The sequence below is a fragment of the Cupressus sempervirens genome, chromosome 5 (genome assembly GCF_028749045.1).
Source record: "Cupressus sempervirens isolate cs-2001-9-10 chromosome 5, ASM2874904v1, whole genome shotgun sequence".
Taxonomy (NCBI): Eukaryota; Viridiplantae; Streptophyta; class Pinopsida; order Cupressales; family Cupressaceae; genus Cupressus; species Cupressus sempervirens.
In genome coordinates, this window is record NC_143122.1 from 190,491,713 (window position 1) to 190,563,801 (window position 72,089).

General features: G+C 37.3%; 1 protein-coding gene across 2 annotated transcripts; it reads right to left on the minus strand.

Moving 5' to 3' along the window:
* Positions 1-9,056: 9,056 nt before the first annotated feature.
* LOC149555043 (amino-acid permease BAT1 homolog) lies at positions 9,057-45,500 on the minus strand. Of its 2 annotated transcripts, XM_089829067.1 has the most exons (7): positions 44,834-45,500; positions 43,274-43,456; positions 32,796-32,915; positions 11,275-11,466; positions 10,476-10,781; positions 10,169-10,351; positions 9,057-9,883 (listed from the first exon to the last, which is right to left on the minus strand). In XM_089829067.1, the coding sequence occupies exons 1-7, from the start codon at positions 44,957-44,959 to the stop codon at positions 9,392-9,394; spliced, it is 1,602 nt and encodes a 533-aa protein (XP_089685193.1). In that variant the 5' UTR covers positions 44,960-45,500; the 3' UTR covers positions 9,057-9,391. The 2 variants fall into 2 exon arrangements, with proteins under 2 accessions (XP_089685193.1, XP_089685194.1); XM_089829068.1 differs by lacking the exon at positions 43,274-43,456 and having other exon boundaries at positions 44,834-45,227.
* Positions 45,501-72,089: the final 26,589 nt, after the last annotated feature.

Here is a 72,089-nt window from a genome sequence, read left to right on the forward strand (position 1 = left end):
TGGAAGTGCCAACACAGGTTGTTCTGTCATCTTCTTCTTCAACACTTCAAAACTTCTCACAGTTGTTGCAGTCCATTTGAACTCTTTTCTATCCCCTCTTATTGTGTCAGTCAGGAGTGCACATATGCCACTGAAATTCTTAATGAACTTCCTGTAAAAACTAACCAGACCATGGAACAATCTTACCTCAGTAGCAGACCTTGGAGTAGGCCATTCCAAGATGGCTTTTACCTTCTCTGGATCCATTTTGAGACCTTCAAGTGATATAACAAACCCCAAGTAGACTAACTCCCTTTTTGCAAAGATACGCTTCTTCAGATTAATTAACAGTTTCTCTTCCCTTAACCTTTCAAGGACACTATGAATATGCAATAAATGTTCTTCCAAAGTCTTGCTGAAAATTAAAATATCATCCAAATAGACAATAACAAATTTTCCCAAGAACTTCTTAAGTACCTCATTCATAAGCCGCATGAAGGTGCTTGGGGCATTTGTCAATCCAAAGGGCGTGACTAACCACTCATAAAGACCCTCCTTGGTCTTGAAGGTTGTTTTCCACTCATCTCCTTCTCATATCTATATCTGATGATAGCCACTTTTGAGGTCTATCTTTGTGAAGTACTAAGCTCCACTCAAGCAGTCCATAAGATCATCCATTCTTGGTAAAGTAAACCGATACTTGATGGTCATCCTATTTATAGCTCGAGAGTCTGTACACATCCTCCACTCTCCATCCTTCTTAGGTGCCAGTACTGCAGGTACTACACATGGACTCAGGCTCTCCCAAATCAAGCCCTTCCTCAATAGCTCCTGAACCTGTCTATTTAGCTCCTCAGTTTCAGTAGGAGTCATCCTGTGAGCAGCCTTGTTAGGAAAACTAGCTCCTGGGATTAAATCTATCTGATGACTGATTTGCCTTACTGGTGGCAATCCTTCTGGAACATTATTAGAGATGATATCTCCAAACTCACCTAGTAAATCTGAAACTTCAAGTGGTATTTCACTACTACCTTCTTTATCTTTCCTAGGAATCAAAGCATAACACATGCGCTGATGTTTCATTCCATCTAAAAACTTCCTTCCATCAACAGGACAAATCCTAGCACTGCTACATACCTTTTCACCTTCCTTTTTCATGGGCTTCAGTTTGTGGCGAACTTCATCCCTTGTTAGAGAGTATGTGTTTGCATGACCATCATGTACTGCATGCCTATCAAACTGCCACGGTCTACCCAACAATAGATGGCAAACATCCATTGGAATAACATCACAGAGAACTTCATCATGGTAACTCCCAATTTTAAACTTCACTAAACATTGTTCACTTACCAGGACCTTATGATCATCTTTCACCCAAGCAATCCGATAGGGCTAGGGGTGTTTCTCCCTCTTGAGCTTCAGCTTAGAGACCATCTCCTCTGATACCAAGTTATCAGTGCTACCACCATCAATGATCACGTCACAACATTTATCCTCACACTTGCACCTGGTACGGAATAAACTCCTCCTTTGTCTGGGTTCAATATCACCACTTAGTAGGACCCTTTCATTTACCAAAGTCTCTCCTCTTTCTGCATCTTCTGAATGTGATGATTATGCATCCTCATCCACATGAGCAACCCTAGCTTGACCCTCAACTCTCCTATCTGTCATTCCTTGTCGTTGAGGGCATTCAAAGGCACGATGACCTTCTTCATTGCAATGGAAATAGGTACCACGAAAGCCTCCTCTTCCTTGTCCATGTCCTCTACCTCTTCCTCTCTAATTTCCAAAGTCTTGATCACGGGAGCGGTTGAAACCCTCGTTCCTCTGGTTCCTGCTAGTACCCACATCTTCATTTTTCTTTTGGGTTTCATTTCGTCCTCCAGATGACCTACCACTACCCCTTCCTCCTTGACCATGCCCTCTTTGTCTCCCTTCAAACCTCTTATTTAGCTTCTCTTCAACTCGTAGGGCAAACTGGTATGCCTCTTCAATGCTGGTCATTCTTACCAGACTTAATTCCTCTTGGATGCTAGGTTGCAACTCATTGATATAACGAGCAACCTTTTCCTTATTTGCTTCTGCATGCCCTGCTCTAATCAGAAGTCGGTAAAACTCCTCTGTATATTCTTGGACTGATTTTTCTGCTTACTTTAACCCATGCATCTTCTTAAACAAATCAAGCTCATAATCAACAGGAATGAATTGCTTCTTCAATTTGTCCACCATACGATCCCACCTTGTGATCTTCTCCTTTCCTCTTCTATTTCTTTCCAATTGAACCTCTTGCCACTAGATTTTGGCATGTCCTTTCAGTTTGGCCTTTGCAAACTTAGCCCTATCTGGGTCCCTAATATCCTCATACTCAAAGTATTCTTCCAGTTCATTGATCCAATTGATCAACTCATCTCATTTCAAATTTCCTGAAAATACACCCACATCAATTATAGGTCTTTTTCCAAACTTAGTAATGGCCTTAAAAAGCCTTTCCTCTACCTGATTCAGAACTTCCCCATCAAATTCCCCTTCTAGTCCAATTTCTTCTTCTTCATTGTCATCCTCACTTTTGTCGCCTGCGGCAACATTTGTTCCTCTACGGAGCTCCTCCTGCAATGCTTGTACCTACCTTTGGAGGGCTCTAACCTCCTCAAGATTAATAGCTTCGGCCCTTCCACCACGCTCTCTTTGTGGAGGCATCTTCTTAACTCAAACCCACAACCACACAGTCCTGGTGCAAACTACCTCACAATCGGCGCTCTATCTACACACTCAGGAAAACCAGCTCTGATACCACTTGATGGGGACACAACCCAAGCACAGAATGGACACAATAGGAAAGGGAAAATTTAATTAACTTTGTAAATAAGCTAATACATTTAGTACAGAAAAAATAGACTTCAAAACATGCCCTATGGACTTACAATAGCATAAATTTGGAGATAATTTCTCTTTTCTGTACCTCCTCTCAAACTCCACTCCAAACTGCCTTTTACAATGCCAGAAATGTTCTTAAATAGACCCCGAAGGTTTAAGGATTAGGAGTACATTCTAGAAAGTGCTAGTTGGCATCCACTGACCAAGTAGAAGGCTCCAGAAGCTACGTTAGAAGTTGACACAAAATCTAGAAGAATCCAAAAATGGTAACCGAACTTTCGGGAGGTACAACTTTTGAACCGTAGCTCCGATTGACGAACCATTTACATTTTCGAAAAGCTCTCGAAGCGCTCTATAGCCCTATGGACCAGTTACACTCATCCCCCATTTTTTGGCCCTTTTTGAAGTCATTTAATGCCCCTAACCTGACTTTGAAGCATTCTTAGGAGGTCTCTAAAAATCAAAAAATTGCAATAACTTTCAAACCATGGGGCCTTTTGACCTAATTCGTTTTCTGAAATGCTCTAAATTATAATTACAATCATCTGACCAATTTACACCTTCTAGTTCACCAAAATGATGGCTCAATTACATACTCTTATTTTTTCAGCATTTACACGTATCTCAAGGTGTTTAAATACTCTATTTTAGAACACTGATAGTGGAATTGTGAGAGTTGGAACCTTTATTTGACCCAAATGGGTATCCAGAAATGAAAACACATGAAACAGAAACTAAGTCTAAGAACATTTTTTTTTGGTTGACACAAGATTGCCCTTATACCTCTGGATGCTCCTACATTAGTATCCAAGCACAACCAAATCCTTGAAAAGAGGATAAATAGAGAAAACCACATGGGAAAAAACTTGCTCCAAAAATATATGAAAATAATGTTGAAGAGAACTAGTGAAGGAATGAAAAAGTCTCTAGACTAGGGAATGTCCTAGAAGATAAGAACAAAAGATGATCATGAAGAATACCACTGAAGCATGTAGAAGTTGCAAAGCTCTGTCAAAAGTAAGTGTTGATCTAAAGAACCTCTACTAAAATAGAACTTGATCAGGAGGCACACAAAGGAAAACAACTAAACTCGAAGATACAAATGGCATAAAACACCAAAGCCTAAAGAGTTGATCAATTGAACATGGAAAGCTACAACCAAAGTAGGAATGAAAAGAAAAAGTGTTTATATGGTAAATGATCCATCTCAATGGAATGCATAGGTGCCCAGTCATTGCATCTGCCTAGTGCATATGAACAAATACTAAATACATAGCTCACTCCATCAAACCAAAGAAGTGTGAGAAACAACAAAAGAAAAAGAAAAATCTAATGTAGACAAGGGTGAGGTGACATGCAACTAGAGAAGTGGGCCAAAAGAACTACATGTCAAGAAACCACAATCAAGATACACAAAAGAATACATATGTGTGAATGAGGTGATAAATCTCAGACATGTCCTAAGGCTAATGTCATGGAAGGAAAACTTACTAGACAAGGGTAGATGGAAAAAAAAGGCAAACCATCAACCCTCCATGGCACTTTAATCAAAGTAGTGCATGTACAATAAGGCACAAGATATGGTGAATCCCAAGAATAAAATAATCTATACGAATGTCCTCAGATGGCACTACTCGAATTAAAAGACAAAACAAGGAAAAACTACTTAAACGAAAATACAAATGCAATATGGCACTTTATCTCGGTGTGTTTGCAAAAGTGCATACAAATAATGTCTACATAGATCAAAAGAGACATAGGGCTAATACAATAGATAGTACAATCATCTCAAGCAACAATATTGATCCCCTAACTTGAAACAACTAGCATCACTCGAAAGGGCTCTAAAAAACCTTTCCAATGCTATAAAGAATCCCCAAATCAGAGATCGAATGCTCAAGATATGTCTTCCAGAGTGCAAAAAGGAACTCCTATGTTTGACAAAATAAAAAGCCATCAAAAAAGAATGAAAACTAAAAATGACATGTACCACTATGATGGGCTTAGAACCAATTTTTTGGCAATATCCTATTTGTGAAAAATGGAGTCTGGATGCCCACGATATGAGCCAAAATGTGAATGTGGGTCCAAACAAAGCTAGAAGAGAAAATAGGAACATTGATGCAATGCTGACATCAATAGGTGAAAAGCATAATTTTGATGGTCAAATGGCCGTCGAGGCAAAAAAATACCAGAAAATGACCCCTACCAAAAAAAAATCCAATCACTAGAAACAAGTGCCCGAAAACAAAGGGTTGGTGTTGGAAGAAAAAACAGGTGGCCAAAAAAATTTGCCATAGAAAAAATGGTAAATCACTACCCTTCAATCAAAGTTTTCAACCAAAAATTCAGCCAACCAAAATTGATTGAGAAAATTTCCACCCAAATAAGAGAGCATGCTTTACAAAACAAAGTGCTTCCTCCACAAACACATGAAGCCTGCATAAAAAATTGCCCCCCAAAGCGATGTCCTTGGCATTTGGAACCCATAAAAGGCATTGATGTGAACCGGTGGAGTTCCCAAATGGGGTCACAAATAGTCCACATGGCAGAGATGTTGGGGCATGTCTCCCAAAAAATGGTTATGCAGACTAGGCCAAAAGTGTCGATTATGGGCATGCACTAACTGTGGTGTTAAAGGAGAGTGCATTAAACAAAGATTGCATGTGTGTGGCCCGCTCAAGATCGAGGCACTACCAAAAACGCGTGGAAGTCAAAGGTCCTCAATGAGTGGGACAAGACCCAAGGCAAGGGTACAACCCATAATTGGAGGCTAAGTGCATTGGCATAGGCATTGATGGAGTTTCCAAGGCACATGGGCTACATGCACAATCGATGTCCATCTCATAAAGGCATGGGTGCAAGTGGGAGAGTCCCGAGAAGATTGTTGTTAGGTCAGGAGTACGCGAGCCCAATGGAGGTGCGAACGCCAAAAAGTCAATGCCACAACTCCGAACAAAGGACGTTGATGTGCATCGTCTACTAAAACCATGTGCAAGGGTCCAAACACAAGACCCATTGGAGCTAAGTCACGGATCGAGTAAAGAATTGTTATTAATGACAAGGCCTACGCATAGCCTATGGAGGAGTTGCATGAAGTACAATCAAAGATATGGGAGGTGCATGTACCTTGTGCACGTGAGTTTTTTTTTTTTAAAGATAAACTCCTTTTATAAAAAATAATGCTTCCAAAAAAAGTACAATCGCACCTAATAAAGCAAACAAATTCTTTTAAAATTTTCAAAAAAAAATTGTTGCATTGATTTGCGTCTCCAGATCAATACGGCTTGGGTGAAAAAAAAAAAATTGCCTCAAATTTCATTTGTGTCCAAACTAGACATTTTTTATATGGAAATGAGATTTTTTGAGTGTTCTGAGCTCAACGATAAAGTTTGTTTGTGCTCAAAGTGCTCCCAAAAATGAATCCCCCCAAATCCAATAAAAAATCTTCTAAAAACCACAAATATGAAAACCAATGTCAAATCTCTCACAAACAAAACAAGGACGTGAACATCTAAAGCTATGATACCATGTCAAAGTTGATGAAAGATCAACCCCGCAGCTCTCAAGAGTCATCTACATGCAAACACTTGTCACAGAAAGAGAGAAACAAAAGCTATAGAGACTGGAATTTTTAGATCCACAGATGAGACATTCTTGATGAGAAAAAAGAAAAATTGTTATTATCAAAAATGAATGAATTATTATAAAGAGATCAATCCTTATAAAGGAGATCAATACCCTAAAAGGTAACTAACCTAGGTTGCATGATAATAATTAATAAAAGAATTAATTATTATATGCTCAAAGTTTAGCTTAAGTAAACTAGAGATAATATGTGACTTAATAATTAAATCAATATGATTTAATTAATAAGAAAAAACATTATTACTCTCACAGAAAACATAATGAATTTTTCTAAAATTTTCATCATTTGTTCATGATCTGCATGTTTTATAATCGAAAACAAAACAAAAAGGAGAAAAATCCACTTAAAAAAATATTTGACTTTTGGTGCATTATGTCCAAAGGATAGCCAACGCCATTTTGAAAACCTTAATATAAAAGCCAATTGACATTATATTAGACAATAAGAGCCTAAAACCATAATTATAAGCAAGGGACTACCAAGCAAAATGTTGAAAATGGAAATGATTTATAATTATCACTAATGATATTGGAAGGTGCAAAGTCATGCACTCAACTATTGGATCCTCCCTATAAATTTGAAGTTCTCACTTGTATGATTTTGTTATAACATTTACACTGATGGCATGTTCCTACATTGGATATCGTATGCATGTTAATATATAATGTTTTTATACATTTGATTTTTCATTTGTGTATTTGTTGGCTATAAACCAAATATTACCTTTACGGTATTTCTTATATTTATTAAAAAATTCTCTTCCAATGTTACCTAATGAATGAATGAAAGATTTTAATAACGTTTGTGAGGCCAAAGCAACCTATGGGACCACCTTTAAAAAAAAGCCCACGCCCCAAAAAAAAGGTGCGAGACCGTTAGGCCTCTTGAAACTACTTCTTTAGGTCTTCTCTTTGACGAAGAATGTTCATCACCAAGTTTGGTGTCCTATCTAGTTGTGCTTCCTCAAAAAGAGTACCTAAATTGTCTACTTCTAGAATATCCCAATAGTTGGAATAAATATCATTATATGTTGGGCATTTCATGAGAAAATGCCATTCAGTCTCCACCATTCTTGTGTTGTAAAATAAACATATTTTGTCCTCCCACTCTTCATTTCATATAATCCATCTACTTGTTTCACACCTCAAATGATGAGAGCATGTCCTAAGTTGTACTATGAGCATTTTAGCTATCCATTTCATATTTGCTCGTCTATGTTTTCTCCCCATGGTCTTTCATTGGGTTAAATTATTAGATATAATAGTCTTTTGGCACCCATCTTGCTTTGACCGTATAAGACTCCTAAATTATTTTAACCATTAATGCTAAACTTAATTTGAGGTTATAAAAGCTTTGATGAGCTTTTTGTTCCCGTAAGTGTCCTAAAGATAAAAGGCTCCTCCAAGTTGCATGCATTATGTGCATTTTCTACAACTATTCTAATATACGATATGCACAATAGTTGTGTTTGATTTTCTCATGCCACTACATAGTAGATTTAGAAATTGTTGCAATGTCACATGTGTGGAAGTGTCTTTGATCATATAACAAGACAATCCATAACTGATATGTTTGATGAATACATCATGCATAGAAATGATTTTACCTAAGATTTTCTCATTGTTGAGGTATCATTAAATAGCATATCTAAAAAATATTTTCTAGAATCTATAAAAAAAAGTAAAAGTTCTTAAATATCACATTAAGGAAAAAAATAAGTTTGAAAATAATTAGTCAACTTTGACTATTTAACACTTTTAACCTAAGAACCAATCCTAGTATGTAACCTAAAAACCAGTCCTTAATAACCAATGCCTCCAAAACTTTGAAATTTTCCGAATTTCTATCTGTATCATTCAGACCAGTCTTAGTCCAATGTATTAGAGCATCGTGTCTCTCTGTATTCCCTCTCAAGTTAAAAGCAACCGTTGCTAAAATTGAAGCAAACTCTTAGTATACACAACATAATTAACCATTAGAGTTTAATGGAACCCTGTTTTTTTGTCGATACTACGTAGTTTTTTGTTTGTATCCTGTTGTTGGCATTATTTGATACTAATTTAGTTTTTAAATGTTTTATCTTCATGCACGTTGGTTTTACATGCCAGATTCGTGAGGTTTCGGATGCTTGGGAAAGCACAGAACTTGCCAAAGACAGTGTTGTATAAAACCTTGCTAAACTAAACATAATGGATCATTGCAATTCAATAAAATTGAGTATCCCGGTAAATAATCTTCTTTTGTTGTCAACAATTAACGTGAGCAAGAATAATGCCATTCTATAAGATTGTGATATTGCTATCAGGATTAAACTGTGTGATTTTTGAGTCAAACTCATTGACCCATATTTCATGAGTAGTAATCAGGATTTAACTGTGTGATTTTTGAGTCAAACTCAGTGACTCATGAAATATGGGTCAATGAGTTTAACTCAAAAATCACACAGTTAAATCCTGATAGCAATATCACAATTTGACTTGCTGTGGAAATTATCTCCTACTTATCAATTCTATAAGATTACGACTCTGGAACTTTTGGAGATGCCCCGTCGTGGCCTCTGATAATCTCCATCTTGAAGGTGTTTATCTTGCAATAAAATAGAAAATTCTATATTACATGCAGTTTACAAAGAAAGTGGCGCAACCCACTACTTAAAGATTTTGTTCCACAAGAACAATCTTTAGTGACAGCATAGGCTGGAGTGTCCTTTCACAGAAAAAGGCTTCAGCTGAAATTTGGGTCTATTTTGACAGTAAGAAAAGCCAATCCAAACACTATAAAGAGCTTTAAGGAATTGACGTAGGATCATGATAGGAGCCTGCAAAATGCATGAGATATGAAAATCGTAATGACTAGCAAAAATAAGAAAATAATTTATATGGACTCCTAAACTTTGTCATGTGAAGTTCCAATATTCCTTACAGGACCCTTAAACCACTTTCTTGCATCCACCAACCACCAGAACAATATCAGTCCCAGAACTACAGCCAGTGCTAAGGGTGCATAGTTGAATGTATTCCATTCAATGGGATATATCGTTGGCAATAGGAATACTGAACAGGTATAACATATCCACAAGAATGCTATCAGACAAATTGGACGGCTAGCACGCCCCAAGAAGAAAGGTCCTGGCTTAAAATTCTTCCCCGGAATAACCATTCTGGCAAATATGGGAACAGCGTATCCCCCAACCCATCCTATGGTACAGATTGATGTGATAGCAGTGAATACCACATTTACTTTCAATATAGGAAGACCCAAGAGCATACATAAAACTGCACATAACCATACTGCATTTGCAGGAACCTTGTACTTCGGGTGCACTTTACGCCAAACTCGTGAGAATGGAATGCCTCCATCTCGAGATAAAGCATAAACCTGTGACAATTGAAAATATACATTAGAGACAACGTTCCGAGAATCTCTTACAAGTTTGACAGTTCCAATTTTCCTATGACTATGTAACACACAGGAAAACAAAGTTTAAAACATCAGCTTCATCAGAATTAAACATTCTATGGAGAAAAAATTCTGGCCAGAGTACCATGAGCATGTAATAAAAAAAGAGGGCTTGACAAGTTTTTGAAAAGTCAAACGTTTGCTCTGCCAATAAGCTTTATGTTCAATAGAGGGGAAAACAACAATACAAGTTTAGAAACATACAACTCGAGCAGCACTTGTTGTGATTGAAAGGCCTCCAAAGAAGAAAGAACCCCATATAACAAGTAGCAGAACTATCGCACCACTGGAATTATGATATCGACCATGAAATGCATCATATAGAATCTGAGCTGGCACAAAGGTGCCAGCTGTTTCATTGCTTGTATCGTACAAGTAACTAGGGTCCTGTTGGCAGTAGATATATAAAAGAAATGTTAGATTGCACTAAATACCAACAAACCAAAGAGCATCACACTATCATAGAATAGTATGAATGGATGATTCTTTAATGCGCTAGCACTGCAATTACCTGAATGCTAAATGTAAGAGCTAAGATATAGGCCCATCCAAAAACTGATATAATTCCAAGACTCGAGAGTATGGCAATCGGACCATTGATGTCTGCACCCTTTGTTTCTTCAGTTAAATGTGCCGCAGCATCATAGCCATAGAGTGAATATTGACTAACAAGGAAGGAAAGAACTACAGCATATGGCTTGCTTCGAATTCCTGTGGATGCAGGAGAGGTCTCAAAGTGTGTGAATACATATGATGCCGATTGAGTAGTTTTTGCAACTAATGGAAGCATCACAACAATAATTGCTCCTCCTATGACCTGCACCACATTGGGAGACATAAAAAAATATGAAACCTGATGTAAAATTTCTTGCAAAAAGAAATGCTCTCGTTGACAGGCGATATTTTGCAGATTTTAAGTTCACGACAGTAGTCCTTTGTAACAATTATTTCATTTCAGAAAGAAAAAACTTAAAACATTAGGTTGTCTTTAGGCAAAGAAAAAATTTAGCAGTTTATCAAGAAATCGATTGTCCTAAAACAATTTTTTTACTCCAGGCAGTTAAATTCATTGTATGGTTCATCGAGATTGTCTGATTATCTGATTTTATGGAATGTGTTTCTTCAGTATCAGATTGGTCCACTTACCTTCTAATGTTTGTGACTCATAAATCTTTGCCAATACAAACATTTTGACAGACTATCTATATGACGCTATTTTAATTTTTTAACATTAAATTCATGAGAAACTTGATGATCTTCATTATCATGCTTTGCCTTACTGATATGATACAATTAAGTACAATCTATACCTGCCACCACATTGAGATGGTATCAATGAAAGCAATCACATCCAAAGCAAATGTGTTTAAAATGGCCCATATAACAGTGAGCCCCATGTACATGGCAAGAAAGACTCCACGTGGAGCCAGATAACCTCCATCTTTATTTGTTCCAGTGCTCAGTAATATAATACTTTGTAGGGTTTGTGATCCAGCATAAGCCTGTAAAACAAAAGAACCAAAATCAATCACATTATATCTGTTTTCTGTTGCTCCAATCAATAAAAATAAAAATACATTATCTATAATTTACACACAACACCGAGTCCTCTAGGTTCAATTATGTTTTCGTTATAGAAAGCCTATTCAACAGATCTTCGTTATTAATAAAGACAATTTTGCTGAAATTAATAAGAAAACCCTAACAAAAGTGGGCATAGATAGCGAAGGTGAATTCATAGCGACTATGATACTAGAACTATGTGAATTCAATCCTCCAATAAGTCTTTAGAAGATAAGCCCCTATGATGAATATTCTTATATAAGAAAATAAATGAGAGATTAAAAGGATGAATCTAAGATCTACTGAGATATCGAATCATAAATAAAATTATTTAATAATAATATCGGCCATTGTTTTCTGAGGGCATCCAAATTGATTTTGATCTTTGATCAACTTTGCCTATAAATTTAAATGGAATTTTTTTAAATGCCGCTCACCTGTGTGCTTCAAGAGCCTACCCTTGCATTGCAAGCAATGATGGTATTGCTTCGTTCGGGGGTGATCTTCCCTCTTCTGTTGGTGGAAGCACCCTTTCCCCTGTTGTTGTGCCCACCTCTTCTGGTCTTGTAGGGCCCATGCACTCTGCCAATGGTGTTTCTGCTTCATTGGGTGGTGTTAAGGGCTGGACACCTGGTGGCCCTAATCATAATGTGGTTGATGGTTTTGGGCCACTTTATTTGCCCAAGGCTGATCAGATACTTCCGTCTTCTGGTGTGGTTGCTTTTGAGTCTAGGGTTTCTGCAACAGGTTTTCCTGTTGTGTCTTCTAATTCTGGGTTGGCGACCAGGGCTCCTATTTTGAAGAAAAGTGAAGTTGATGCTACTACGGTTGGGACTCCTGGTAAGTGCATTTTCGCTGCCTGCGTTCCCTCAAATGGTACTTCAGATGCTGTGAAAGCAGCGACTCGTAATGGAAGAACTGAGGTTGCTCCTTTCTTCGTCAGTCATCCTGTTGTTGTCTCACTAAATGTGGAGTTTGTGGAAGAGATCAATTTTATGTCCTCTAAATTGTTCACACGTGTTGTCATTTGCAGATTTAGGGGCTTTTGGCCATCTCTTCCTCAACTTCACCAGTGGATTACCAGTCACTGCAAGCCTCTTATTCAAGGTACTATTACATCTTTCCTTTAGCCAAAGGGTTTTTTGCACCTAAGTTCAAGAAGGCTTTGGATTGATAGAATGTCCATTGCAAGCATTTTTTTACCTCAGAGAATCACTTTCCTTTGATGATGAAGCCATGGCACGCGGATCTTAACCCTTCTTCAGAAACCTTTAGCAAGGTGCCTATTTGGGTTCGGCTCCCCTACCTACCTCTTCATCTTTGGGCAGATCCTGTCCTGGAAGAAGTTGGTGATGCTCTAGGTGACTTTCTGATGGTTGATGAGGACTCATCTGATATGCTTCACTCTACCTTTGCTCGCGTTCTTGTTGATATTGATGGTTCTATGGGTTTAGTTGCTCAGATTGAGCTGAAGTCTCCAATGGGCTCTTGGATCCAGTCTATGGCCTATGAGGGCTTGCGTTTCAGATGTAGAAAGTGTTTCAAGACAAGGCATGTTGCAACTAATTGTTAGACAGGCAATGCTAAACCAAAAAAGTCTCCGTCGTGGTGGAAAGGTGCTTCTAATGATCAATACACAGTTTTTAAGGGCCCCCTTCATTTGGATGGGCAATGCCAATGATTCAGTATTAGCCCATGATGGTAAGTGTACTCCTGATTCCACTAAGGGTACTACCTCTTTGGAAGGTGTTGCTACTCCGTCTAACGACAAAACTGAAGGTGTGTCAAATGTTTCTGCTAATAGTAACTCAACTACCATACTAGTGTCGTTGTTTCTACTTCTCATGTTCCTAAAGAGCCTATCGCCCCTACTACAACAGTCAATGATGTGTCCTTTGATGGTGTTGGCCCTACACCCCTTGGTAAGCCTGCTATCCCTATCACTGTTAGTGTTGGCTCTGCCTCTTTGGGTAAGCCTACTATCCCTGTCACTGCTGATTCTAATAGATCAGTGGAATCGTTGGCTTGGCATTCTGTGGCAGCCGAGGTTGAAGATGGATGGATTACAGTGGAAGGAAAACATTCAAAGAACCCCTCTCCTTTCAACATGACCCTTAGATCCCACAAGCAGGGACATAAGGGGAAATCTTAATCTTATTGTTTTTTCCTTTTTTGTGGGGCGGTTTGTTGATTTAGTATATATCCTTTTCTAGACCGCCAGCTTGTGTTTGTGGGGGTTGTAAGTTGTTTAGCACCCCCTTCTTGGTCTTTTTCGTGTTTTGTCCATGTTTTGTATCTCTTTGTGGAGCTTATTTCATATCTTTTGGTGTGGGTTTCAAGGTCCATTCAAAAACTGTTGTCACTTAATCAAAAACTTTGCCTATAAATTTGAATCTTTGACATCATGGAACATACCAAAAATATGTTTCATAAACATGAAAATATCAAGATACAAAGCACACACATAGATGCATGAAAACACAGAACAGACACAAAGTATAGATGAATGTAGAAAGAAAAAAAGCATACTAACTTATAATATACTATCTTGGATAGTACTATTATTAAGTTAATATAATGGATTGTACATGGCTAAGGTGAATTCTTTCACTGAAGTATATTTTTATCTCTCTCTCTCTCTCTCTCTCTCTCTCTCTCTCTCTCTCTCTCTCTCTACAAGAGCCAATACAAGGGAAGCCAACAAGACCACTAGAATCTGCCATTTGGCTATTTGTAGTTTGATGCAAAACTCAACAGACGTTCATATTTTCTATATTCTTGCTACTGTTCTTATAGTTCCTTTATGCAGTCTTGCAGTATACACTATGGGGGTAAATTCTAATAAATCCTTGTGAATCAGGAACTAATTGTCACAGTACATTTTCTTTCTCCAATCTTGTGAGTATGACTATATTTAGCTTCTCATATATACAATCACATGGAATAGCAAAAGGATTTGCAATGTTGAAAATTTTAACTCGTTGGTTTGGGCCCTTGTCTTCAGATTTCTCATACACTTTGCTGAATTTCATTAGTTCCTTTGAAGTTACCTTTTGTTTTGATGCATCCTTTGGTTCAAGATAAACTCTTTGCTCCTTTTATCTAAGAGATCTTGATTGTCGCTGGGTGTTTGATATTTTGTTTTTCTCCTAAATGTTTCCATTGCCTATTTAGTATTTGGGCATACCCTTGCCAAAGGATTTGCGATATTGAAAGTTCAAAGTCATAATATTTTCTATGATTACTAAATTACATGGAAAAAATGGCATCTCAAGTACCCCCATTTTCCTATTTCAAAAACAAATCTATTTGTACCAGTTCCAATCTCCTATACCAAAACTAGTAATGGTCTCCTAGCCAGTTGGCACCACATATATCAATTGTTGGTGTGAATAAGGTATTTTATGTAACTAGTTCACTAGTAGGTCCTATTCATAGTCCTAGGAATCTTTTTGGACGTCGTAGTTGCCAATTAGATCTTATATTATCTTTTGGCATTCGATTCTCGAGTACTAAGTCATTTTTAGTTGTCTCATTGTATAAGATTAAGAAACATATAACAATCTTGTCCAATGCTACCTATCAACCTTGGCTTATAAGCAAGGCATCATATGTGCATATCGTGATGTAGTATCTAACTCAATTGTTACATCCCAATTTTTAACCTAGCTTGAAATATTGCCGTTGAGGTTCGCATTAAGTCAGTTGGCAGTTTAATTATAATCTAGCGAAATGGTAAGATAATTGGTCGTTATGATTTCAAGTGAAGATGACATGTTAGTTGATTGTTAATCGCGTATTCATGGAATTAAGATGAAAGGATAATTGTTACGATTATTTATGATTATATAATTTATAATTTAATTATGGAGAAATTCCTTGCAGGGAGCATGTCGAAGGGGTGGAAGCATTGTCAGAAAAGAATTAGGCAGGGCATCACCATCACTGGGCAGACGGGTAAAGAATCTAGCGATTTGAAACAGATTACATCTGTGGAACTGCATGAGTTATTTAAATAAATAATTTAATTAAAATAACTGAGTTAAAATATAAAATGTATCTTAAAGGATTTTAATTCATCTTTCATTATATTGTTTTTAATAATTATTTGTAAATGTACATTTAAATATAAAATGATTTAGCACCATTATAATTTAATAATTAATTAAGTGATGTTGCTTGTACATATTAGATTTTAATAACTATAATAAAACCTTTCTTCTTTCTTTCTTTCTTTCTTTTCCTCCTCCTTTCTTTTATTCTTTAAATCGATTTGAGATTCTTCGAATGGCTTCTTGTAACTGATGGTAGCCGAAAAGCCAAGCATCTCTTTTTAATAGTCTCTTTGATTGTATTTTTGATATAACTCTTACCTCTGTGTAACCCGTAACTTCTCATTTTTCATTTGTCTATATGTTATTGTTTAGGCATTTAAAGTGAGGAGAATAATTCTGAGTTTTGGGTATCAGCTCCAAGGTTCACCGACTGTTTTCTTCAATTCTACAGCAACAAGTAACCATAGGACCTCAACTAGAAAGGTTTGACTAAAGTCACGATCAATCTGGTATAAGCCACTACAGAAGTTGGAACAAACTGTTAAGGTCACATTAAAAAAAAAACGTAGACCTTGTTTCCTTCCTTTAATTCCTCATATTGCTTTGTCTAACAACTTTGATTCAAGCAAAGCTCTGTCCAAGATTCGTTGGTGAAGTAATGTAAGACATCTGCCATTAACCAAGTATGTCTTATGTTTCTTATTTGCTAAGTTAAATACGTCTCAATCAGAATATAGCTCATACACTGTCGGTTCTTTGTTACTACTTTTCTTAGGATAACGTCAGCAGTGTGTTGTTAGAGATACTGAACCCATAACATGATATATGTAGTTTAATCCGAATACATGGGATAGTAAATAGATTCATTTTGTAGCTTGATGCAATCCATAACAAAAAAATATGTAAGAATTAACCATCTCAGTTTAGAACCAAGTACATCCTCTTATATATTTGCAATGAAGATTTTGAAAATCAGAACACCAATTTATCAGCAATGATGCATGTTAAGGTGAAGAGATGTAAAGAAAATCCAACGCACTGGAACTAATATAATCACAGAGTGAATCATGATGGGTGGTAATAGATTTCTAGTTCTTGGAAACTGTTCTTATATCATAGATGATTCTTTATTCATAAGAGTGTATGAATCATGCATATAAGAGATAGAAATGCAATGAAAGTTGTGAGCAATTAAAATTAGCTTAGAATGTAATACATTCATTCATACCATACAAAGATAAAAATATTATCATGAATCCAAACACCATGGAAACTCACCAGGCAATATGGTGAAGTGGTGGAGCTAATTAATTAGACATTCAATTTTGAGATCTTTAAAGAACATAATTATGTGATCATAGTTTGCGAAATGCTAGATGCATGTATAATTGACAGAACTGGTTATTCTGAGAATTCCTAACACCTAGGACTCACCCGGCTGTATAAACAAGAAAAAGGGTGGTGAGGTGAAAGAGAGGAATCTGCAATAAGAAAAAAATAGTAACAGATAAGACATAACAACGTTTATCATTTTTAATATGAATCAATTAATAGCTCATGCATATTCCTGTTAATGAGATCTCCTTCTGCCAAGTTGTATGGTGTGTTAAATAACCAAGATGTCCAGTGAATGGCAAGATGTCCCCTGTCTATTCCGAGTAGGGAGGGCCTTTCTCGTCAGAGATTCTGTGGGGATAAAATTGTGGTCCGAGGTTGGGTGGTTAAGCCCTTGACAATGTTTCACCTCTCCTCAAGATGTTGGACATGCATCAGACAAAGATAAGCTATGCATTCAATTATTTATCGAAAAACAGGTAATATTACTTTTATTTATGAGGAGGTAAGATTAAATTGAGTTATTTCATTGTTATTGTTATTTTATACCTAGATATAAGAGATAGAATCATGGATTGCTTTCATTTATATGAATATCGAGTATAACCATATTTCTAATCTTGAGATACTGTCACAGTTAAGTAATCGGAAGGAAAGGAATCCTGAAGCACAAAATTGATGGAGTGATGACTGGAACCCTAAGTGATACAGTGGGCTCAGAAGCCCTAATTGAATCGATGTTATTGGAAGCCCTAATTGAATCTGTGGTACTAAAAGCCCTATTTGAATCTGTGGTATTGGAAGCCCTATTTTAAATTAGTGGTATCGGAAGCCCTAATTGAATCTGTGGTTGCGGAAGCCCTAATTGAATCTGTGGTTGCGGAAGCCCTAAGTGAGTTAACGGTATCAGAAGCCCTAAATGAACCGAAGGTAAACAATGCCCTAATTGATACAATGGTATGTGATGCCCTAATTTTTATTTAATGGTATTTAATGATAATTGTCATTTGATTTTGGTTTAACAATATTGGATAGAAGTCGTTTTTGTGGTATTGTTATAGAGGTATTTGTGGACTAACCCAAGTGGTTGCAGAAGTATCCTTGGTTGATTTCAATCACAGTTGTCCGAGGTATGTGGTTTTAATTTCTGTAGTAATTTCATTTGATGGTGTTTTTAAGTTTTTAGTTAAGAAAATTTTATCTAACTGATTTTTAATACTAAATCTTATTCACATGAACCTAAACGATATAACTGTCTTCCTATGAAACGAAGTAGTAACTGTATTTCTTGAGTATGGTATTTGTTAATTTAGACCCGAGAAATCAAGATGTTACATCAATCTAGTCCATTGTGCCAAAAATCAAGCATTATTTCTCTCTTGCTTCTCTCTTGTGGAAGGCATCTTTTTGGTTTTGCAACTGATCATAGAGGCTTGAGTCCATTGGTGACTCCAAAATAATATCAAATCTCAAAATTGGCTTCTTCTCAAATCTAGGAGGTAATCAATGGATTTTTGTTACATCCCAAATTTTGATCTAATTTAAATTTATTATAGCTGTTGAATTGAATGGATTTTCTTTCATAATCATGTGAAAAGGGTAGTTAAATATAACCATTGTATTTTATGAAAATGTTGTTGTCATTATTTGTCTAACTGTTTAATAATGATAGTCGTTATCCATTATTTGTCATATGATGATGATAGTAGTTAGCAGTTGCTTGGTTTCGAAATTATGGTTAATAATTAAACTCCTTACTAATATCTATGTTAAATGTTATTATGGATTTATCATGGAACTTGTTATTATTGTGAAAAATGCTGCATGGGTTATTGTAGGAGAAGACGAAGGGGAGAAGCATTGCTTAATGGGATCAATGTAATGGGGTTCTATCTTAGTCTATTTATTTGGTCGATAGGTATGACCTCTAACTATCTTAGTAAGGACCTAGCAACTTGTATAGCAAGGTACAATCATTTGGACACACATGAGCTATTAGATAAACATTAAAAACATTAATGATTTTTAGCTTAATTAAAATACATACCTTAAACGGCTTATGGTTAACATTTTCATCGCTTCTTTATAATACATGTATAGGTACATGCACATAGGTATAGAAATAAAAGTGACACCATAGTATTAATTTTAATATAAGATTTTATCTAATTAATATGTACATTTAAATACGTGTACAAAAGGATAAAATAATCTTCTAAATGAAGCATGTATTTAGATATACATATTTAAAAGATACGACCTTGGATAAAACATATAATATGATGCCATCTTATAAAATATATCTATGTGCAAGAAGATAAATATGTTTATAATTATCCTTATTTTATAACCTTAAAGTTCTTTTCCATATTTATTCAATTCTTCTTTAGAAACCAAAATGTATACTTGGCATATAATATCGATGTTCAAGAAGACAAATCTTTTTAATTCTTTAAGAGTTATGGCTTCTTGGAAGCCTTGATATATCGAATGCCTCCATATATTTGGGAGCGGTGGGAAACCAAAGAAACATGAATTGATCTCTCCTTCCATACGATTTACGATTTACCTCTGCAGTTCTTGTAACAATTTTTCCTTCTCCTTTTACCTTTGCTGAAAGTTGTGATTGATAATCACTCTGAGCTGTGCATTCAAAATTACTCCATTGAAAGAGCTAGTTGTTAGCATCCAGGAAAGGCTCTTCCTTCTTTAAACAACTAGGTTATGTGGTCAGCTCCCCATATCCAATTGATATATATATATAACTACTAGCAATTGTATTTACAGCAGTAAGGTATATTTCCATGAAATGTTGTACTTCATCTTTGTTGGTATCACCGAATAAGTTCTCAGTGAGTCAGATATTCCCATGCTAAGTCAAGACCAATTATTCATGACAAGTTTATACATCTTTATTTTACTGCTGTATGACAGAACCGAATTGTATTTTTGTAAGTCTTAAGATTATTTCCCTCAAGTCATAAAAGTTGTTATATATTGGAACATGTAATATTCATATACCAGCTAAGGATCAGCAGAATGAGTTGGTTTACTCTGACATACAAACACTTGGGATTCACCCCGCTGTATGGCCAAGGAAGAGGTGAAGAGGTGATAAAGAAATCTGCAATAACATGAAAACAGAACCGGATATGACATAACAATCATATATTATTTTAAAAGAAAAATCATTTAAATAGCGCATGCATGTTCATATTTACTGTTCCCCTATTCTCAAGTCGAGCGGTGGTGATCGGGTAATTAAACCCATCCAAAAATCTTGGCCAAGATCGTTAAAGGCGTGTTTTCCATCTTAAGATCACTTGATGTCAGCAGTGCCAATTATTTAGACATGTCCGTCCATAACTGTGCGGACATTCTAAACACCGGAAATGCTCAGGTTGCTAAACTAGTAGTACCCCAAGCCTGATCCTAGAGTAGGGAGGGCCTTTCTATTCAATAGATTGTGTGGAGATGAATATGGTTTGAGGTTGGGAGATTAAGCCTAAGTAAATGCTTCTCCTCTTACCTGAAAGTCAAGGCTTTTACAACCAGTTAAAGACCCACTAGTTACCTCATATATGATTTTCTCTTTCCATTCCTATTATGCATTTATATTCCTCTTGTTTCAGATTATATATTTACTTTACTTGTATGCAAGGAAAGATAAGAAATCCTTATTTCAGTTACTTCAATTAATCATTATTGCAGTTACTTCGGTTAATCAAATTTCAGTTATTTCACTTAATCCAGATAATCAGTTAAATCAGTTAATGTCTCATGAAAAGGATTTAAGATGTTTTGTTTCGGTAGTTAGTTGAAGAAAACTCTTTCATTTTTATGTGAATCCAGATATTAGTTCTTCTTTCTTTGTTATGAAAATTCATTTGTTACAATTTTGGTGTCATATGAACTTCATGATTGGATCTATGGCATTTAAGAAAGTCAAGTTTGGCTTTCGCTACACCAAAATCCAATATGCATGGCCAAATCTATGAGATTTTAAATTTGGGAGATGGATCTAGGAGGTAGCTCAAATTTTGGAGCACTTGCCAATATAGACCCTACCACCGATTTCTTCCAAGGCTATCAATAGTTTTTTTTGTGCTTGCAAATATAGACCCTACCACTGATTTCTTCCAAGGCTATCAAAAGTTTTTTATACTTTCGTCATTGTACAAAATCCATATTGTTGATGAGAGTTTTTGCACGTCATCGCCAAATGAGATGAGACAACCATAAGGTTCCTAACATCGGGTCTTGACTAAACTTCGATATAATATGATAATTCTTCACAAAGGGACTTAGATAATTGTTCTTGGACTACAAATCAATCTCTCTCTCTGTTACATCCCAAATTTTGACCTAATTTTAAATTTTCTCATAGCCATTGGATTTAATAAGTTTTTCTTTCATAATCATGTGAAGTAGGTAGTTATTTATATCCATTGTATTAACTGTTAATGAAGATGGTTGTTAACCATTATTTGTTATATGATGTTTAGCAGTTGCTTGATTTTGGAATTATGGTTAATAATTAAAGTCTTTTAAATGTTTATATGGAAAAGATTATGGAACTTGTTATTATGGTGGAAGTGTTTCTCGGGTGATTGCAGGAGAAGATGAAGGGGGGAAGCATTGCTAAACAAGATCAACGGAATGGGATACTAGCGTAGTTCAGTCAATAAGATTGACAGGTATGATCTTAAACTTCTTTGGTAAGGACTTAGTGACTTGAACTTCAGGATACATCTGTAGAACCCGCATGAGCTATTAAATAAACAATTTAAAACATAAAATAAATTAATTAAAATATAATACGTACAAAGGATTTTAAATGATCTTTCACCATATTATTATAATATATACTTATGTACGTACACAAATATAAAAATGAAGTGACACCATAATATTATTTTCTAATAATAAAATGATGCCACCTCACCAATATATCTACGTGTACTTAGATAAATATAAACCATAATATTTTTCGAATTATAGCCTTCAAATCTTCTTCCATCTTTTTATTTTTTTTTGTTTAAAAACCGATTGAACACTTGGCATTTAATTGGCATTCAAAGAGCCAAGATAATTCTTTATGTTATGGAAGCCAAGAGTCTCTTTATTTCTTTTATATAGAAGATCTAGAGTGAGAGGCGGAGATATCTTTTTCTAGCACGCGACTACCTTTCTCAAGAGACTGACTCTCTCTCTCTCTCATTTCCAACTTTCATTCATAAGTCGATAACCTGCAAATATCATTTGAAAATCATTGCCGCCCATAGCATTCCAAGTCCTTTTTAGTCTTGTTTGCAAAAGACATGATACATTTATACACTAGATTTTTGCACCTAAAGAACGTTTGTGGAGGGACTAAATCATAGTGGCCAGCTAGGCTCATACTTCTTTCCTTTTCCAGAATAGTCTCAGGTTATGTAATCAACCATGTTCCAAGCTTGAGTTGCTATTGTTTTTCTGACTTCCATAATAGCTAGACTATAGATATAATCATCATAGACATTATCAGATAGAACCTCTTGAGAAAAGAGATATTTAAATGCAATAAATCCTAATTTAAATATACCATTTGGAAATCAGAATTCAATAATGTTTCTACTAGTCTTAAAGATCATATTCTTTCAAGTCACAGTCTGTGATAAGATATATTATTCAATGAATCCTTTTAAAATTAATGAACAGAGAAGATTGCTCAGAATTTTCAAGCACCTGGGACTCAACGATTGTATAGCCATGTAAAGGTGAAGAGGTGAGATGAAATCTGCAAGAATACAGAAGTGGAATCAGATATGATTAAATAAATTAAATAATCTTACTAAATAGCTCATGCACGTCCTTATTAATATTTCTTGTTGTCAAGTAGAGAGGTAGTGATCAGGTCATTGAACCCATCAGAGAACCTTGGCCAAAGTAGTTTAAAGGCATGTTTGCCATCTATTGATCACTTGATGTCAGTGGTGCCACTTATGCAGACATGTCCGTCCATAACCATGCTACATTCTAAACACCAGAATACTCAGGTGGCTGGACTAAGAGTTTCCCAAGCCCGATCCCAAGGTAGGGAGGGCCTTCCTAATTCAATAGATTGTGTGGGGATAAGTATGATCCGAGGTTGGGAGGCTAAGCCTAAGTCAATGCTTCTCCTCTTACCGAAAGCTGAGGCTTGCACAACCAACTAAAAACCCACCGGATAATACTTGTATGTTTCTTCTTTCCATGATAAGCATTTACTTTACTTGTATATAGAAAAAGATAGTTAATCGTTATGATAGTTATTGTTAAATACAGTTATTTTCAATTAATCGTTAAACTAGTTGTTTCAATTGATCATGGATGCAGTTATTTTCAGTTAATCGTTAAACCAGTTGTTTCAATTGATCTTAGATACAATTATTTTCAGTTAATCGTTAAACTAGTAATTTCAGTTGATCATTGATACAAATATTTTCAGTAGGTTCTTCAGTTGATCATGGATATGGTTATCTCAGTTGAACATGATTATTTCAGTTAACTGTTGGTAGTTAAAACAGTTAATGTCATATGAAAAGGAATTCAGTTATCTATGGAATGAACGTTGAGAAAATCTCTTTATAAACTGTCTTTGTTTTTGTTATGAAAAACTCTCTCTCTCTCTCTCTCTCGCTCTATATATATATATATATATATATATATATATATATATATATATATATCTATAGTACGCCCGCATGTGTTGTTTTTCTTGTAGCCCTTCCTAATGACAGGACTTCACAAGCCTTTTATGACAGTTCATTATTCTACTAAACTTGTTCAAAATAATAGCAAGAGAGAAAGGGTTTAGAAAGCTATCTAAGAATCCCATAAACAATGACAATAACGGATAATTATTCGAATAGATGTATCACATAAACTGATTTTTGTGTAATCAGACTACTCATAATGCCTCAGAATAGTGCAATCTTCTAAGGAAACAAAAGACTTCCAAACTGTAGGCAAACATTCAAGTACCCAATACTAGTGCAACTCAAACACATATTCACAATTGAGCTAATATTGCACATGGGTCCAGACTAACCATGCAATAACATACATCAGCTAGATACAAATGATATGAACAAAAAATCCATCAAATATCTTCTCATTTTACCATCCAAGACACTGAACTAAAACTAACATTGAAGAATAGAAACCATTTATACATTGGAAAATTCCCAGAAAAACACCCTAACTTCAATGCTTCGCTTGCATTAACTTCAAATGTTGTTACAAAAGTTTATATCCATCAATTCCTACTGTCATTCCTTATGAAATTCTCTTTTGCTGCAAATTATTGTAAGACAAAATTTTGTGCATCCAAGGGATTGTGGAATCCCCTCCAAGGGTAAAAGTCCAACATTTCTTGTTCATTTCCTCCAATCTTTTGATTCCTAAGGTGAGTCCTTGTATGCCCAAGAGAATATTAAATCTCCACTAAAGGCAAAATTTTGACATTCTCTTGTCCATGGCTATTCCATATATCTGACCTTCTACCTTGGTCATATTTCTCTTTTATTTCACTCAATCCCTCCATGACTTAATCAATTCAAACATTCATTCCAAAGTTGCGAAGTCATAGCAGCTTTATTCATCCCACACTTATTTTCCAATTCCTTGCTTCTTCTTGACTTATTCCTTGATGCCAAGTCCCAAAATCCTTGTCCTAAATTCATGTGTCAATCGCTTTACTAAATTCCAAAAGAGAATTTGGGGTATCCTAATGACTTTCCACCTGTGGTCCTTTACCATTCATTTTGTATCCAATCATAAGCAGGTTCAGAGGTTGCAACTAGCCAGTTCTCTACTCTGCAGAATGCGTTCCAATTTCCTCCAGTATAGAGATGAAAAGCAAAATCTGGACCAGAAGTACTCCAAACAGAGAGGTCACCAAACGCAAACATAACCTAAGGGCACAAAAAAGAGCAACGGGTCGTCGTCTGCAATGTGGCATGTGTGCAAGGCACAACACATAAAGTAGTATGAATTTATACTTGTGCTAGCATCAACAAATCCAATAGTGGTCATGCTAAACATTCCTTGTTTAAGGCAACATATCCTTCCGTTCGCATAATCCTTGGGCTACCCCTGCATCACTTGTTGTTGTTGCACGTTGGTATAAATTTGCAGAGTTTCTAAATTAAAACATCATTTATTTTTAATTGGTAGTTTGTTTTTAGTTTAGGGATCATTTCAGGGCTCGCTTATAAGTTGGCGGGGAGGGAGAGAGATTTCTACAAGTTAAAGCTTTGAACCTCCTTTGGCAGTTATAAATGGTACATCCTCTTTATAAATTTCACAAACTATATGGCTGGATATATACTCACTCATCATGAAAACTACTAATTTTAAATTTCTGTCACAACATATACATCACTGCTATCTGTTGTATATATATCTTCACTCACACACACAACACTTGCAAATTTTCTTCCCTTTCACCATTTGAATACACACACTTTCATACTTATTATTTGTTCATGATCTCCAATAAATTTGTGCTTCAAACCTACAAAATCAATTTTCTCCAAAACATTGCCCTGCAAACATTCAGCCCAGATGTGAACTTTGAGTGAATCCAATTCTTAATCCTTCCTCCACACATAATGACTAGATGAATCACACAATATTGGCTAGAATCATTCACCACCAATTTCAATATATACCCTTTAGTCAACAAAGCAAGAGAAACAAATGGTGACAAGCCAAAATAGATTCTGACAATATCCAAGGATGTAATATATGGGCATTCACACCAGTGTGAGAGGCAAGAATCATGTAGAGAATCATGATAGAGGCAGGGAACTACATGGAATGAGCAAACCAATCACTTTGGATCTGTGTGTAACCAAAAGAGCAATTACAACAATCGATGGCATCATATTAGTAATTGGTATTCATGGCAGAAAGGGACTTACTAGGATGAGGAATGAAATGAAATGGATTATTGAAATGTGGATCAAGTATGTGATCTAGGTTCAATCAAGATAAAATCGCAGATATCACCTCTGGATGGTTGGAAGATATGGCATGGCATCATTTGTAATGACTCACAGCCATCTTACTATTTAGCTTATTTTCACATTTCAAGGAAAAAACACGTCAAGAAGGGATAGCTTATGTACCTAGGGGTATATTATTATAACTTATTTCAGTGAACAGAGATGCCAAGTTGTAGCACACATCCCTTAGCTAAACTGGGTCATGTGGACAACTTGTGTAATTAATTATATTAGGTAATAAGTAGGCCTACACTGAGATTGGTGATTTACTCCTCAATTATGTTATTAGTATGTATTTATAAAGGAGTGATTATCACTGTAAGGAAATGTGAAGAGTGTGATATTGCATTTGGGTTCTCTTGGAGACATAGTGTTGAGTGGCTTTTTCCATAGGGAGCATTATATTTTTGCAATAATTGGATATTGTGGATCTTGGCCCACAAACATCTCTTGGACTGCATGTCATATCCTCTGCATTACCTTTATGCCATCAATGTAAGAGTGGATCTTACAAACTAAGATTTGTTCATTGGTGAGGAGGCTTGCACCATACAAAGATGTGAAAGTCAATGAAGGGTACAAGCTAATGTTTGGTAGAATCTCATTTTATCTTAATTTAAAGGATGTGATCTTAAAGGAGTTTGCTAGTATTGTTAACTACAATGATCAAAGTATTTCTACTCTTCATGAAAAGTATAAAATGATGATCAAAATTGATGGTCCCTCTGTTGGTTCCCAAAACCGCAGATTGGAAACCCAAGAGCCTGCCACTTCTCTGATAGGACTTCTCAATCAGTTCTGGCCAACGAACGGAAATCACATAGATTCCCCTGCACTTTGGGCTCCGCTACACCTAGGCGGGTTAACCTTCACCTTGAACACTAATTGCTCGGTTCAAGGTTTTTCTATAGCGAATTTAAACTTAGAGCTCTTAGATTGGCAAGGTCCTCGAACTCGATGAAACTAAAATTTGATGCTGAATATTTGATAGTTGAATGTTTTGTATAAATTTTGTAAATAGTGGAATTGATGCTTGTAGAAGAAATATATAGATTTTCTGACTTCAATAAAAAGACCAGTGCCTTTGCTCATCCGGGTGATAGAGTCAACTTCAGTGAACTTTCACATACAACTTCATAATGTTCAATGCACTTGTACTACCAATAATTTTGATAATCCAAATGCGACAGACCAATTATAATGCAATTTTTAAATTAGTCCAGATTGAATTTTAACTCCACTAAGACAAACTGGACACAACTGCGGAAACAATTAAATATTTCACAATACCTGTGATGATCAAATTTAAAATGCTAACTAACCATGTCCACTTATCTGATAACAAAATCATATACAGAATTTTAAAATATAATTATGAAGGACGATTCGCCTACAATTTAAATCTCCGCGCCATTAAAGATAAACAAAAGATATTTTTATTTTATTTAAAAATAAAATAATGGACTTTATTACAAAATCATAATATTGCCCTTATCTCTCCATACAATAAAATATAAATATAAAATGCCTCCTCTCAATATGAATGTTCGGATATCTTGATTTTACCCCCCTCATCTGAAATAATAAACTCATATTTATATCCTATCTTGTTCTAAAGTCGTGACTTTTATTTTGCCCAATTGCACCTCTTTATTTAAATAATCCTACTCTAACATAGTCGTAGCTACAACTTTTAATGACTTTAATCTTTTAATAAATATTTTGTTGTGCATCTAATACTTTCCTTTTTACGAATCAAACACAAATCTTTATATTTGTAATGTTTCTTCATCGGTTACGTGCATTCGAAAACATTCTTTTGTGCAAGACGTGTTCCTCCAGCCGTTGTTTTCTTCTCTGCCTTCACACTTCAGAATCGGCTTTTTGCTTCTGCAAGAAGTCGGGTGAGAAGGAAAGAGTTTTATGTATAACACAGAAGGCAACCAATGTCCTCGTGTCTTCCTTCCTTGGTCCGGCACAATATGCACTGGTGGCCTTAAACTATTTCAAGCATGATATTTACACTTCTATACTCGATGACTCACTGCATGGTGCCGGCAATGACCTTTTGTCTTTATTTGCTGACTGGAATAGAATAATGACGATTTGATTAGAGGGTTATATCATATGTGTACTGTGAATGTGTTTATTTCATACTCCTGCGTGTGTCTTCAGACTTTAGCCATACTCTATACAGAACTTATGATATTTTCCGCACGTATATACTCTTCCTCTTCTGATGTGATATTGCTGTGCATGAATCGACTTCAAATTGTTCATCTGGCGTTGAAGATATCCTGTGCCTTCTTCAGCAACAGTCTGTGGTTGTAGATGGAATATATATTTTAACCGGCGTCAAAAAGATTTTCATGCACTCCTCTCAAGCGTACACTTTCAAACTCGGGTGTCTTTCCATGGCTCCCTCATACATATCCCAATGTATTAGCTTTCTGTTTAATCTCCCAGTTATATGCATCAATTCATTTGGAATTACTGTTCGAGACATATGTTCCAATCATAAATTGGCACTGTAATCCTTGCAACAAGACCTCAAATTTCAGTGGATTCAATCCAATTAGTAATCCATTACATACAAAGCATGATTTTTCAAATTCTACTTCTCATCAGTAACATCTAGTTGTTTCAGCTCGTGCAACTTGAAAGAATCCAATGAGGCATCTGCTTCTTTCACACATCCATGAACATCATGAAGCTTAGCTAAAACTTGCTGTGTGATGAAGTAGTTCTCAGGTTCCAGCTCTTGATTGCTTTTGAATATGCTTTGTAATACACATAACCTGTTATGTAGATCTTGAGGATCCTCTCTTCTATCATTCAACTCTTCCTCTTTGCTTTGAACTTCAAAGTCTGAAGATTGAAGCTCTAAGACCAAATTTTCCAGTTCTAGTCTTGCCTCTTCTTGAGAGTCAAGTACTATTTTCTTTCCATTGAGAGACTTCTGCAAGACAAGCTCTGCCTCTTTCAAAGCAGCAGATTCTGTATTTATTATTGTTTGTACCTGCCAAATTGAAGAATCTACCAAATCCAATTTTCCTTCAAGCTTCTGAATATTTTCCCTCTGTTCCTTTAGTACCTCCATAAATTCTTTTAGTCCATTAACAAGTTTTTATTCTTTCTTCCTCACCTTTCAACAAGGATGCAGCCTTAACAAAATGAATCGGAGTATGTTCTGCAGATGATCTTAAATCCGAGAAAAGCAGCTTGTTTGTCTAACTGGACCACCACTTTCTCAGCATCAACCCTCTGATATGCCTTGGATATATGCAGACTTTTTAACATGGTGAGAATGAATTATTAATTTGACCAGCATTTTCTCGTGTTTAGACTGTCATCATCATATTCTCAAAGCTGCTGAATGTGATCTTGAATCAACTTTAGATAAAGTGGATAATCGCTGCTTGTTCACTGATTTATAACACCATCTTAATACTTGGCTTCGTATGTTGCTGTAGGCTTTTATGTCACTGCTATTTATTTCTTTATTCTTTAACAGGCATATATATTATTCTCCAGTCAATACTACATAATGTGTAAATTCAGTATTCTGTGCTCACATATTTGCATGCAAATTCCATGTCTGCAAAGTATTCGAATAGGAATCTGTAAACAAGCCCTTGTTTGCAGGGAGTAATCCTTGTTATGATCTAAAAATAGAATATTGATCTCCAACATGCTTCAAGAATGGAAACCCTAACTCCTGTGAAAATCTAGGCTCTAGATTTCATATTGCTTATTCTTCAAGATCAAAAATGGAGACTGGAAATTTGGGCTCCATCACCCTCCATGGATAAACACTCAATATTTAAAAGCTCTTTTAATTATAATTCTGTAGAAAATCTTTTAATTTTAATCTGGAACTCTCCAATTTGAATTTTTTTTTTTTCTTAAATTAAAAATTTCAAGGTTTCGTTTATGACTTTATAATTCTTAGCTTTAGAACTTTGCTTCAATTAATTGTTAGTTTATTTTCGTCTAAGCAGAATTGAAGTACATATTCTATACACTCAATAAGGTACAACTAATTTGCATCAAAAAGGCACATGTGCATTCAAACTTGCCCCTTCTTTTGCTCAAACAAAATGACTACAATGGGTAACAAAGCTGCAACAAGTAGACTTGAGCATAAAACTTGGATGCTTTTACTTCCCAACAATATTCATTATTTAAGGATTCAAATAGCCGAGTATTCTGTTAATGTGAGTGTCAATTGCACTCCTTGTGGTTCTTCTAGTCTCCCTACACAATCTAACATAAATGATGGTGATGATAACCTTTATGAACCCATATGATGCTGATTATTGATCTTGTAATTTTAATATTGAACAATATATATCTATCGTGAAATTCAAGTTTGACAAATTGGCATCACAATAATATTTTTTAATTTTTATGGTTCTTCTGCTTATTATATGCATGCTATGTAGTATTTAAGATTAATTCCTGTTTTTAGGCTGCAAATATAAGTATATTTATGTTTTTTCATATGTTTTTTGTAAGGAGCATGGATACAGCCAAAGCAAATCCGGCCCCCAAAAGAATTTGCCATCCCAGCATACCAAACTCTTGTATCTGAAACGGTAACTCGGTATTGACCTGAACTAATAGATTCAAAGATGAGTATAGTTATGGTTTTCTTATGTTTATTGTAAGGGCATGGATACAGACAAAGCAAACCCAGCCCCCAAAAGAGTTTACCATCCCAGCATACCGAACTCCTATACCTGAAATGGTAACTTGGTATTCACCTAAACTTAAAGATTCAAAGATGAAAATATAACCAACTAGTGCAACCTCAAAAAACATGAAAATCTAAGAACTGGTTTGATTAATAATCAGTGAAACCTGCGGACTTGCACCCTCGTCCAAACATCAAAATACTTGTCCCCGAGATGTCCTCGCACCAATTACTTGGAGTACCCAAGTACCCCCCGCCTCCGACATTCTGCAACCACAACGCCATTGCAATGGGTACTTAAATTTCTATATGAATTTTGATTTTTGAATGTTACATACTATTTTACCATGTTGAATCTTCAATGGGTTCTAGTTCATGTTGCAATTTTGCCATGTTCAAGTATTTCAATTTAGTATTTTATACTGAAATATCATTTCATAACTAGCATTTCAAGTTCTATAAGTATAGTATACAACACCCCTCCCTGCCTCATCGTCTTCTGGCCGTAACCCTATCATCGCAAAATTGAAGCCCATTGTCCTCCTATCCCGACACTCAACATGATGTCCAGCCGTCCCAATGTACCCCAGTGCTTGTGTTACACTGTTAATAATTTAAGTAACAAAATCCTAAAAAATTGTTAGCTATTAAAAGGATGACCTCTAAGGGCATGAAACATGAAAACACATATTTTTACGAAAGTCGTATGGAGAAATAAGGAAGTGTGCCTCTTAATAGCTCCATGATTTTGAGTTAGGCGTCAGTTTCGCCATAAATACAAAACAACCACCAACACATCAGTAGATGACTACTATCCAATTTTGTTTCTGCTAGATGATGACAAAGTATGGTAATTGCAACTGTAGCAGGAGAACTCGCCAAGGCCTGAAAAATAAATTCGGGGAAAACTTGGCCAGTTTTCGGCAAAAGCTCAGGAACTTAAAAAATTGCTTAATTAAAATGCATTCTTTTGCAAAACTTAGTAAGAAGATGCATCGAATGAATCAATAAATAAGAATACAAAAGAAACACGCTTAGTCTAGATATGTTTTAAACAGCAAGTGGGTATAAAATTGCATTCTCGTGAGGAATGTTGATGGAAGTAAATATATCATTCCAATTACATCTTCCTCTTCTCACCTCTAGTAAAAACTAAGGTTGAGATAGAACTAGAGGGTTTAATCCTAGAAGTCTACGCTAGGCACAATGGTGCCTCCTTGCTCGGTATGTCTAACTCAGTCTATGGCTCATCCTCCATCCTGGATGTAGCTCTGCCTCTCTCTTCTCTTGGCACTAGCAATGACTACTCATTCAACTTAATGTGATTCAATGTGAAACCCGATTCACCCCTCTCCTCCATTGCTTGGCTCTCCAAATCATTGATGTAATCCTCTTCAAAAACTATGCTTCAAATCGATAGAAATCAGTTTGCAAGTGTTTGGAAGAATATTTTCCCTCTCTCAGCAAAATACAAGTGAAGAAATGAGAAATGAAATTAATTGGGTCGTTTTTTCCCTTAACTGCATTTTTTATACTACAACCAAGTTTTTAACGCAAACTCGGCAAGTAAATTCAGCAAGTTTTTGGCGCCAGTAAAAGTCATAAAAACTCACCAGCCCAGAAAACTCAGCCAGTAGTACATCTATGATGGCAACTATTTCTAAATATTCATTGGATATATTACTGGTCGAAACATCATGACCAATACTTAAATATATTAAATATTTTTGCTGAAAAGCTTGAAGTTTTCAAACCCCATAGTTTCACATATGTAGTATGAGTCTAACAAACTTCTTCAGCTGTACCAATGTAGATATTATTCTGCAGGATAATTGACTTTCAAAAACCATTCAATGACACATTTTGGAATTCAACAGACACTTGTAGTGCGTTTACTAAATCCATTGCCTGGCCTTACTTTTCTGATTAGCAGTATCATATTTTATTAAAATGACGATCTAAAAAAATCTGAACTCAGAAACTTGACACAGATAAAAATGAAAAGATCAGCATACATAGACAAAAGACTGCCTACCAGATTTGAAGAAAAATCTTCCAGGCTTCAAGGCAGTCACTGAAATTTTCATCATGATACAAACATTCTTCAATCTTTATCTCAATATGGAGATCAAAAGGGTTGTGTGGAATACCTGAGTTCCAATGCCTGCAATCAGACCGATGGTTTCCAGCCAGGCACAACACCAAGATGCAAATGGACCCCAGACAGGGCCAGCCAAATGAGCAGCCCAGAAGTACAAGGAACCAGTTGTCTAATTGGAAATGACAATGAACATCATATTAGTTTAATGTTGTTAATATGAAGAGGAGGTACCCATAACATAACAGATGTTATACAGTTAAAAAAAATAACATAAGTCTACAAATAAACTGCAGTATCTACCATTTTTTTCACATTTAAAAGGTTAGTAACAATACTTGTTGAATTACCAATTTGCGACCATGATTCAACCAATCCCATGAGGAAACAGATGGTTTATTGACAAAATGTCTGGGCAGAATATACCAGAATATCAGAAAACTAGGGTTCCAAGCTCATCGAGAGCTTGAAATATGATGTTTCCCTTTTCTTCTAGACGATATGCCATACCAATGTGCCACAGTAACTGCAACCAGTTTACAACTAAATCCAAAATTCCAAGATAACTATGAAGCAAAAATTCATTCATAATTTATATTAATATAAATTGTGCACTACTAACAATATAATATTAATTTGCACTGCAGTGTTCATGCATGTAGATTTTTCAGGTATTTCAAATTTAATACAAAATAGAACTGAGATGAATGACCTGAATGTAATGCATAGGCCAACCTAATAATGACAAGGAGAAGAACAAGGTGATTGGCTTTCCTTCAAGTATCTGTGTTAATATCAATGGCCATGATGCCTCCAAACAGAGCGAAAGCAAAGAAAGATTCGAAGAAGCCTTAAATACTAAGTAGTATAAAAGAAGCATTCTTCAATGGTTTGCAGCACCATTGGAAAATAGGAGAAAACTTTGCAGCGGCAGAGGTGCTTTGCATTGGGGTATAAGGGTCTTTACACAAATTTAATGGGAAAAACAAACTCACAAGTTTTAACGACAATTCTAAATAACATTTTAGATTCCAAAACTAGTCAATGGCAAGAATTGGGCACCAGCAAACTACAGGAAATAAATAATTGTGTACTTTTAACCCAAACATATTTTTCCACGTCATTGAACCAACTTGCAGTAACAGATTACCAAAAAGACCCTACCATTCATAAATCTTAACAATTCTTGTACAAATGCTGGATCTGATTCTTCATGGCAAATGCAACATCCCAAGTTTGCAACATCCCAAGTTTTTCAGATACACTTTGTCCTTCCTGAGATATTCCAGGAATGTTTTTAAATGGTAAACCTAACTAGAAATTACAGATAACCAGAGTGGTAGAAAGTTCAATAAAGGTTAAGTCTATTGAAATTGGTAATGAATTTGATTCATTCATTAAATCTTAACAATTCTTGTACAAATGCTGGATCTGATTCTTCATGGCAAATGCAACATCCCAAGTTTTTCAGATACACTTTGTCCTTCCTGAGATATTCCAGGAATGTTTTTAAATGGTAAACCTAACTAGAAACTACAGATAACCAGAGTGGTAGAAAGTTCAATAAAGGTTAAGTCTATTGAAATTGGTAATTAATTTGATTCATTCACTGCTAAAAAGAAAGTTTGGGAGAAGAGACCTCAAATGGCTCTAAACTCTTATTTAAACTTACAGTCTACAAAATCTAGCCCAGGACATAGGCTTGAATTTGGCATCGAAATGACAGAAAAGATTAAGAAATCTTCTAACTGGATAGCAGTTCAAGTTAAAGATTGTCATATTTCCAGCAATTGTAGCATGGATAATCCTTCGCAAATCATTTCTGTCCTGGACTTAGTAATGGACAAGGTTCATCATCAGAATTCTAATAAGAATAATAACAAGAATATAAATGATAAAAACCTAGTAAAGGCTTGATGCAAAACCATCTTGGGTCTAAGGGCAATCTTGCATTACCCAAAAATATTTTTGTTTTTGTTTTTTTCAATAAGGGTTATTTCAACACAGAGTTACTATTTGTGAAGACTTAATATTTTTAGTAAGTTGGCCATACGAGCTCAAAATATTATGATTCACAAGTGGAGCTTCATCTTAGATATATCAGTCTACCAATTGAGCCTCATTGCCATGCCATCTAAATTGGTGAAGTTATTGAGGATTTTTGGTACAAAAAACTTTGAGCTCAACTTTAAAGGCCTTAAAGTCTCTGAAACGAGGTGAACAGTGGTTATCGTAGTCAATTCAATTTACAATTAAAAAGTTACGGCCTTCAGAAGTTGGGCTACTTGAAATCATAATTCGTAATTGTTTTCAGCTGACTCTAATGTAATAAATGTGAAATATAAAATAATTTAGGGTTGGTTGGCCTTAAGGGTTAGGACCTATGTTCCCCCAAGTTTCCGGGACGGGGACTGCAAGGGGCAACGAGACGAGTTTCCGAGACGGCAATTTTTTTTGCTGATTTTGGGGACGGCGGGGGATGGCAAATGGGGACGGCAAAAGTGACACTTTTGTTTATTTTCTTAATTTTTTATGTTCAAAAATTGGGGACAGATGCAACTCCCCAATGAAGTCCCCGGGACGGGGACGTTCTTGTCCCCGGAAAGCTGGCTTTTTTGGGAGGATGCATCCCCAGGGAACATAGGTTAGGACTAAATTTCAAGAACCTTCGAAAGCGGTGGAAAATCGCCTATACAAGGAAGGCCCATAGGGTGGTCTAGGGCAATTTTGGTCAGTAATTCGTGGTTCTGGCTTACACAATATTGTAAGGGAAAACACCCATGTGGCTTCGCATGTTGTCTTTCTGAAATCTATAATTCCATACTTTTGGAGATAATAAGAAGCCCATTTTCAGTTCTTGCAAATTGTTGTTGTTTTTCTATTTCTGTAGTGTTTGTGGAATTAAGGGAGCACCCTTCATCAAGGCTAAACCAAGTTTTAGCTTTGGCATGAGCATATTTGACAAACATAAGGATTTCTCTATGAATGACTCCTATCCTAACCCTTTTGTGGTTGGCATGCCCAAGGATCAGCTTGGACGAGAGATTATTGTCCAGCGATTAACCTTCGACATGAGCAATCAGGAAAAATTTATGATGATAGGCAACCATACCACTAACAAAGAGGAAAATACTAGAGATGGAAATTCGTGCTTGCACAAAGCTCTTAATACTCTGCCAAAGGAGGATACCTCTGCTGAGACAAATTGAGTTGAGCCTAACTCCCCAAAACATCTTGATGATCTAATTCCAAGAATGATTAAAGATGTATTTAAGGAAAGTCGTATCAATCACCAATCGAACCCCATCTGATATTTTGGCACCTAGAGGTTTGCTAAAAGACCAATCTGAAAAGAATTTGAAAGAAGAAAATGGATCTGATATAAAGGAGGGTTTGACAGTTGATAATGAAATAACCCTGCTACTCTAAATATGGTTAAGTTCCAGCCCTAAGATGACCAGAAGTTGGAAGCAGGCAGAACTGAGCCTAGAATGACAGAAGAGGAAGTTTCTACAAATGATTTTAGCAATGAAGATGCTATAGTCAAGATTGGGAAAACACCCAACATGGAACTCAGAGCCCTGTTTTCATATATTAGCCCAGGGACCCCTCAAGCTAACAATGAGTCCAGAATCCTCGTTGAGGAAGGGTCTAACCCTCCCAGATAAGGGCTGGATTATAGTTAAAAAGAATAAAAGAAAAATTAGGAGGAAAGATGAAGCCTTGAAAAGTCCTAAAAGATAAGAAAAAAAGGTTGAATTCCTCTATGCTTTGAGAAGTATAGGAATTCTAATAGTGATTCTCAACCATTTGGTAAACAATGATTAACTGCACAAGTTGGAATATTAGGAGGTTAGAATGCCCTGAAATAAAGTACATTGTTAAAAGATTCTTAACCAAATCCACAACAAGGATGTAGTATTCCTGTAAGAGGTGAAAATTGGCAGTTTTACCCTAGAAACTAAACTGAGGTTTATTTGGAAGGACACCACACAATCCTGCACTGCTCATAATTAAGGCAGATGGGGAGTTCTCATTCAGCTCTCATATGGTTGGTCCCCCTTTGTTACTGAGAGTGGAGTCTCACCTAGTAACAGAGCAATGTGGGTTATTTTAGAGAGAGATGATAGCAAAGTTTGATATGTGAGCTAATTAAGCTCCCAAGAATCGTTTCACGAGAATTGATCTATTGACATGGATGTGTGGGCTTCAAAACATCCCTTGGAGAGGATGTAACATTAACATGGTGGAAAATCAGGAAGACAAGTCAGGAGGAAGTGTGAGATGGAGTGGAAAGGCAATTACAAATTCTTCTGGTCTAAACTGAAGAATAAGCTCAATCTTTTAGGATAAACATTTTGATTTATAGTTTTATTGTAGTTCTTTTGCCTAAAATCAGGAAACAAACAACTTATTCTTTATCTCTGTTTGTTTCAAATCCAGCAGATAAAAGTTCTATATTCTCTGGTGTCGATCAGACCCTGTGTGGTCACTTAATAGCTTGGTAAGATAGAATAGTGAGCTGTCCCATATAGTTATAGTCGATCTTTGATTCCCTTTTTGTTTGCCAATATTTAATACAAAAACTTATTGAGATTTGGATGATATGGAAGTTATGGAAGGTACATAGTTGGTATCTTAAAGCATATGTGACAGAGTCTTAATTTACTTCTTACTCAATATGTATTATGTGGTTCAAATTATGTATGTGGAGTGTTATTTCATTGAATCATTGTTCATAGTCATACTAAGTTACTAGTTAAATTTCCTAATTCATTGTTTGCAATGAATTACTAAATTGAGTATAATAACAAAGTTTTTCATACCAATAAGAAAGACTTGTAATTGTAACTGTTCAATTGAATTTGAATAGTTGATTACTTTACATGATCGGATTAGAATGAAATATCATTGCACTTAATCATGAAACGGTGCTTCATTGATACCAAGGAGGACCTTTTCCCACTTCCATTAGCATAGAATTCGAATGTGTGGTGGAAAGCATATGTTTACATTATCCTCAAAAACTAAGATCTTAACATGATCTGTCCCCGCACTTGATTTACCTGCAGATTTAAACAAATTACGGCTAATCAACAAAAAAACTCAGAAATAGAAGGCCTTACTTGCATGTCTTTGGTCAGAGTGCTGCAGTCCTCACCCAGGATACTCAAGAACGATTCTAAGGAATCTATGGTCCTAACCCTCCAATAGTTAGAACGGAGTTAACACCATTGTTGCTAGCTTAAGTACACTAGGGTCTTAGAATTAAATGCTTAGACATGTTTGCATTTGAATGTTTGTGATTATAAAATGGAATTATAGTTACACTATGGGATTTATGCTGTTGCTTTTTCATCATGCTTGCACCAAATATGTTTATGAGGTTTTCTTGTCTGTGAATCTGCAAATGATATCCGCATGATATATAATAGCATGCAGTTATGCTAATTTAATAAAGCTAAAGAAGTAAATCGGTTGATGAAATTGAAGATTTTGATACCAATAATATTATTGGTGCAGCTGATCCCATTGGACTTAGCTCTGTTTGTGAGTCAACTAATGCCAATGAAGAAGAATAAGAATATCCATAAATTCTTGATCCATTAGTTGAACTTGAAACAATAATACTTGAACTTCATGTTATGATTTATCACTTCACATTTTTATCTTTTGAATATTTAATGCTGAAGTATATGATGCTGTGATGGCAATTGGTATGATCATGATTCGTGATGCTATGATTACAAGTTTATGGTGTTTTTGTTGTTTAAATTTTTCTATGATACTATGTGACATTCTAATCTTAACTCATGCTTCTAGGCTTCGTAGTTTGTGTGTGTGTTACATGTTTTTACACTAACTAACCCAAGCCCCTTTCTAAGATTTTGCAGTATCAGAAAACTGGTCCTTTGAACCCAAACCTGCATTGTAGAATAAAGCTCAAGAAGTAAATTGATTGATTTAATGTATATTTTATGGGTCTATTTCTTTTCAAACACATGTATTGTATGGTTGATATATTTTGTGAATGCACATAAAGCACATGGTGAGTTGAATGTTAGTTACATGATGATTATTCTTTTAATTTATCTTGTATATGTGCCATTTTTTAGGATAATTGCGGTTTATTTAATGATCAAGAGATTATCTATATTTTATAGTATATACTTGTAGATGTGATTCTTTTTTAACACATGTATTGTATGGTTAGTATTTTGTGAATGCACTTAAGATATGTCATGTCCTCTTTCCAGAGGTAAAGAATTAATAAGTTGGGTCCAGTTTAGAAAGTATTCTTAAATACGTTGGACTGAAATTTTTATCCTATTGTCCTGCATTTTGACATCAGAAAATGTAGGTAACAGTACGAAATTTTTTCAAACTAGTTTCACATCTCTCTAAGTTGAATTTGTTATTCAATTGCTTATTATTGATCGATCAATCAACTCCAATTCATGTATCAAATTCTTTTACCGAAGGCTTTCATCAAGACTTTTTCATTTTTTTGTCTGTCAAGCCTATGCTTGATTTTTGAGGCCTTCATCATCCCTTTCTTTGCTTTTGAGTGTGCGTTTGTTGGTTTTTAGTCCTTTGGTCTTGCTCAAGTCATGGCTTTCGGTTTCCCCTTCGATTTGATCTAACCTAGAGCGTAATCAGAGTTGTCTGTCAAGAGATATGGTAGCTTTAGTGCCCAAAAAGTGGACTTTTTTGATGTTATGTTTTTAAGTTACTTTATCATTTAAATTTTCACTTAAAGTAACTATAATGCACTTTATGTTATATTTTTAAGTTGAGTTTATTTTTTATTTTTCACTTAAGTGACTATATTAACTATATAGTTCAATTTAATTTTTAGCATTTAAATCAAATGCTCTAGTAAATATTACTTTTTCAATGATATTTACATGTTATATTATTAATGTGATATGTAAATATAATTTATGTCCCACTTAAGTAATATTTTAATGAATTTAAATTGACATGTGTTTATTAAATCACTTAAAATCATCAAAAGTGGACATTTTATGTCATTAAATGTAAAATCCATCAAAAGTGGACCTTTTACATGCCATTGCATATAATTTTCAACTTAGAAACATAAGTCCATCAAAAGTGGACCTTTTTGGTGTCATTGCACCAAAAAGGTGAGTTTTATGACTTAAAATGTGCTATTGCATCCAAAACATGAGTTTTCACTTAAAATAGGCAACCCATCTCAAAAGGTGTGATTTTCATCAAATCATATTTTAAAATATGTCATGCCTCCCAAAAGGTGTGATTTTCATCATAAGGAGTTTCTAAAACATGCAAACCATCTCAAAAGGTTCGATTTGCATCTTATGCATGTTTTAAAACATGCATTGCCTCCTAAAAGGTCTGATTTGCACTAAAGCTCATGTATTTGCTCCCAAGAAACCCGTTTTTGGAAGAACATGTGCAAAGAGCCTCCAAGAACCCGATTTTGAAGATTGTGAGAGATTTACTTCATGATTTTTCACAAAATCTTCTCAACTAGGGTCATCTTTTGCTTAGCCATGGGTTTTCAAGCAATGGAAATCAATTTATCTTGCTAAAAAATGTTTTTCCAAACTCCCTCCAAGGGCACGTTTTTGGAAAAAAATTCAAAATGCATCATTTTTAGCTCACGTTTTTGCTCCAAGAGGAATCGTTTTGGTTTTTTTTTGGTGTTTGCATCTTGGTAAATGTTTTGGCTTTTGGAAGCCAAAACGTTTTGATCTCACATCTTGACAAAAACATTTTTGCCAAAAAACGTCCCATAGCATGTGCATATCAAAAACGTTAATTTTAGAGCAAGAATAGAACACGTTTTGGCATCTTCCATTTCAAACACCTTATTTTCTGCCTTCTCCATTTCGATTTGCAAAGTTTGAAAGATTCAAAGTGTTTTTTGAAGAAGTTTTCAACATTGGAGCATTTCCCTCCATCATTTTTGGCACTTAATCTTCATGTAAGTGGACTTATTCTTTCTTGTTATTTAATTTGTGCTTATCTTGTTGATTGTATGCACATTATTGCTTGATGATTGCCACTTGTTGAAATTGATGTCATGGAAAGTGCACTTTTCCTTTTAAAATGAAAAAATTGTTCATTTTCATGTTTTTGGTTTTTCTCCAATCTCCAAATTCGAAATTGTATGTTAAAGTGCTTTGCATATTGACATGTTTGAGTCATTTACCAAAGGTACATCTTTCTTTTAAAGTTTTTGTATTTTGTGTGCTTGCTTTCCAGTTTTCTCCACTTTGGAGAAGTTACAAGTTTCTTTCCCAAAAACTTGAACTTGTTCTTGTTTCATTTCATGTGAAAACATCATCACATTCCACTTCTATCTTCCATGTCGCAACACTTCACATCTCATCTGACAAATGCAATTACATGTTTTCCATCTCAATCACCATCCGCACATGCATGTAATCTCATTTTTCACTTCCATTTTCACTCATCTCACTTTCTGCATCCACTCGCATGACACGATTACATGAAAAAATTTTATGTGTAATTGCATCTCCAAAACCCGTTTTTGAATTAAACTCACTTTTTAAAAAGTCAAAAAAAGTCATTTTCACTTCCATGTACTTTGACTTCACCTTTTCACCAAAGATGACTATAAAGTTCATTTCCCCTCTTCCATTTTTCATTTCCATCTCTCTATATGCATTCACACCTCCATGATTTTCCACTTTTCGTGTCATTCCACATTCCACATCCCATCCATTATTCGCACTTGCATGTAAAGCTCATCCTCCATCCACATTCGCATCTCCTCTCACTTTCCCCATCCCTTATCACATGTTGCACATACATGTAATCCATTTTCCATGCAATAACGTCTTGAAAACCTAAGTCACGTTTTTAGAATCAACAATCTTCATTTGCACGCATTACCATGCGTCAAGGACTTTACTTCAAAAAAAAAGAGTTAAAGGCGCTGATGGAAAGTTATTCCAAGTTTACATCCCGACATCGTCAAGAAGGTTTTCAAAGTGTTAGAGAATCCAGAATGTGCCAATCTACAAAGAAGAATTCACGACAACTTGAACGAGAAAAGCTTGATCACATCAAGATTTTAAATGGCAATGGGCAGTTCAGCAAAGAGAGTCAGAGGTTATCAAAAGAGCAAGACCATGGTTATCAAGGTGAATGCAGTGGCAAAAAATACAAGAACTTCCGATTCCATGATCATCCGAGATAGCATCGCCAAGTACAAGGCCTTTCATGACAATCCCTAAGATTGTTTCAATTCTTTTTCATCTTTCTTCTTCTTCTTCTTTCATGTTTGTAATTCAAAAGGATGTATTGCATGAAAGAATGTAATTACATGTAATGCAAGTTGCACATGCAGTTGCACATAACCCAATAATTTATCTTTTAGTTAGACTGGGTCAAAGTTGGTGGAGTTGCTCCAACTTTTTCCTCCATATTTTTGTCAACTCCTATGCCTATATAAAGGAGTGTCCTCTCATTGTAAAAATCATCTTTTATTGTATGCAAGAGAGCTCTGGAGAAATTGTGCCAGCAAAACTTTGTGTAACACTATTTTCAAAGAAAAGTGAATACAAAGGAGCAATTTAGACTTAACTTTGATTAAGCTAGATTGTTATTTGTGTGAATTAGAAGCTTCGTCTGTAATTCACATACGTTATCTTTGATTCATGTTATCTTGCGTTCTTGGTAATTAAATATAAAAGAGTTAAGAAGCCATTGGAGTTAAAACTTTGACTAGGAGCAATTGTGGAAATATATAGCTAGAATTTTTGTCTATAGCTTATACTTCTCTCTTAATTCGCAAAATAGTTAAGTTATTTTTACTTTTAGGAGTATTTGTACCCTAATTGTAAAGCTTTTCCATATAGAAGTACAACCAGGCTTAGAGCCAAATTGGTACACTTTTAGCTAGCCTTTGAGTTAGTCTTAATTTATTGGTATCACCATTTCCAGCTTTAGATAGAAGTGTAGTTAGAGATTCACTCTGCCCATTACTCGCTCCACGAGGAAGTGGATTCTTTCTTGAAAGTTAAGAAGAAAGAATATTGGTAACACTTTTTTTACAAAATCTCTTGACTTCTTGCTTACCATGAGTTGATCCAAGGAATGGTGAGAAGGGGGAGCCTTCCCTTTAAGGTAGGAGAGAATCTGTCTCACACATTGTGCCTGGTCATCCTATTTTGCGACTAGAATTTTACTCAAAACTGTCAGTTGCAAAATATCCACCCAACATATCCTAAAGCCCATTTTGGAAACATTTAAAAAGTTGGGAAAAATTTGGGAAAACAAAATTTAAAAGTTATTCTGGCTGGATAAACTCTGGCAATTAACTTGATGAACTGTTCTGGCTAGCATGTCCTCACAAGTTGGGCTGTACTAGCCAAGTTGAAAAACTACTCCTCATCCACTGGTATATGAAATTTTATTTAAGATTCCATATGGATGAAACTCACAGCCACTTATTTGTTGATAGAGGAACTTAAAAAACATTAAATAATCAAAAAGAAGTGAACATCTACTTACAGGAAATGAAGAACAAATTTCTGCCATGGCGACTGCAACAAATGCCGTAAAAAAAGAAACAATAACCCATCCCCAAACAAGAGTTGCAGGCCCAGCGTACAACAAACTCGACCCATAGAGTGGCGTTATCCCTGTGAAGAGTGTCATGGTTGAAAATGAAATTGCCAAGGTTTTGAACAATGTCTGCTCACTCAACAAGAATGAAAATTAAATCAGTCCCAAGATAAAATGTTTCTCTTTTCTTAACATGCCATGTAGAAATTATACAAGTATTTTTCAATAAACATAAGCATCATAATTAACATGAAACAATTGAATAAAGACCATATAGAGAAGTCGTTTGCATTCAAACAGCTGCCAGTATGAGAGCAAAGCGGAAAACCAAAGAGTAGAAACATGGCGCGCACACACACACACACATATATACAACTTTTATAACAGCATCCACAAGACCAAAACAGTCTGTGGGACAGAATCCCTGATTAAGTGAGAAATTACTGAAAGAAAGGAGGCTGAGTTTAATTTTCAATCTCCACTCTGCTTCTACTATTTTCTGAAGGTTGATCCTCCTACCATTATTTTGATCAAAAGTCCCTCAATTTCCCATCCGCATACTTCAATGAGAGAAGGCCTTCTACTATTTTCTGAAGGTTGATCCTCCTAGCATTATTTTGATTAAAAGTCCCTCAATTTCCCATCCGCATACTTCAATGAGAGAAGGCATTGCAACATTAAAACTTTAGATCTTGAAAGACTTACAATTTTCAAACATTCCAGGTGCTCCTTAACCAACAAAGGAGAACGAAAGTTTTACAGTCATGGAAACAATTCCACGAGATCGATAAACTTTAGGCCTCCCAGCGCCATAGAATTGGACATGAAAAAAAAAGACAAATAGCAACCCGTTTTTCTCCAGAACTCCGTCCATATACTCGACGCTTCCATTCGTAAGGTCTCTTTCTTTTTTAATATTGTAACAATGGGAGTTTTGAACTTAAGACCTCCCAGTAAGGTCTCTTTGATTAAGATCTTTTAAGACAGTTACGCCACAAGGCTAATGTAAGGAATAAACTCAAGTGAGCCCCTCAACAGCGAGAGGGTTCAAGGAATCTCAATACAAGACGAAAACAAAGTTCAGGACTTTATTGCACATAGAATTCAGATCAAAGAGTGCTCAAAAGACCTCAATACAAGACGAAAACAAAGTTTAGAACTTCTTTGCCCGAAGATTTCAGATGAAAGCGAGAAAAGAAGACACGCTATTTTTTTCTGAATTATGAATTCCAAGCTCCCAACAAATAATATTCCCCTTCACGAATTCGCTTTGTTCGAGGTTCTTTAAACCAAATTATGCTGGTTAGGTATAATAAACATGAAGATTTTTTACTCTCAGAACCAATTCCAAGACGCACATTTTTCATGCATATCCGACTGAGGGAAGAGAAATAAACATAACTGAACCGCTCAATGGTAAGTGGGATTTGAAAGGTAGAGAGAAGATTCGTTTCTTAAACTTCACAAAAAACACAAAATTCATATGAAAAGGGGGCAAAAACACACCATTTCTCTTCGGAGCTCCTGCTTGTAGCCGAGCTCGTTGAGACGCCTCTCGCCGGAATCCAGACCATCTGCAGGCTCCTGAATCTCGGCTTCGGAGGCCGAGGCAACTCTACCGTTGGAATCCATAATTTTGGCTTCATTGGATGATGCGAGAAATGGAGCATAAATATCATTGCGATCTGGAGATGAATTCGGCGCCGACTTGGGGTCTGCCAGATTGACCGACGCTAAAAGTCCACCAATTGACCCGGGCTCGAGCCACTCCCTGTCTGAATTTTACAAGGAATGGGTTGTAGAATAGAGCGATTGCAGTGTGAAATGAAGAAATCGGATATTTAAAATATCATGCAGAAAAATTTTCAAAGTTGAGTAGCGTTGGAGTTCTAAATGTATTAAGTGTTTGAGGGATTTTTGAGTTTCTGCAGCCATTTTTTTAATGAGATCTGCCGGTATTGGGAATCTTTTACAGGATTGTGGGAAGTGGGGGCTACGAATCTGAGCTGTAAAGTCGAAGAAACAGGAAGTCGTAGCTACAGATCGAACAAATGAATGGTTGGATTGAGAAAGCTGCTCCCGCAAGCCATGAGAATGCTGGAAATTTGTATTGTATTGTATGATGTAAGCTTTATTGTCTGAAAGTAAACAATCACGACTGCGTGTTCAACTGGACGAAATCGTGACGAGTTGCTCACCATTTAAATATTTCTGCTGATCTTCCTCGATATGGTATTTTAGAGAACAATATCCACGTGGATGAATAATAAGGCAATTTTGGAGTGTGATTATGCAATTTTAATTTCATTTCATGGAGATATTTTATTGTTTTACTACGCCAGCTACTTTTAAAAATTGAGTTTTGGAAAAAGGAGGGTTGAAAATCAGGGTAACAAGATAGAGATTTTTTTTATTTCAGTCTAGCAATTATTTTTAAATTAAATACAAATTTTTGAAACATTCAAAATAGGGAGGGTTGAAAGTGAGCAATAATTAAATATTAGGAAAAATGATTAAGTTGTTTTATAAATCTTTTTAGTTGATTTTTGAAAAAACTAATTGTTTGATTATAAAAAATAATAATTCTAATCTAATTAATCTTGAAGTAGTCAACTTCGTCACTACTTTTTGGTGTTACGATGGGGAGGATAGAAGTCAGATGCGAGAGGACTTCTTGGGGGTCAATCCAAATCTAATAAGCAAAGAGGACAACCTAATGCTAACGGAACCGGTATTTATGAAAGAACTAAAAGTGGTTGTGTATAGGATGGAAGGGGATAAGGCTCCTAGCCTCGATGGATTCTGAGCCTTTTTTAATCATAAATTTTGGAGGTTTTGAAATAGGATTTGTTCTTGGTAGTGGAGGAATCACGAGCCAAAGGATTCACCTTGAAAGGTATTAATAATACCTTGGTTGCTTTGATCCCCAAGAGGAGAAACTTGTATACTTTGAAGATTTTCGACCCATCTTGCCTTGCAATACCATCTATAAGATCATTTCAAAGGTGACAACAAATAGGTTAAAAAGGTGTTGGAGAAACTTATTTCCCCAGAGCATAGTGGGTTTACACCAAAAAAGAACATTGTAGATGGAATCATTGTGTCTCGTGAGGCTATTCACATTGTTAAGGTCAACAACTAATGAAGGATGTTAAAATTGGATATCAAGAAAACCTATGATTGGGTGGACAAAAAATTTCTCATTGAGGTGCTTAGGAGGTTGGGGATTGTAGAAGAATGGGTGAGATGGTTTAATAGTATGATTTGTACTTATCATGCTTTTATCCTAGTCAATGTAGCTCTCAAGACTTTTTTGAGACTTCCAGAGCCATTCGACAAGAGGACCTCATAACCCCTTTCATTTTAGTTTTATTGGTTAACGTGTTCAGTAGGACTATTTCTACGAAGAGAGAGCAAGGCTTTAGGAAAGGAATAGAGATTACTAGAGAATTGGAACCCACATCCCATTCTCAATTTGTTGACGATACTTGCTTGTTTGGAGTTGCCTCAATGTAGAAGGCGCAAGTGATGAAACTAGTTTTGGACTAATATAGAATAGCCACTAGGCAAAGCATCAATTGGACAAAAATCAGAAATCTTCTTTGTCAACACTAAGGTGGGATCACAAAGGGCTATTGCTAGGTTTCTCAGAGTCTACATTGGCCAATTTCCAAGTAAATTTCTCGACACTCCTCTATTTATTGGGGTTGGCAAGGTTGATCTCTAGGAGGAATTGATTGATGGATATTTGGAAAAAATGTAAGGGTGGAAAAGTAGGTGGCTTACCTTGGCAAGGTGTATTCTCATGCTTAAATCTACCAAATCTTCCATGCTATACTTTCTCTATGACATGCTTTAAAATTCCTTGCAAGGTCATTAAAATAATTCAACAAAGGATGCATAAATTTCTATGGAATGAAGCTCACGAGCAAGACAAAAGACATTTGATGGCTTGGCACACAATTTGCAAATCAAAAGGAGGAGGTGGAGTCGGTCTAAAGGATTTGAAACTGATTAATGATGCGATGGGGACCAAGCTTATCTAGAAAATGTACAATCTGTAGACACCTAAAAACCTTTAGAAAATAAAGTATTTTTATTTTCTAAAAAATTCTTGATGACATCATCATTTATTAATTTATTTATTTATTTATTTTTATGCCATTAAATCCCTTTATCTTAATTTAAAATATTTAATTAAGGAATCCCTCCCAAAAATGTTTAAATCTTATTTAAACATTATTTCCTTATTTATTAATTATTTAATTAATAAATTGACCAAAAAATCCAAAATAAATAAAAAAGTTATTTTTTGCCCAAAACTTGGCCAATTTTCTTAAGACCACTAACCTCTTCCAAAATCTTCTAATCCTTCTTTAATTTTGAGTAAAGGCTAATCCCATCATTTCCTACCTCTAATCCCAACTCAAAATATTTAATTAAGATTAAATATTAATCCTCATGTTTATTAAAAAAGTTTTAATAAATATCTCCTCAACCCAAACCCTTGAAATAAATAAAATTTTATTTATTTCCTAAAATTCTAATTTTTCCTCATCCTAAGAAGTTCTAGACTCTTCTAGAAAGTCTTCATCCTCATCCTAGGAAGTTCTAGACTATTCTAGAGGGTCTTTATCCTCATCCAAAGTCTAGACTCTTCTAGAAGATGTCTTTAAACCTAATCCTAATCCCCTCCTAACCTTGTCACATTCCCTAAACATAGGTTAAAACTTACTAACCCAAGCCAAAGTTAACAAATAACTCCTCCTTCACCTACCCTCATTAAATGCCATCCACTTGCCTATCCCTAAGCTAATCCTAAACCATCCTAATCCATCCTCTAATCATTTGCACAAGCCTAAGCAAGCTTAAAACCTTCCTAATCAAGTCCAAGTCGAAATTGCTCTCATCTCCCTCAAAATATCTCAACCATAAAACTTTATGAAGCCCACTAGGCCATAAATGACTCTTCCAAGCCCTTTTATTGCTCTTACAAGTCATTATGAGGGTCTTTATGAAGATTTTATCCCTTGAGCCTCCTTTGTTGACTCATCCTTCCCCTTTCCTCCATCCTCTCACCCTGTGACATGCGTCACTCCCTGACTGGTTGTAAGAAAGCACAATCCATGTGCTCTTCTCTCATGCAATATGAGCCCTCCATGAGCTTTTTCCCATCCTTGCATCTTAGCCCTCAATCCCTCAAGCCTCTTGCCTATAAATTGGATCCTTCCCCTATGCAAAACAACACAATCCATGAAGTAAAGTCATAATGCCATTTTAAGAAGCCATTTTACATCAAAATCATACACTTACACCCAAATTCCAACTCCATTTGAAGCCCTTTTTGAAGCATAAGCTTGAGCATACATCCTATCTATTTAGACAAAGCTACTCAACAAGAGAGCTTATCATTAAAGAGAGCCCATTGATGGCTCATATTCTCAATTGAGAGCTCATCTTAGTCTATCTTGAAGTTTATGAATTTTATTTAGTTTGTAGAAGCTTTATTTAAATTTGGTTTCTATTAGCATACTAACATTGCTCATATACATTTTGGCACGCCCGGTGGGACCCCGCATGGGTCATCTTCATTAGCTTTTTTAGTCAAGTTTTGTATGTCATTTGCTAATTTTGGCTAATTTTACTTGTTTTTGTGATTGGTAGGATTGTATAAATTGGTTTTGTAGGTCCACATGAGCATGAAGAAGACAAAGGAACTCATAGTCTATCTCATAGTATTTGCAAAATTTTCAAGCTTATAGGTGGACAAAGCACTTGGAATTCTTCTTCCTCTTCTTGTCTATATTCTTCTTATTCCATCTACTTCTTCTTCTTCTTCTTCTTGTGGGAGATCTTGGCCATTTTTTTTTAAGGAAGCAAAATCATACACACTTCTTTTTAGTGCTTAAAATGAACCCCCAAATCATACTTAAATCCATTAAAAAATTAAAAATTTGCAAAAAATAAAAAATCTTTTAACAAGTGAAACTAAACCAATCCAATCATTTGCATCCTTGCAACATCAAGGTTTTAGATGCATTCATGCAAAGTTAGGAACACTTCATTTTTGGGAATTTAAAAAGAACTTCAAGTTTCCATTTCAAAAGGTTCAAAATCAACACTAAGTGCACACTAAAATCTAAATCAAACTCAAAACATCAATCAAGAATAAAATGAACCTCATTTGCAAATATTTTAAAGTTCTTTTAAAAATCTCATGAAAACTAAGAGTCCTAAATGGTTTCCAAAAATTGTCCTAAAAGCTTTGTTATTTGTTCCAAACAAATGTCTTGTTGCAAAATCTTGAATGTTTCTTAAGTTTTTCATGCATCAAAACAATCTAGGAATATCATTTTTGGGCTTAAAATATGCAAACTAGAACACAAAATCTTGAATGAAGACCAAAGTCCAAAGAGTCATTTTCACTTTTGAGTCCAAAACAATCTTGAATGATCTAAGGTTAAAACAAAGCACTTCAAAGTTCTTAAAACAACACACAAAATCTCAATCTTGAATGCTCAAAGGAAAAAATTTGAATGTTTAATCACTTGTCTTTGAATGCATGTTGCTAAACACACTCTTAAATGCCATGGATTAAAATCAAATTTTTCTTGAATGCATGATTAAAACAACAAATCCAATCTTGAATGTCAATGATCAATTAACCATTGCAATATCAAACACTTCATTTGGAACTTATAAAATTGAACAAGCCAAATCTCTTTTCCACATGCAATTTAGGTAAAGTTTGATTTTTGGACATTTAAGAAACTTTGTTAAGTTAAATACAAATTTGCAAAAATCAATTTGAGTAGTTCTTTGGACTCACCTCTTTTCTAATCACCCATCAATTCAACCATTGGTTGCAATCTCAGCGCCATTTATGGGGATGGGTCTACTTGAAAAAGGTGTTAAATGTTCCACAATCTAACTCACTCACTTGGTCTTTGAACGTTTGCTTTAACTTTATCAAAAATTTTAAATGACCAAAACTCTAGATTAAATCGATCACACTTCAAGTTTGGGCACTAAAATTGAACAACTATTGACGTGGAGGGCCTCCGGGTGTGCGCTTGACAAATCGAGTCTCACATATATTTGCTTTGGGCTTAAAACAAAATCACACCAACTCTTGAATGCTTTAAAGAAAATTAATCGATACTTGACGTGGAGGGCCTCCGAGCACACGAGTTTTCTTTTGTTGACCCTAACTCTTCTTCTTGTTTGCATTCTTTGATCGATTTACTTTTGTTGGTGCTTCAAGTTGGAATTGAACATTGTCTCTTAAACATGAGTGCTTGCAAAGTCTAGATTAGCACACATAAGAGTCAGTTGGTAAAAGAACAAGCGTGTTTTTTTTTAGCCCAAGGTCATTCAAGTCTTCTCTCCCCTTATAGTCTTTCGAGGCCATCTTGGGTGCATAAGATTAGGATCCAAAACCTTGTTTCTTTTTAGGAGGCCTGCTTGGGGATTTCATCACCCCTTGGACGACCTCAACTCCAACGTTCTAGCGGAGTATAAGAATCAGGAGGTGAAACGAAAGAAACCTCTCTTGGAATCAAGATTTTTGTCACTCGGGCTAAGCCTCAAGGAACTTTATACCCTTGAGAAGTGAAAGAGGAGAAGTTGGTTACCGCTCCTCTCGACTGTGTGACATCTTGTTGGTTTCATCTACGGATTTGGGCCTCACGTACCTTTGGGTATATCGAGGACTCCCTAGCTAAACCAACTATCAGCCTTGTAGACAACCATCTAGAGTGTTAATTTGTTTGAAGTGACTTATCGAAACATTTGTAAAATATACACACTCCTCAGTGCAAGTATCACATTCTGAGAATCAAAAACTTCTATCTGGTTGTTCCTATCTATTGCTTGCTTTTTTATTTGTTGAATGAATGTTTGCCAAACTTGGTCAATCCTAGCTTAGGGTACACTTAGCGTAGTCACTGCCTATTCCAGAAGTTGAACAAGTTGAAGCAAAATAATCGAGGTCTCTCAAAGCCAAGCAGATTCAAGAATTGATGTCAGAGCAACCCAAACCCAAACAGAAGTTCCACAAAGTTAAACTTAAACCATCTCAGGCATACCAAGAACTTTCAGCCAAGAGAAAGGAACTAACACCAAGTCCTCGAATTGCCAAACTCCACAAAGCAGAGGATAAAGCTGCCGACGAAGCACTTCAAGAGGCTTGGTTAGATCGCACCATCAAATTTAGCCAACATCCAGGAGTTAATCCTGCTTATGCCTTACCAACTAGGAATGATTTCTATGAGTAGACACCCTTGTTTCTCGACACCTTCTTGGATAAGCTTCACCTTAGAGTCATCTTTGTAGAAAAGTCAGCCATCTTAGGTTATCCCCTTAAGCATTATTAGCTCATCCATCTCATTTAGGACCAAACCATCTAGCCAGCAATCCAAAATCTTCACATCCAAGCCTTCAAAAATTGTTGTCACCTTGCTAAAAGTTTGCCATTCCTAAAATCTTTCAAAACCACCAATCGCACCAAGGTTATCCCTTTGACAAAGCTTTGTCTAAGGTAATCTAGCTTTGCCACTTGTTATCCCTCATCACCTTGAGCTAAAGGTTGGGATCCACAAGTGGTCAATCTCATGTTCTTCATAAAGGATCATCAGTCTATCCTTAAGTTGACACAATCATCACCAAGCTTGCACATAGGAAAGCAGATCTTTTGTGCTTTGGCGACATATCTTTGAAGTTAGAATCCCCAACCCAATCCTCCTTAGGTTTTGTCATATAGCTTTGCCTCAACCTAGGAAATCATTTGCATAGAAAAGCCTTCCTCCCTTTTGCATCCACCAGCATTTGTTGCATCTCATCCCTAGGAGCATTTTTCATGCCACCCATCACTCGCTTAGCCAAGAAGAAAGAAACAATGGAGCCCTATCATTTGGATCGAATAGCCTCACCCCCCTTGAGCACTCAACCATCCTTTAGCCCAGAGAAAGCTATGCCATCATCTACTGACATTGGAGCTTTCATGAACCAACCAAGAAATGCAGTATTGGTAAACGCCATTATAGACAAGAACAAAGAGACAATCATGGCTAATTTTCAAAGGGACAATGTAGGAACCTTTGACTTTGGAAGACCCCCTCCATTATCAGATCCATCTCACCAGTTGTTTGGGTAGCTGCCACCACCCATAGGCTCTTATGATCCAAATTATCCTCAATATATGCCAAAAGAAGAGCCTCCAACCAATCCATATGATCCAACAGACCCAAACATACCATCATCCACCCAAGTTGAAATCTCCATGCCGCAAGCCAACCTAGCCACCACCACTCCATCCTTGGTTCATACCTCTCCGCTCCAAACCCCCTTTACCCAAAACACCTCACCATGTTGCTCCTCCCCAATCCAGCCTTCCAAATCCACCCATCTCCCAAATCAGTGCTAGCATCTTTGGCGAACCTCAGCAATATACAACAGGGATGCTGCCCATGGGGCCAAGTAATCAACCTTTCATCACCCCCAGCTTGTTCACCACAACCCAAAGCACAATCCCATCATTTCCATTAGGTCTTGGGAGCTCAATGCCATCAGCCACAAATCCACAAGCTACTACCCTCACTCCACAAAGCTATCAAACCCCACAAGCTACTACCAATGTTCTTCCCAGCTCTCAAGTGACCCAAGCTCCTGCCACCACTCTACCAAGCTTCCAAATCCAGCCACCAAGCTATCAAACCCCATCAATTCCATTTCCTAGCTTTCAATTCCCACTACCTCCACCACCAACTAATCCATTACCTCCTATTACCAACTACTTTTCAGTGCCACTTCTAGGAGGTAACCCACCAATCCAGCCAACCACCAATTATTTGCAAGTACCATCCCAAATAGGGGTGCAACCCACATACCTTGGTCAAAACCCACAAGCCCCCCGATCCTTTCCCCAAGCTTCACAACCATCTTATACCTTACCTCCACAAACCAATTCATTTATCCCACAGCCAACTTATGTTCCTCAATCCCAACTTCAAATCCCATATCAACAGCAAGCCTTGCAGCACATGCAGCACTATACACCACCTCCCCCTCAGCAAACCGTCATCCACCATGCAGCTGCCCAAACAATGTACAATCCCTATCAAAAAATCCCTTACAACCATCCATATTCAGTGGCCCCATCTAGTGCATACCTACATCAAGGCACTCCTACATTGGGGGCACCCCAACCATCACCCATTAATTCAGAATGGGAAGCCATGAAAACAGCTTTGAAGAACATCCAAGAGGGAAATGATCCAAAAACTTTCAAGTTTGAGAATGTGTGCCCTTACCCATTTGATAGAGCCATTACCATGACACCATTCCCCAAGCATTTTGAGACACCCAAATTTGACAAATTTAGAGGAAAAGGAGACCCTGTCACACATATCAAAAAAATTTACATGCACTGGCAAGAAGTGGCATACGATGACGTCTTCCTCTTGCGTCTCTTTCCCAAAAGCTTGGCCGAACCAGCTCTTGAATGGTTTTATAGAATCCCCTATGGCACAATTAAAAATTTTGCTGAATTATCTGTGGCATTTGTAGCCCAATATGCCCATCTTGTTGAAACAGAGCTATCAGTAGTTGATCTTGTCCACACCAAGCAAAAAGGTGGAGAAAGCATTCTCGAATACTTGCAAAGATGGCAAACCCTTACCACCCACATATCTTGCACCTTGCCAGAGCGCCATTTGGTGAAAATGTTTATTGATAATGGCCATCCTAACTTGGCTCACCACATGACCATGAACTGTTTGCAGACCTACAAAGATATCAAAGAGAAAGGAATGATCCTTGAGCAAGGACTCATTAAAGATGGTCTGGTCAAGATTTACAAGGAAGCCAACCAAAATCAATCACATTCCAATGACAAGTCTAGGTATTGGAATAAAAACAAGCATGTTGCAACAGATGGCGTCACCGACACCAAACATGTGAATATTGTTGGTCCTTCTCACAACCAGTCCAACCCACCCTATCAACCAAAAAATAAGCAAGCTATCAACTACCAACAACAAAATAACCACAGCTATCAAAACCACAATCCAAGACCAAACTTTCAAGGGTCTAGCAATCAAGCTAATGCCATTAATGTAGCTGCAAGACAAAAGCCTAGATTCCAACCTACACCTAGAAACTATACACCCCTTGGTGAGCCATTGGATGTCATTTTTGAGAAATTAGTCAAGGAAAACCTCGTCAAATTTCCTCCTACCCAGCAAATTGACCCAAGCCAATCCAAAGTTGCATGGTACAAAGACAATGAGTATTGCAAATTTCATAGGGTAAAAGGTCACACTACCCTCAGATGCATGAAACTTGGAGACTATGTGCAGGACCTCATTGATCGGAAGGAAATCACTATTGGTGCCCAAACCTCTCCCAATCCAAGCTACAGATCTATCAAAATGCTTTTCCTCCTCACAACAATCAAAATCTTAGAAAAGCGCCTATCAAAACCAACAACAACAACACCAACAACCGTTAGCCAAACCAACAACATGGGAAGAACAATGACCACACTTCATCCCATATAGACTATGGTAGCCTTATAGGTTGTATATCCAAGAAAGAGCCTTCTGTCAATGTTATCAATATCCAAGGACCAAACAATGAGTGTGCAGTCACCACTCGAAGAGCCTGATTTAACATCGCAGGCCCACCCATTTCACGAGCACCATCAGCTCCATCAAAAAGCCAATAAAATATCTTGGAACACCTTGGGAACATGTCAGCCCAAATCTCCATTTTAGACCTTCTTCGCACTAGTCCTGTGTACAAGAACATCCTTGACAGTGTTCTCATAGAATCCCATGTCCCTTCTAATATCAATGCTACTGATTTTTGTAATCTTGTTGGACACCTTTCATCCTCATGTGCCCTATCATTCAAACCCACCGACATACCCGTGGTTGAGCCAGATCACACCCTTTCGCTTCACATAGCCATCATGGTATCCAATTTTGTCGTGAAAAGAGTTATGATAGATAATGGATCAGCCTTGAATATTTGCACCCTAAAATTCATAAAACAAGCTAGGTATACTGAGGCAGATATCATCAGTGAGGTTATCACCATCAAAGTTTATGACAACTTGGAAAGAACCACAGAAGGAACTATTTTGCTGCCAATCAAGGTTGGGCCAGTCATCCAAGAAACACTCTGCCATGTTATTGATCTAAACCTACCATTCAACATCCTCCTCGGTCGCCCATGGATTCATGCCATGAAAGCTGTTACATCCACTTACCATCAATGCGTCAAATTTTCGCATCAAGGCACTGAGGTAACCATCCATGTCGATCCAGAACCATTTGCTTACTGCAATGCGGTTGAAGCTTCATATACAAACCATTGCCCTAGAATTGATATCGGCATATCCATCGCCAGCTCATCCCACACTTGTAATGACCCAGAAACCATCCTCGCCTCTACCTTGTCTACCATGAAGATTAATAACAAGGGCTGTGGAGAGTATAGTCTATCGGATGCATTTGCTGTCGAGGCACTCCCACTTGATCCACATGCCTATGGACGACCAACATATCACAAAGCTAAGGAGATTCCACCTCCTCGATACAAACAGTTTGGCCCAACAACCTTTATATCTTCGAAAATCCCTCTTCATGAGGAGCTCACTCCAGATATCAACAATTGGTTACATAAGGATGCACCTCAAAGGAATCAGGCATGCCTTGATCACTTCAGCCAGAAGTATCCCAAGGAATATAAGCTCATCACTGACAAATGGAACTATCAAGGTGGTGGTCTAGGACCAGAAGAAAGAGGCATGCAGTGCCCCATCGACGCACACAAGTGGGAATCAAAGTTAGGTCTTGGCTTTGGCATACCCACAACTGAGGGCACCAATACGGACGGTCACGCTTTTTTGAACATTCACCGCGACCTTCTCAAAATCGAAGACATTCCTAAGGAAGTTGAAAAGAGAGCTTACGACGATATCCTAGACCAAATCTCCCTTGGAGACTCTGTTCTCCAAGAACTATCCATCCACCTCATTGACCTACCACTCGCCCATCCACAACTCATAGATTGGGACCAACCAAGCGTCATACACATTGATGAGTTCACATCAGAGGAAGCGCTTCTCAGATTCATGGGAGCTGAAACACCTCACAAGAAAACAAAGCCAGATTCTTCCTATATCTACAAGCTAGATCCCAAGGGGTATTGTGGAGAAAATCCCCAACCTAGTTCCGGTACACCCAAAACTGGAACTAAGGTGAATGTGAGACTAGCTAAGGCAGTGAAGAGAACCCCTCAGCAAGAACATCCAGAGCCACAAGCAGAACATGAGGATTTAGCATTACCTCCTCAAGATAATCGACCAAAGATATCTTCTATTCTAATTGAGGATACTAGGGAAGTCAACATCGGTTCTTCAAAGATCCCTAGGCTTGTTCACATTGCTGCATCCCTATCACAAGACCAAGTTGATCTCCTCTTTGAGGTCTTAAGAGAGAACATTGGCTTATTTGCATGTTCATATCAGGACATGCCAGGGCTTGATCCAAAGCTTGTAGTTCATCATCTTGCAGTCAATCCACAGATCAAGCCCATCACACAAAAGATTAGAAAAATGCACCCCAAGGTGGCATTACTAGTCAAAGCTGAGTTAGAAAGAATGTTACCTGCTAAGGTTATCCGACCTATCGACTATTCAGAGTGGATCTCCAACATGGTCCCCGTCACTAAACCTTCCGGTGACATCAGAATCTGCAGTGATTTCAGAGATCTTAACAAAGCTTGTCCAAAAGATGATTTTCCCTTGCCCAACATAGATATGATTGTAGATCTTACAGCTGGACATGGAATTTTGTCCCTCATGGATGGATTTTCTGGGTATAATCAAATCAAGATTGCAGAAGAGGATCAACATAAGACAACATTTACTACCCCTTGGGGAACCTTTTGTTACAACATGATGCCTTTTGGCCTAAAGAATGCTAGGGCTACCTATCAAAGAGCTATGACAGCCATTTTTCATGATCTCATCCATAGCATTTTGGAAGATTATGTGGATGATATCTTGGTCAAGTCTCATACCTTCATGGATCATCTTGCTGACCTGGAGAAAGTCTTTGATAGGTTAGCCAAATATCATCTCATGCTGAATCCCAAGAAATGTGTCTTTGGGGTCACATCTGGCAAGCTTCTAGGCTTTACAGTTTCTAAACGATGTATAGAGATCAACCCCAAGAAGGTCAAGGCTATCTTAGACAGGCCTCCTCCCCAAACACTGCGACAGCTTCGTTCTCTTCAAGGAAAGCTTGAATCTGTTCGGCGGTTCATCTCCCAGCTTGTAGATAAGTGTACACCATTTTCACATTTACTAAAGAAGGATGAGAACTTCAAGTGGGATCCTTTATGTCAGGGCAACTTCGACCATCTCAAGCAGTATCTCATCAATCCCCCTATCTTGGTTCCACCAGTTCCTGGTCGTCCCCTAATTTTGTACATATCAGCAACACCTACTGCTCTAGGGGCACTTCTAGCACAGCTCAATGACTACAGCAGGGAAAGAGCCATCTACTACATCAGTAGAACCCTAGTTGGTTATGAACTCAATTACACTCCTATGGAAAAAGCTTGTTTGGCAGTTGTTTTCTCAACTCAAAAGCTTCGCCATTACATGCTAAGTCATACCATCCAACTAGTCTCCAAGATTGACCCTCTCAAGTATATGCTCTCCAGAACAACACTTACAGGCCGTTTGGCCAAATGGGTTATGCTCCTTAGCGAATTTGACATCCAGTATGTGGACAGAAAGGCAATCAAAGGGCAAGCTATAACAAATCACCTAGCTGATGCACCTCTAATAGATGCTTATCCGTTCATCACAGAATTTCTAGATAAGCATATCTATCTAATTGAAGAACAACCCCCATGGAAACTTTATTTTGATGGCTCATACACATCTCATGGATCAGGGGTAGGAATATTGTTGGTCACACCTCAAGGAGATTACATTCCAAAAGCCTTCAAGCTACAATTCCCTAGCACCAACAATATAGCTGAATATGAGGCCCTCATAGCAAGATTAAAGATAGCTGCAAAATGGAACATTGCTGAGCTACAAATCTTTGGCGATTCTCAGCTCATCATCAAGAAAGCCCTAAATGAATATCAAACCAAAGATGAAAAGCTATTACCCTACAAAGAGCTAGTTGATCAGCTAACCCAACATTTTACAAGGCTTCAGTTTACATAAGTGCCTCGAATACAGAACAAAGCAGCAGATGCTATGGCTACTATAGGCTCGCTCTTGGAAATTCCCCAAGCAGCTACACAATATGAGTTTTTAGTGGAGCAGCTCCTCACACCCACCTATGCAAATGAGGATTAAAACCGTGTTTGTATCTTGGTTGGTTCCCAATCCCCTTGGTACCATGAGATTCACGCTTACCTTAACGATGGTATCATATTCCCTCACCTCACACGTACCCAATGCTAGAACCTCATCCGAAAATCATCCTGCTATGTTATCATAGCCAATACCCTATATCGTCGGGGTTATCACAATACTCTCTCTTGATGTTTAGACCAAAACGAGGCCGCGATGGTGTTAAAGGAAGTACACTTTGGACTTTGCGGTGCCCACACGAGTGGTATTGTCCTAGCACGACAAATCCATAGAGCAGGATACTATTGGCCTACCATTGAAGAAGACTCCTGTGACTTTGTCAGAAAGTGTCTCCCATGTCAGCAACATGCAAATCTTGTGCATGCTCCAGCACAGGATCTACAGCCTATTGCACCACCTTGGCCTTTCGCTTGTTGGGGCCTTGGTCTAGTTGGAACTATCACACCCCTCTCATCTGATGGACATAAATAGAGAATAATAGCTACAGACTATTTCACTAAATGGGTGGAAGCAGTCCCCCTAGTCTCAGGTACAGGAGTTTAGGTCTCCAAGTTCATCTTGTACCACATTGTTTGCCGCTTCGGCATCCCATCCACCATCTTCACCGACCATGGAGGTAACTTTGAAAATCTCAACATGGAAGAATTATGCACTTCCCTCCGCATCCATCACCACTTTTCTAGCGCATATTTCCCACAAGGTAATGGCCAGGCAGAGGCAACTAACAAAACCCTCCTCAAAATCCTAAAGAAAGTTGTCAATGATTCCGGTCGTGATTGGCACCTACAAATAAATCCAGCCCTATGGGCCTATCGAACTTCCTTCCGTACATCCACAGGCACAACTCCATACTCCCTAGTCTATGGTGTCAAAGCGGTACTACCTATAGAGGTTGAACTTCCCTCCTTGCACATATCTTTGCAAGGGAAAATACCAGATGAAAAATACAGAGTAGCTCGGCTCACCCAGCTAGATCTCTTAGACGAGAAGCGACAACAAGCCTATGATCATCTCACAGTCTATCAAAAATGTCTCAAAAGGAATTTCAACAAGAAGGTGCTTCCATGACACTTTCAGCCAGGTGACATGGTCCTCAAAGAAAACATGAAAGTTCAAGCAAATCGAGAAAAGAAAGGCAAGTTTGAACCTACATGGCTTGGTCCTTATGTTGTCACTGCTTCCTTTGGCTCCGGAGCCTATCAGCTATCTACACCGGAAGGAGAACTCTTGAATGATCCTACTAACACCATTCATCTCAAGAAGTTCTATGCTTGAAGATCCTTGGTATACCCAGCTTTTGAAAAATACAAAAAAAAAATAGTAAAGAGAAATAAGCGTCCAATGGTGAAAACTTGGCAATTCAAGCGCCTTGGATAGGTACCTTGATAATTCAGGCGCCTTGTGTACTAAGACTAATCCATTATCTATCACTATCCTATCCCTCATCCATTCACCCACCATCCCATAAAACACCTGCTTGTTCCCTTGGTGTTCCAACCAAATATCCAAAACCTAATGGAGCTTGTAAATACCTCCTGTACAGCTTGTAAAATCTTGTACCTCAGCTTGTAAAATCTTGTACCAAAGCTTGTATTATACCTTGTAAATCTTGTACCATACCTTGTATATCTGAATCTTGTCCAAAGTTTGTACCATATTCCAGCCTGTAAATAATCTTGTATCCTAGCTTGTATACTATCACGTGCACACACAAAACCCCATTTTCACTTAAGCTTTTCGCAAACCATCTACTTATCCACCTATCACCTAAAAAACTTTAGAAAATAAAGTATTTTTATTTTCTGAAAAATTCTTGATGACATCATCATTTATTAATTAATTAATTATTTAATTAATTAATTTATTTTTATGCCATTAAATCCCTTTATCTTAATTTAAAATATTTAATTAAGGAATCCCTCCCAAAAATGTTTAAATCTTATTTAAACATTATTTCCTTATTTATTAATTATTTAATTAATAAATTGACCAAAAAACCCAAAACAAATAAAAAATTTATTTTTTGCCCAAAACTTGGCCAATTTCCTTAAGACCACTAACCTCTTCCAAAATCTTCTAATCCTTCTTTAATTTTGATTAAAGGCTAATCCCATCATTTCCTACCCCTAATCCCAACTCAAAATATTTAATTAAGATTAAATATTAATCCTCATGTTTATTAAAAAAGTTTTAATAAATATCTCCTCAACCCAAACCCTTGAAATAAATAAAACTTTATTTATTTTCTAAAAATCTAATTTATCCTCATCCTAAGAAGTTCAGGACTCTTCTAGAAAGTCTTCATCCTCATCCTAGGAAGTTCTAGACTATTCTAGAAAGTCTTTATCCTCATCCAAAGTCTAGACTCTTCTAGAAGATGTCTTTAAAGCTAATCCTAATCCCCTCCTAACCTTCTCACATTCCCTAAACATGGGTTAAAACTTACTAACCCAAGCCAAAGTTAACAAATAACTCCTCCTTCACCTACCCTCATTAAATGCCATCCACTTGCCTATCCCTAAGCTAATCCTAAACCATCCTAATCCATCCTCTAATCATTTGCACAAGCCTAAGCAAGCTTAAAACCTTCCTAATCAAGTCCAAATCGAAATTGCTCCCATCTCCCTCAAAATATCTCAACCATAAAACTTTATGAAGCCCACTAGGCCATAAATGACTCTTCCAAGCCCTTTTATTGCTCTTACAAGTCATTATGAGGGTCTTTATGAAGATTTTATCCCTTGAGCCTCCTTTGTTGACTCATCCTTCCCCTTTCCTCCATCCTCTCACCTTGTGACATGTGTCACTCCCTGATTGGCTGTAAGGACGCACAATCCATGTGCTCTCCTCTCATGCAATATGAGCCCTCCATGAGCTTTTTCCCATCCTTGCATCTTAGCCCTCAATCCCTCAAGCCACTTGCCTATAAATTGGATCCTTTCCCTTTGCAAAACAACACAATCCATGAAGTAAAGTCATAATGCCATTTTAAGAAGCCATTTTACATCAAAACCATACACTCACACCCAAATTCCAACTCCATTTGAAGCCCTTTTTGAAGCATAAGCTTGAGCATACATCCTATCTATTTAGACAAAGCTACTCAAAAAGAGAGCTTCTCATTGAAGAGAGCCCATTAATGGCTCATATTCTCAATTGAGAGCTCATCTTAGTCTATCTTGAAGTTTATGAATTTTGTTTAGTTTGTAGAAGCTTTATTTAAATTTGGTTTCTATTAGCATACTAACATTTCTCATATACATTTTGGCACGCCTGGTGGGACCCCGCATGGATCATCTTCATTAGCTTTTTTAGTCAAGTTTTTTATGTCATTTGCTAATTTTGGCTAATTTTTCTTGTTTTTGTGATTGGTAGGATTGTATAAATTGGTTTTGTAGGTCCACATGAGCATGAAGAAGACAAAGGAACTCATAGTCTATCTCATAGTATTTGAAGATTTTTCAAGCTTATAGGTGGACAAAGCACTTGGAATTCTTCTTCCTCTTCTTGTCTATATTCTTCTTATTCCATCTACTTCTTCTTCTTCTTCTTGTGGGAGATCTTGGCCATTTTTTATTAAGGAAGGAAAATCATACACACTTCTTTTTAGTGCTTAAAATGAACCCCCAAATCATACTTAAATCCATTAAAAAATTAAAAATTTGCAAAAAAGAAAAAATCTTTTAACAAGTGAAACTAAACCAATCCAATCATTTGCATCCTTGCAACATCAAGGTTTTAGATGCATTCATGCAAAGTTAGGAACACTTCATTTTTGGGAATTTAAAAAGAACTTCAAGTTTCCATTTCAAAAGGTTCAAAATCAACACTAAGTGCACACTAAAATCTAAATCAAACTCAAAGCATCAATCAAGGATAAAATGAACCTCATTTGTAAATATTTTAAAGTTCTTTTAAAAATCTCATGAAAACTAAGAGTCCTAAATGGTTGCCAAAAATTGTCCTAAAAGCTTTGTTATTTGTTCCAAACAAATGTCTTGTTGCAAAATCTTGAATGTTTCTTAAGTTTTTCATGCATCAAAACAATCTAGGAATATCATTTTTGGGCTTAAAATATGCAAACTAGAACACAAAATCTTGAATGAAGACCAAAGTCCAAAGAGTCATTTTCACTTTTGAGTCCAAAACAATCTTGAATGATCTAAGGTTAAAACAAAGCACTTCAAAGTTCTTAAAACAACACACAAAATCTCAATCTTGAATGTTCAAAGGAAAAAACTTGAATGTTTAATCACTTGTCTTTGAATGCATGTTGCTAAACACACTCTTGAATTCCATGGATTAAAATCAATTTTTTTTTGAATGCATGATTAAAACAACAAATTCAATCTTGAATGCCAAGGGTCAATTAACCATTGCAATATCAAACACTTCATTTGGAGCTTCTAAAATTGAACAAAACAAATCTCTTTTCCACATGCAATTTAGGTAAAGTTTGATTTTTGGACATTTAAGAAACTTTGTTAAGTTAAATACAAATTTGCAAAAATCAATTTGAGTAGTTCTTTGGACTCACCTCTTTTCTAATCACCCATCAATTCAACCATTGGTTGCAATCTCAGCGCCATTTATGGGGATGGGTCTACTTGAAAAAGGTGTTAAATGTTCCACAATCTAACTCACTCACTTGGTCTTTGAACGTTTGCTTTAACTTTATCAAAAATTTTAAATGACCAAAACTCTAGATTAAATCGATCACACTTCAAGTCTGGGCACTAAAATTGAACAACTATTGACGTGGAGGGCCTCTGGGCGCGCGCTTGACAAATCGAGTCTCACACATCTTTGCTTTGGGCTTAAAATAAAATCACACCAACTCTTGAATGCTTTAAAGGAAATTAATCGATACTTGATGTGGAGGGCCTCCAGGTGCGCGAATTTGCTTTTGTTGACCCTAACTATTCTTCTTGTTTGCATTCTTCGATTGATTTACTTTTGTTGGCACTTCAAGTTGGAATTGAACATTGTCTCTTAAACATGAGTGCTTGCAAAGTCTAGATTAGCACACATAAGAGTCAGTTGGTAAAAAAATAAGCGTGTTTTTCTTTTTAGCCCAAGGTCATCCAAGTCTTCTCTCCCCTTATCGTCTTTCAAGGCCATCTTGGGTGCATAAGATTAGGATCCAAAACCTTGTTTCTTTTTAGGAGGCCTGCTTGGGGATTTCATCACCCCTTAGATGACTTGAACTCCAGCGTTCTGGTGGAGTATAAGAATTGAGAGGTGAATCAAAAGACACCTCTCTTGGAATCAAGATTTTTGTCACTTGGGCTAAGCCTCAAGGAACTTTATACCCTTGAGAAGTGAAAGAGGAGAAGTGGGTTACCGCTCCTCTCGACTGTGTGACATCTTGTTGGTTTCATCTACGGATTTGGGCCTCACGTACCTTTGTGTATATCGAGGACTCCCTAGCTAAACCAACTATCAGCCTTGTAGACAACCATCTAGAGTGTTAATGTGTTTGAAGTGACTGATCAAAACATTTGTAAAACATACACACTCCTCAGTGCAAGTATCACATTCTGAGAATCAAAAACTTCTATCTGGTTGTTCTTATCTATTGCTTGCTTTTTTATTTGTTGAATGAATGTTTGCCAAACTTGGTCAATCCTAGCTTAGGGTACACTTAGCGTAGTCACTGCCTATTCTAGAAGTTGAACAAGTTGAAGCAAAATAACCAAGGTCTCTCAAAGCCAAGCAGATTCAAGAATTGATGTCAGAGCAACCCAAACCCAAACAAAAGTTCCACAAAGTTAAACTTAAACCATCTCAGGCATACCAAGAACTTTCAGCCAAGAGAAAGGAACTAACACCAAGTCCTCAAATTGCCAAACTCCACAAAGCAGAGGATAAAGCTGCCGACTAAGCAATTCAAGAGGCCTTGTTAGAGCGCACCATCAAATTTAGCCAACATCCAGGAGTTAATCCTGCTTATGCCTTACCAACTAGGCATGATTTCTATGATTAGACACCCTTGTTTCTCGACACCTTCTTGGATAAGCTTCACCTTAGAGTCATCTTTGTAGAAAAGTCAGCCATCTTAGGTTATCCCCTTAAGCATTATTAGCTCATCCATCTCATTTAGGACCAAACCATCTAGCCAGCAATCCAAAATCTTCACATCCAAGCCTTCAAAAATTGTTGTCACCTTGCTAAAAGTTTGCCATTCCTAAAATCTTTCAAAACCACCAATCTCACCAAGGTTATCCCTTTGACAAAGCTTTGTCTAGGGTAATCTAGCTTTGCCACTTGTTATCCCTCATCACCTTGAGCTAAAGGTTGGGATCCACAAGTGGTCAATCTCGTGTTCTTCATAAAGGATCATCAGTCTATCCTTAAGTTGACACAATCACCACCAAGCTTGCACATAGGAAAGCAGACCTTTTGTGCTTTGGCAACATATCTTTGAAGTTAGAATCCCCAACCCAATCCTCCTTAGGTTTTTTCATATAGGTTTGCCTCAACCTAGGAAATCATTTGCATAGAAAAGCCTTCCTCCCTTTTGCATCCACCAGCATTTGTTGCATCTCATCCCTAGGAGCATTTTTCATGCCACCCGTCACTCGCTTAGCCAAGAAGAAAGAAACAATAGAGCCCTATCATTTGGATCGAACAGCCTCACCCCCCTTGAGCACTCAACCATCCTTCAGCCCAGAGAAAGCTATGCCATCATCTACTGACATTGGAGCTTTCATGAACCAACCAAGAAATGCAGTATTGGTAAACGCCATTATAGACAAGAACAAAGAGACAATCATGGCTAATTTTCGAAGGTACAATGTAGGAACCTTTGACTTTGGAAGACCCCCTCTATTATCAGATCCATCTCACCCATTGTTTGGGGAGCTTCCACCACCCATAGGCTCTTATGATCCAAATTATCCTCAATATATGCCAAAAGAAGAGCCTCCAGCGAATCCATATGATCCAACAGACCCAAACATACCATCATCCACCCAAGTTGAAATCTCCATGCCGCAAGCCAACCCAGCCACCACCACTCCATCCTTGGTTCATACCTCTCCGCTCCAAACCCCCTTTACCCTAAACACCTCACCATGTTGCTGCTCCCCAATCTAGCCTTCCAAATCCACCCATCTCCCAAATCAGTGCTAGCATCTTTGGCGAACCTCAGCAATATACAACAGGGATGCTGCCCATGGGGCCAAGTAATCAACCTTTCATCACCCCCAGCTTGTTCATGACAACCCAAAGCACAAACCCATCATTTCCATTAGGTCTTGGGAGCTCAGTGCCATCAGCCACAAATCCACAAGCTACTACCCTCACTCCACAAAGCTATCAAACCCCACAAGCTACTACCAATGTTTTTCCCAACTCTCAAGTGACCCAAGCTCCCGCCACCACTCTACCTAGCTTCCAAATCCAGCCACCAAGCTATCAAACCCCATCAATTCCATTTCCTAGCTTTCAATTCCCACCACCTCCACCACCAACTAATCCATTACCTCCTATTATCAACTACTTTTCAATGACACTTCTAGGAGGTAACCCACCAATCCAGCCAACCACCAATTATTTGCAAGTACCATCCCAAATGGGGGCGCAGCCCACATACCTTGGTCAAACCCCACAAGCCCCCCGACCCTTTCCCCAAGCTTCACAACCATCTTATACGTTACCTCCACAAAGCAATTCATTTATCCCACAGCCAGCTTATGTTCCTCAATCCCAACCTCAAATCCCATATCAACAACAAGCCTCGCAGCACATGCAGCACTATGCACCACCTCCCCCTCAACAAACTGTCATCCACCATGCAGGTGCCCAAACAATGTACAATCCCTATCAACAAATCCCTTACAGCCATCCATATTCAGTGGCCCCATCTAGTGCATACCTACCTTAAGGCACTCCTACATTGGGGGCACCCCAACCATCACCCATTAATTTAGAATGGGAAGCCATGAAAACAACTTTGAAGAACATCCAAGAGGGAAATGATCCAAAAACTTTTAAGTTTGAGAATGTGTGCCCTTACCCATTTGATAGAGCCATTACCATGACACCATTCCCCAAGCATTTTGAGACACCCAAATTTGACAAATTTAGAGGAAAAGGAGACCCTATCACACATATCAAAGAATTTTACATGCACTAGCAAGAAGTGGCATACGATGACGTCTTCCTCTTGTGTCTCTTTCCCAAAAGCTTGGTCGAACCAGCTCTTGAATGGTTTTATAGAATCCCCTATGGCACAATTAAAATTTTTGCTGAATTATCTGTGGCATTTGTAGCCTAATATGCCCATCTTGTTGAAACAGAGCTATCAGTAGTTTTTCTATTCCACACCAAGCAAAAAGGTGGAGAAAGCATTCCCGAATACTTGCAAAGATGGCAAACCCTTACCACGCACATATCTTGCACCCGTCTAGAGCGCCATTTGGTGAAAATGTTTATTGATAATGCCCATCCTAGCTTGGCTCACTACATGACCATGAATTTTTTGCAGACCTACAAAGATATCAAAGAGAAAGGAATGATCCTTGAGAAAGGACTCATTAAAGATGGTGTGGTCGAGGTTTACAAGGAAGCCAACCAAAATCAATCACATTCCAATGACAAGTCTAGGTATTGGAACAAAAACAAGCATGTTGCAACAGATGGCGTCACTGACACCAGACATGTGAATATTGTTGGTCCTTCTCACAACCAGTCCAACCCACCCTATCAACCAAACAATTAGCAAGCTATCAACTACCAATAGCAGAATAACCACAGCTATCAAAACCACAATCCAAGACCAAACTTTCAAGGGTCTAGCAATCAAGTTAATGCCATTAATGTAGCTACAGGACAAAAGCCCAGATTCCAACCTACACCTAGAAACTATACACCCCTTGGTGAGCCATTGGATGTCATTTTTGAGAAATTAGTCAAGGAAAACCTCATCAAATTTCCTCCTACCCAGCAAATTGACCCAAGCCAATCCAAAGTTGCATGGTACAAAGATAATGAGTACTGCAAATTTCATAGGGTAAAAGGTCACACTACCCTCAGATGCATGAAACTGGGAGACTATGTGCAGGACCTCATTGATCGGAAGGAAATCACTGTTGGTGCCCAAACCTCTCCCAATGCAGGCTTACAGATCTATCAAAATGCTTTTCCTCCTCACAACAATCAAAATCCTAGAAAAGCACCTATCCAAACCAACAACAACAACACCAACAACCATTAGCCAAACCAACAACATGGGAAGAACAATGACCACACTTTATCCCCTATAGACTATGGTAGCCTTATAGGTTGTATATCCAAAAAAGAGCCTTCTATCAATGTTATCAATATCCAAGGACCAAACAATGAGTGTGCAGTCATCACTCGAAGAGCCTGATTTAACATCGCAGGCCCACCCATTTCACGAGCACCATCAGCTCCATCAAAAAGCCAGTAAAATATCTTGGAACACCTTGGGAACATGTCAGCCCAAATCTCCATTTTAGACCTTCTTCGCACTAGTCCTGTGTATAAGAACATCCTTGACAGTGCTCTCATAGAATCCCATGTCCCTTCTAATATCAATGCTACTGATTTTTGTAATCTTGTTGGACACCTTTCATCCTCATGTGCCCTATCATTCAAACCCACTGACATACCCGTGGTTGAGCCAAATCACACCCTTTCGCTTCAGATAGCCATCATGGTATCCAATTTTGCCGTGAAAAGAGTTATGATAGATAATGGATCAGCCTTGAATATTTGCACCCTAAAATTCATAAAACAAGCTAGGTATACTGAGGCAGATATCATCAGTGAGGTTATCACCATCAAAGTTTATGACAACTTGGAAAGAACCACAGAAGGAACTATTTTGCTGCCAATCAAGGTTGGGCCAGTCATCTAAGAAACACTCTGCCATGTTATTGATCTAAACCTACCATTCAAAATCCTCCTCGATCGCCCATGGATTCATGCCATGAAAGCCGTTCCATCCACTTACCATCAGTGCATCAAATTTTCGCATCAAGGCACTAAGGTAACCATCCATGCCAATCCAGAACCCTTTGCTTACTGCAATGCGGTTGAAGCTTCATATACAAACCATTTCCCTGGAATTGATATCGGCACATCCATCGCCAGCTCATCCCACACTTGTAATGTCCCAGAAACCATCCTCGCCTCTACCCTGTCTACCATGAAGATTAATAACAAGGGCTGTGGAGAGTATAGTCTATTGGATGCATTTGCTGTCGGGGCACTCCCACTTGATCCACATGCCCATGGATGACTGACATATCACAAAGCTAAGGAGATTCCACCTCCTCGATACAAACAGTTTGGCCCAACAACCTTTGTATCCTCGAAAATCCCTCTTCATGAGGAGCTCAGTCAAGATATCAACAATTGGTTACATAAGGATGCACCTCAAAGGAATCAGGCACGCCTTGATCACTTTAGCCAGAGGTATCCCCAAGAACATAAGCTCATCACTGACAAATGGAACTATCAAGGCGGTGGTCTAGGACCATAAGAAAGAGGCATGCAGTGCCCCATCGACGCACACAAGTGGGAATCAAAGTTAGGTCTTGGCTTTGGCATACCCACAACTGAGGGCACCAATACAGACGGTCACGCTTTTTTGAACATTCACCGTGACCTTCTCGAAATTGAAGACATTCCTAAGGAAGTTGAAAAGAGAGCCTACGACGATATCCTAGACCAAATCTCCCTCAGAGACTCTGTTCTCCAAGAACTATCCATCCACCTCATTGACCTACCACTCGCCCATCTACAACTCATAGATTGGGACCAACCAAGCGTCATACACATTGATGAGTTCACATCAGAGGAAGTGCTTCTGAGATTCATGGGAGTTGAGACACCTCACAAGAAAACAAAGCAAAATTCTTCCTATATCTACAAGCTAGATCCCAAGGGGTATTTTGGAGAAAATCCCCAACCTAGTTCCGGTACACCCAAAACTGGAACTAAGGTGAATGTGAGACTAGCTAAGGCAGTGAAGAGAACCCCTCAGCAAGAACATCTAGAGCCACAAGCAGAACATGAGGATTTAGCATTACCTCCTCAAGATAATCGACCAAAGATATCTTCTATTCTAATTGAGGATACTAGGGAAGTCAACATCGGTTCTTCAAAGATCCCTAGGCTTGTTCACATTGCTGCATCCCTATCACAAGACCAAGTTGATCTCCTCTTTGAGGTTTTAAGAGAGAACATTGGCTTATTTGCATGGTCATATCAAGACATGCCAGGGCTTGATCCAAAGCTTGTAGTTCATCATCTTGCAGTCAATCCACAGATCAAGCCCATCAGACAAAAGATTAGAAAAATGCACCCCAAGGTGGCATTACTAGTCAAAGCTGAGTTAGAAAGAATGTTACCTGCTAAGGTTATCCGACCTATCGACTATTCAGAGTGGATCTCCAACATGGTCCCCGTCACTAAACCTTCTGGTGACATCAGAATCTACAGTGATTTCAGAGATCTTAACAAAGCTTGTCCAAAAGATGATTTTCCCTTGCCCAACATAGATATGATTGTAGATCTTACAGCTGGACATGGAATTTTGTCCCTCATGGATGGATTTTCTGGGTATAATCAAATCAAGATTGCAGAAGAGGATCAACATAAGACAAAATTTTCTACCCCTTGGGGAACCTTTTGTTACAACATGATGCCTTTTGGCCTAAAGAATGCTGGGGCTACCTATCAAAGAGCTATGACAACCATTTTTCATGATCTCATCCATAGCATTTTGGAAGATTATGTGGATGATATCTTGGTCAAGTCTCATACCTTCATGGATCATCTTGCTGACCTGGAGAAAGTCTTTGATAGGTTAGCCAAATATCATCTCATGTTGAATCCCAAGAAATGTGTCTTTGGGGTCACATCTAGCAAGCTTCTAGGCTTTATAGTTTCTAAATGAGGTATAGAGATCGACCCCAAGAAGGTCAAGGCTATCTTAGACATGCCTCCTCCCCAGACACTGCGACGACTTCATTCTCTTTAGGGAAAGCTTCAATCTATTTAGCGCTTCATCTCCCAGCTTGCAGATAAGTGTACACCATTTTCACATTTACTGAAGAATAATGAGAAGTTCAAGTGGTATCCTTTATGTCAGTGCAGCTTCGACCATCTCAAGCAATATCTCATCAATCCCCCTATCTTGGTTCCATGAGTTCCTGGTCGTCCCCTGATTTTGTACATATTAGCAACACCTACTGCTCTATGGGCACTTCTAGCACAACTCAATGACTATAGGAGAGAAAGAGCCATCTACTACATCAGTAGAACCCTATATGGTTATGAACTCAATTACACTCCTATGGAAAAAGCTTGTTTGGCAGTTATTTTCTCAACTCAAAAGCTTCGCCATTACATGCTAAGTCATACCATCCAACTAGTCTCCAAGATTGACCCTCTCAAGTATATGCTCTCCAGAATAGCACTTACAAGCCATTTGGCCAAATGGGTTATGCTCCTTAGCGAATTTGACATCCAGTATGTGGACAGAAAGGTAATCAAAGGGCAAGCTATAACAGATCACCTAGCTGATGCACCTCTAATAGATGCTTATCCGTTTATCACAGAATTTCCAGATGAGCATATCTATCTAATTGAAGAACAACCCCCATGGAAACTTTATTTTGATGGCTCATACACATCTCATGGATCAGGGGCAGGAATATTGTTGGTCACACCTCAAGGAGATTACATTCCAAAAGCCTTCAAGCTACAATTCCCTAGCACCAACAATATAGCTGAATATGAGGCCCTTATAGCAGGATTAAAGATAGCTGCAAAATGGAACATTGCTGAGCTACAAATCTTTGGCGATTCTCAGCTCATCATCAAGCAAGCCCTAAATGAATATCAAACCAAAGATGAAAAGCTATTACCCTACAAAGAGCTAGTTGATCAGCTAACCCAACATTTTACAAGGCTTCAGTTTACACAAGTGCCTCGAATACAGAACAAAGCAGCAGATGCTATGGCTACTATAGGCTCGCTCTTGGAAATTCCCCAAGCAGCTACACAATATGAGTTTTTAGTGGAGCAGCTCCTCAGACCCGCCTATGCGAATGAGGATTCAAACCGTGTTTGTATCTTGGTTGGTTCCCAATCCCCTTGGTACCATGAGATTCACACTTACCTTAATGATGGTATCATATTCCCTCACCTCACACGTACCCAACGCTAGAACCTCATCCAAAAATCATCCCGCTATGTTATCATAGCCAATACCCTATATCGTCGGGGTTATCACGATACTCTCTCTTGATGTTTAGACCAAAACTAGGCCACGATGGTGTTAAAGGAAGTACACTCTGGACTTTGCGGTGCCCACAC

Excerpts from the sequence above, each read along its gene's own strand:
- LOC149555043 (XM_089829067.1), bottom strand. The coding sequence starts at position 44,959 with ATGGATTCCAACGGTAGAGTTGCCTCGGCCTCCGAAGCCGAGATTCAG. Across the intron at positions 10,782-11,274 it reads CCATCTCAATGTGGTGGCAG|GTCATAGGAGGAGCAATTAT; the intron begins GTATAGATTGTA and ends AATGTGGTGCAG. Across the intron at positions 9,884-10,168 it reads CAACAAGTGCTGCTCGAGTT|GTTTATGCTTTATCTCGAGA; the intron begins GTATGTTTCTAA and ends CAATTGTCACAG.